The sequence below is a fragment of the Drosophila obscura genome, unplaced genomic scaffold, assembly GCF_018151105.1.
Source record: "Drosophila obscura isolate BZ-5 IFL unplaced genomic scaffold, ASM1815110v1 contig_28, whole genome shotgun sequence".
Lineage (NCBI taxonomy): Eukaryota > Metazoa > Arthropoda > Insecta > Diptera > Drosophilidae > Drosophila > Drosophila obscura.
In genome coordinates, this window is record NW_024542815.1 from 57,462 (window position 1) to 119,647 (window position 62,186).

At 43.9% G+C, this 62,186-nt stretch overlaps 8 protein-coding genes and 1 long non-coding RNA gene across 13 annotated transcripts; 5 read left to right on the forward strand and 4 right to left on the reverse strand.

Annotated features, from left to right (window-relative positions):
* Positions 1 to 2,478: 2,478 nt before the first annotated feature.
* LOC111065092 lies at positions 2,479 to 4,442 on the reverse strand. Its single transcript, XM_022353071.2, has 2 exons — positions 3,968 to 4,442; positions 2,479 to 3,788 (listed from the first exon to the last, which is right to left on the reverse strand). Exons 1-2 carry the CDS (start codon positions 4,254 to 4,256, stop codon positions 2,575 to 2,577), a joined length of 1,503 nt encoding a protein of 500 aa, XP_022208763.2. The 5' UTR covers positions 4,257 to 4,442; the 3' UTR covers positions 2,479 to 2,574.
* Positions 4,443 to 6,535: 2,093 nt separating this feature from the next.
* LOC111070058 lies at positions 6,536 to 6,820 on the forward strand. The gene is made up of 2 exons (XR_002607313.2): positions 6,536 to 6,620; positions 6,706 to 6,820. It is a non-coding gene; the product is annotated as an uncharacterized LOC111070058 (long non-coding RNA).
* Positions 6,821 to 21,916: 15,096 nt separating this feature from the next.
* On the forward strand, positions 21,917 to 24,154 carry LOC111070065. The gene is made up of 4 exons (XM_022360365.2): positions 21,917 to 22,067; positions 22,841 to 23,055; positions 23,128 to 23,307; positions 23,379 to 24,154. Exons 1-4 carry the CDS (start codon positions 22,056 to 22,058, stop codon positions 23,767 to 23,769), a joined length of 798 nt encoding a protein of 265 aa, XP_022216057.1. The 5' UTR covers positions 21,917 to 22,055; the 3' UTR covers positions 23,770 to 24,154.
* Positions 24,155 to 24,834: 680 nt separating this feature from the next.
* Positions 24,835 to 27,353, reverse strand: LOC111070063 (Meckel syndrome type 1 protein homolog). The gene has a single exon (XM_022360363.2). The coding sequence runs from the start codon at positions 27,266 to 27,268 to the stop codon at positions 25,067 to 25,069; it is 2,202 nt and encodes a 733-aa protein (XP_022216055.1). The 5' UTR covers positions 27,269 to 27,353; the 3' UTR covers positions 24,835 to 25,066.
* Positions 27,354 to 29,017: 1,664 nt separating this feature from the next.
* Positions 29,018 to 34,722, forward strand: LOC111070012 (rabphilin-3A). The gene is made up of 5 exons (XM_022360303.2): positions 29,018 to 29,406; positions 31,825 to 32,291; positions 32,585 to 33,405; positions 33,699 to 33,913; positions 33,974 to 34,722. The coding sequence occupies exons 1-5, from the start codon at positions 29,330 to 29,332 to the stop codon at positions 34,275 to 34,277; spliced, it is 1,884 nt and encodes a 627-aa protein (XP_022215995.1). The 5' UTR covers positions 29,018 to 29,329; the 3' UTR covers positions 34,278 to 34,722.
* A 510-nt stretch (positions 34,723 to 35,232) lies between these two features.
* LOC111070013 (inosine-5'-monophosphate dehydrogenase) lies at positions 35,233 to 38,466 on the reverse strand. 2 transcript variants are annotated; one of them, XM_022360304.2, is made up of 6 exons: positions 38,358 to 38,466; positions 37,775 to 38,222; positions 37,525 to 37,675; positions 36,669 to 37,320; positions 36,012 to 36,552; positions 35,233 to 35,944 (listed from the first exon to the last, which is right to left on the reverse strand). In XM_022360304.2, exons 2-6 carry the CDS (start codon positions 37,906 to 37,908, stop codon positions 35,839 to 35,841), a joined length of 1,584 nt encoding a protein of 527 aa, XP_022215996.1. In that variant the 5' UTR covers positions 37,909 to 38,222; positions 38,358 to 38,466; the 3' UTR covers positions 35,233 to 35,838. The 2 variants fall into 2 exon arrangements, with proteins under 2 accessions (XP_022215996.1, XP_041450376.1); XM_041594442.1 differs by having other exon boundaries at positions 37,775 to 37,939; positions 38,358 to 38,429.
* Positions 38,467 to 40,547: 2,081 nt separating this feature from the next.
* Positions 40,548 to 41,840, forward strand: LOC111081830. Its single transcript, XM_022377980.2, has 2 exons — positions 40,548 to 41,685; positions 41,747 to 41,840. The coding sequence occupies exon 1, from the start codon at positions 40,652 to 40,654 to the stop codon at positions 41,570 to 41,572; it is 921 nt and encodes a 306-aa protein (XP_022233672.1). The 5' UTR covers positions 40,548 to 40,651; the 3' UTR covers positions 41,573 to 41,685; positions 41,747 to 41,840.
* A 546-nt stretch (positions 41,841 to 42,386) lies between these two features.
* LOC111081829 (DALR anticodon-binding domain-containing protein 3) lies at positions 42,387 to 44,459 on the reverse strand. Of its 2 annotated transcripts, none has more exons than XM_022377978.2 (4): positions 44,349 to 44,459; positions 43,526 to 44,283; positions 43,132 to 43,450; positions 42,387 to 43,074 (listed from the first exon to the last, which is right to left on the reverse strand). In XM_022377978.2, the coding sequence occupies exons 2-4, from the start codon at positions 44,269 to 44,271 to the stop codon at positions 42,784 to 42,786; spliced, it is 1,356 nt and encodes a 451-aa protein (XP_022233670.2). In that variant the 5' UTR covers positions 44,272 to 44,283; positions 44,349 to 44,459; the 3' UTR covers positions 42,387 to 42,783. The 2 variants fall into 2 exon arrangements, with proteins under 2 accessions (XP_022233670.2, XP_022233671.2); XM_022377979.2 differs by having other exon boundaries at positions 42,388 to 43,071.
* Positions 44,460 to 46,155: 1,696 nt separating this feature from the next.
* On the forward strand, positions 46,156 to 60,716 carry LOC111070015 (hyphally regulated cell wall protein 3). Of its 3 annotated transcripts, XM_022360306.2 has the most exons (6): positions 46,156 to 47,609; positions 47,695 to 47,946; positions 58,147 to 58,362; positions 58,430 to 58,512; positions 58,598 to 58,713; positions 58,811 to 60,716. In XM_022360306.2, exons 1-6 carry the CDS (start codon positions 46,834 to 46,836, stop codon positions 59,060 to 59,062), a joined length of 1,695 nt encoding a protein of 564 aa, XP_022215998.1. In that variant the 5' UTR covers positions 46,156 to 46,833; the 3' UTR covers positions 59,063 to 60,716. The 3 variants fall into 3 exon arrangements, with proteins under 3 accessions (XP_022215998.1, XP_022216001.1, XP_022216000.1); XM_022360309.2 differs by lacking the exons at positions 46,156 to 47,609; positions 47,695 to 47,946 and adding an exon at positions 53,947 to 54,205; XM_022360308.2 differs by lacking the exons at positions 46,156 to 47,609; positions 47,695 to 47,946 and adding an exon at positions 53,947 to 54,161.
* Positions 60,717 to 62,186: the final 1,470 nt, after the last annotated feature.

Here is a 62,186-nt window from a genome sequence, read left to right on the forward strand (position 1 = left end):
TTTGGCCGCTTTTGTTTGAACCTTAATATGTAAATAATCCAATAAAATGGACTTCTAAAAACTAGCCAATCCTAAACAAAATTCATTGAGGAATTGGATAAAATTATTTGTTTAGGGCTGAGAGTCCCAGCTAGCTAGTAATATTAAACGGAATATCAAAATTGACGAATTTCATATCACAAAATATCACGGTATGGCAGCCCGCAGCTACTACGAATTGCAGGAGTCTGGTAACGTCACAAAACTTGGTTGACCAGCAACACGACGTCACATTTAGTCAACATTTACGTGTTATGCTTTGGCCGCTTTTGTTTGAACCTTAATATGTAAACAATCCAATAAAAAATAGTTCTGAAAACTAGCCAATCCTAAACAAAATTCATTGAGGAATTGTATAAAATTATTTGTTTAGGGTTGAGAGTCCCAGCTAGCTAGTAATCTTAAACGGAATATCAAAATGACGAATTTCATATCACAAAATATCACGGTGGCAGCCCCAGCTACTACGGGTCGGTAACGCACAAAACTGGTTGACCAGCAACACTGACGTCACATTTAGTCAACATTACGTTGTATGCTTTGGCCGCTTTTGTTTGAACCTTAAATGTAAACAATCAATGAAAAATAGTTCTGAAAACTAGCCAACCTAAACAAAATTCATTGGGAATTGGATAAATTATGTGCTGGCCCAGCTAGCTAGTAATAAACGGAATATAAAATTGACGAATTTCATATCACAAAATATCACGGTATGGCAGCCCGCAGCTACTACGAATTGCAGGAGTCTGGTAGCGCCACAAAACGACGACACATTCGTTTATGTTGTTTTTGTTTGAACCTTAATATGTAAATAATCCAATAAAAAGGACTTCTAAAAACTAGCCAATCCTAAACAAAATTCATTGAGGAATTGGATAAAATTATTTGTGGGCGGAAAGTCCCAGCTAGCTAGTAATATTAAACGGAATATCAAAATTGAGGAATATCAACGTTGAATGTTTTGAAAAAAACAATCGATACTGCCGTAATAGTATCGGGCTCAAATAATTATTAAAAAACCATTGAAACCTTTTAGGAACTTGTCCATTGTAAAAATTAGATGCCACCTGTCGATATTTTTACAAATTTGTATTCGTATTTTATAGCAGCTAATCCAAACATATCAAAAGCGCAACGACTGTAGCTCGATACTATCATGCTAGTCGCAAAACCGTCGATAGTAGAGACTAGCAGTAAAATATCGATACTATCGATAGTGCCCTCGATGGTTTGACACCTCTAGTATGAATGTATTCATTCGAATGTATGAATGTATTCATTCGAATGTATGAATGTATTCATTCGAATGTATGAATGTATTCGCCTTTTGGCCATGCGCCTTTTTGGCAGCACCTGCTGCTGCATAATCCTCCCTGCAGCCATAGTAGCTGTCTCTGCCGCGGCCCCGCCACCGCGCCCTATCGGCAGCCCCTGCGCTGCTCCTGCCACCCACTTCCCACACACGGCATGTATGTATGTATGAATGTATTCATTCGAATGTATGAATGTATTCATTCGAATGTATGAATGTATTCATTCGAATGTATGAATGTATTCATTCCAATGTATGAATGTATTCATTCCAATGTATGAATGTATTCATTCGAATGTATGAATGTATTCATTCGAATGTATGAATGTATTCATTCGAATGTATGAATGTATTCGCCTTTTGGCCATGTGCCTTTTTGGCAGCACCTGCTGCTGCATAATCCTCCCTGCAGCCATAGTAGCTGTCTCTGCCGCGGCACCGCCACCGTGCCCTATCGACACCACCTGCGCTGCTCCTGCCACCCACCACCCACACACGGCATCACCAGCCGTTTTGTAAAGATAATTGTATGGCCTGTCGCAAGACATTTGATCCGTGTCGATAAAATGGATATACCTGAAGATATATCGATCCAAACCTGAAATTAGCCTCTGTTTTGAGGGTTACTTCAACTTTGACCATTTTTTTAAATATTTTCCGTATCGTATAAGCCTGTTTTCAGATGTTAGTTCTTTAGGGGCATTCATTACCAACAAAATGACGTATGAATCGTTCACTTTTTCGAAAGAATACCAGAGCTATGAATTTCTTTTGGGTAATTACCATCCAGTTTTTAGATTCGGCTGCTTCTTCCGCGGCACCGCCACCGCGCCCTATCGGCAGCACCTGCGCTGCTCCTGCTCCTGTTATAGAAATTTTGCTGGTACACAGCACAAACTGTGTATGCATACAAGAATTGGTTTCCTATGCTGTGGGTAATTACAAAAACGAAAGGGCTCGCAGGGAAATGGGCCTGGGCATCGCTGATCTACTGCTTCGGATTGTAAAATCTTTCGGGTGTGTATTACTGCTTGCCGTTCGAGCGGCAGTTCAATCTCTGCCATGCTTTGAACCCAATTGATCCAGGCTGCCCATATCGTATTATTAAGGATTTAAATTATGCTTTATTCGCTTGAGTTTGGCTTTGAGTGTTGGTTTCAATAAATAATAAATACGTATTAATTAACAAGCATCAACGTTTAGCATTAACAACTCATTAACAATTACAAATTACGATAAATAAAGTGTGCAGGAGACTGCTTGACGGCATTGTGGCGGCGACGTTGCCGATGTAGTCGATGTAGTCGATGGCGCCTGGACAACGACTTGGCTGCAGCTGCTGTTGTTGTTGTTGTCGTTTTCTTTGTCGCTGTCACTACTTTTGCCTTATTGGCTACCTCGGCAGCTGTGCCATCGTTTATCTCTGCCTCTACCAAATTAAATAACTCAGTGTCTGTCTCCGTGTCCGTCTCCGTACCCGTTTCTATCTCCGTCTGCTTCTCTGCTTCCTTCTCTTTCTTCGACTGCACTTTTACTGGGGGTTCCTTCACCTCGCCATCTCTTCCAGCGTCAACATCACCATTTAACTCGTTTTCGCTAATGTTTTCGTTTTCGATTTCTTCTGACACTGTGGTAGTTGCTTCTGTATCTTTCATTGTCTCTTGCTCTGTCTCCTCTTTAGTTGACATCTTCACCCCTTCAACCATTGCCTCTTCTTTCTCCCTTAACTCTTCGCCATCGATCTGCTCGTGGTTTGTGTCGTCGTCGCCACCAACAACAATGATCGGCTGTCGAGTTGTGATTGTTAGAGGCGCCTCAGGGGCTTTTATTGAATTGGTAATTGTTTGAATTATTTCGTTTAGCTTTAGGCCGCTCTCGCCAGCATTGGCAGGTGTCTCCGCCTCCGCCTCTGAGTCTGCATCCAACTCCGCCTCGTTGACAGCCTCCATTTGGTATTCTTTGTTGGCCAAGTCTTGATCGCTGGCCATTAGAATTTCACTTTCAATTGACTGCTGCTTCTCCTCCTCCTCTGCTTCAGTATAGTCATACTCCGCACCAGAACCATTTCCAAGTTCCATTTGCTCCTCATCATCATCATCATTGCCCTGTGCTTCGGCAGAAGGCAGAACGGGCTTTCCATTCTTGTCCACATACTGGAGGCCGTCGAGGCCCATTCGCATGCACTGGAAGTGCATCTCAAAGAGATCTGTGGTGGCGAGCCGCACCACAAAGTCCATGCACATGTTCAGGTTGTTGCCCACCAGGGTTACATCAGTCATCTGGACGCACATGGCCATGGGCACCCCCATCATGACGGGTATGCAGAACGGCGCCGGATTCCGCACTGAGATCCCGTACTTTGATGAGGGGCGGTTATTGAGGTACACTTCTAGCTGCGCCTCCTCCAGCTGTGGCACAAACGTGACATTTGCACATACTGCAAAAAATAAAAAAAAGCAAATGCAACCATGTCACGAAAGGAAATCGAAATAAGATTCAAAGTAAAGCTAAAAACCTGGCACCTCCGACGGACGTCTGGGTTAACCTAACCTAATTTAAATAAATCTTCCCTTTCTGTAATTAACTAACCACGACCTCGTTGACCCGCTGACTCACCTTTTTGGTCGAATTTGTACTGATCCACCTTGAGGCCGGCACAGCAGCCGCAGACGGGACCACGGCAGTCACACGGCTGCCCAAATGTGGACCAAATGGAGCCCTTCGATGAGTACTTGACTCTGGCTAGGTTGCGACCCCGCGCCGCGCTCACAGTGGGCGGCAGATAGGGCGTGTGCGTGGCCAGCTCGTAGAAGATGAGGCCGCTGCTGTAGCTGCGGCCAGCGGTTGGTTGTGGATGCCACGCGACGAAGAGTAGAGCCAGGCATAGACAGGCAGCGGGTAACATTCTGGAGATTATCCTGGCAGCAGGCGTTACACTTAACAAAAATCAAATATCACTGAACCAAAAATTTGCGGTAAATATGGCCAAACGGTAAGTGGCTAGGCCTCGATGAGGTATGCAACACACAACGTTGAACGGATAACGGTAAGTCCGTAGCACTGGCAGTGTACAACAATGGCAATTACAACCGCCCGCGATCGACGACAATTGAATATTAAAACGCTGAACGCTCTGAACGTTAGCTAAAAATGAAATGGAAACTGCTAGATATGGCAACAGAGAAGCAACCACGCTGGCAGAGGCAGCAGCAGCAGCAGTGGCAGCGGCAGCGGCAGCAACAGATTCCGAGACTGCAACGGCAAGCAACAGGCAGCGGTCTTCGTTAAGTTGCTGTTTTTGCGAACAAACTACAATTTATACCATGTTGAAAGAGACTTTTGGCTTTTTGATAACATCTCAAGGAAAAGAGCAGCACCTAGAATGGGTATTCGGGATTGATATAAAAATGATTGTAGGCACTTTTAGACACCGCCAAAACACCAAGTGGTAATCGCATTGGGCTAATTGAGATTTAATTGGTGCTTAAATATTTCCCAACTTCAAGAATTAAAGACTTGCCATAGATCTACCAATAAATATATACGAAGAAGAAAGGCTTAGCAGTAGAACAACAGTAGACAAGCAGAACAGCATTGTAAAAGGAGTATCAGCAGAGATTGAGCCGTGTCGTCTAAGCTAATTATTCTTATAGTTTGCCAGTCTACTGCGAATTCATAAATTAAATAAACAGTCAATTAAATAATATCTTGCATACATACATATACATATGTACATAAGAATATAATTTATCTTCGGAAGATCATTTGACATTCGGCTTGATTTTTTTCCTCAAATTGTCTGCCCTCTTATCAGCGCGACAATCGGGAGCTGCTGCTGTTTTTGTTGTTGTCTGTGTCGCGCCACTGCTTTGTTTATTTGCCGTTTCAACTGCCGCTGCTGCCACAACGCGGGGCACGAGCACTGCTGTTAATGCTTCGTTTTGTTGCGTGTGCCGCGGCGCCGAGCTTTTTTCGGTTGACAGTGACAAGAAAATTGTGACGGTCGTGACTGGCAGGGAAAGCCAAAAAACAACAGGCGGCTAACGTCTGTACGGCCGCCCTACATCCCCTTCCATTGTGTTAAGCAAATCACCTTGGGGCAGCTCATGGCCCGGAGATAGACTCCCAGCCCAAAAGACTCTCACCAGAAAGTCCAATACCTGCCAATATCTGTTACTGCTGTTGCTGTTGATTTGTGTGCTGGCCATATCCCTCCATATATTCCATGGGGAATGGGGCTTATTTATCAATTGTCGGAAATGGGGCTTTTTTTTTTTTGCCAATTTTGAATCCAGCGTTAGACGCATTGGCATTGCATAATGTCTGGGCCCGTAGTGGACCGCAGACTGAATTGTAACTGGAGCCTTGCCCACTCACCACCACCAACACCAACACCCCCCCCCCCCCTCTCCCACCCTCCCTTGACTCGACCGTTATGCAATCTCATTAAGCGTTAAGAGTGGCAACGGCAACTGTTGCCAAGTTCGATGATTGACCTGCTGATGAGATATCAGCTACATACAAAATAAACAAAAAAGTAAAAGAAATGGTTAACTTTGACTCATAGTGCACGCCGATAGCTGTATGCCCTTTCATTTATTTTGAATCCAATTTAAGCAATGTGTCCCGCACTCTACTAAGTACCCACCACAAATCCAATTAACCCCAGAGAAGCAGTAACGGTAGTAACAGCAGAACGAGATCAACACCATAGACGCAGTAACAGCAGAGAAGAGGAAGCTGTCAGTGGCAAAAAGAGAATCAAGCAGTCCAGCCGTAACATCATCATTATCAGCAGAAAGATATTTTTTCTTATAATTTTCCAGTCTTTGGCGCAGCTGTTGTCATATCAACAGATGGCAATACGATGCTTGACACGCCAAAATATATCTGGGTATCACAGTATTTGGATAAAGTTGAACCATATATTTTAAATTTATCTTTGAAAATTCAATTTTAAAATTTAAATACCATCCACATATGGAGTACAAAAATTTGGAAAAAAATTGAGAAAACTTAAAATAGAAAACAAAGTTGCCAGTTTCCGAGCCGTTAACAATTAACTCTAATAGCCCCGCCGCAGACTGCAGTCGGTGCAATGCGCCATCGTTTATGTAATGAGCCGTCACCCATCCACATCCACTTCGTCATCATCATCAGCGGCGTGTTGTCGGTCCAAATGGTATGTGGTGTGGTCTGCTGTGTCGATGTCGAAGTAGTCGTCGCTTATTAGGCATTATTATTCATTACTACTGATAAAATCAATTTGGTATGCCTTCGACTCTTGCTTTATTTTTTTTCTTTGCTTTGCTTTCCTTTCCTTATCTTTTCTCTTCTTTCCCGACGTCTTTCAGACAGACAGTCTGTGGCTACGCCAAATTATCGCAACTGCCACAATTGGGCCGACCATCCATGGCAGCCGCATGTGGGTTAAGCTACGGGATAAAGCTTCCAGGCATGAGTGAAAAAGGAACAGAAATAAGGAGTTGACGCAGACGACTGTGAAAACTGGACCCAAGGATCTGGACAAGATCGTGGTCGGACACGATGCTGATAAAGGGCGTCAATCAGGACAAGACTCTTAGCCACTCGTAAATGCCCAAGGAGTGCAGAAATGTGAAGCCATCCTTACCTGCCTGTTTGAGCCCACCAAGCATAAGTTGGAAGTCACCTCTGCCGAGGACTACGGGGCGCTGCGCTAGTACAAGCAGGATAAGTTTACTTAGATGGTCAAGCAAGTGAAGGACGCCGGCGCTACGACGACAAAGCCAACCATTTGCTGATGCAGCAGGAACTCTCCGTAATTGCAACTGGTGGTCGCATTGTGTCGCGTTTTGAGGAGCTCACTCCTGAGATGGGTCTCGTCCGTAGGATGTGTCAGTGTGGATGTCTTGCATATGTCTCGATGCACAGATATCTATTCAAATCTTTATTTTCAGCTTTCGGCACATCGAAGGACAAATGCATTTGATTCAGGAGTGCGATACCTCAAAAGCAGCCAGAATCTTTCTGCGTGGAGGCAACGCAATGATCATATCAATTTTAGGAACTCGTCACAGGTCTCTGCGGACGGGCCTAACTCCACCCACCTGGCCAGCAAGGTTACGAATGCCTCGAATAGCTTCTCCTTTCGGAAGACACCGTCTTCAACGTCTTGCCTGCCTTTTTTCGAAGTTGAGGAGGTCATGGACATGCAGACGGCATAGCGTCTTATCTCCTGACGACATATCTCCTTGCCGAGTTTAGCGACATATGAATTTCCGTGAGGAGATATGTCATTTTGAATAGCCAGAAACTTTTTCAGCAATCAGCTGATAGAAAAAACAAATAGAATAAAATGTTTTCATTTTGTAAGGCCAACTTCTTATACCGCACTCGTACTAGAAGGCCAAATAGAAAATGACAAAAAACAAAATTCGCAGCGGGAGCACCTCGACTAACGCATTGGGAACCGATAGCGCACAAAAATTTAATAGATTTTGCTATGAAATTTTGAATTAAATGAAGCATTTCGCTATTACGCCCACTATGCATCGCCTTTGATCGATTCAATTAGCCAAAGCAAATCTATAAATCTCCAAAACGCTGTTTGTTCAGGAAACCAAATTTGGTTGCCCTAGCTCTTATAGTCTCTGAGATCTAGGCGCTCATCGAGACAGACAGACGGACAGACAGACATGGCTCTATCGACTCGGCTATTGATGCTGATCAAGAATATATATACTTTATGGGGTCGGAAACGTTTCCTTCTCTGTGTTACACACATCCACTTTTACCAAAAATCTAATATACCCCTTAACTCTTTTTTGAGTACGGGTATAAAAACCCTATGCCAATCTTTAATGAATGGACAATGAAGTATTGTATGATAATACAAGTTTTCTTCATTTCTTGAGGCGGTTCCTTCTTTCTTCTGTAACATTGTTTGCTTGCCTCTGCCTACACTCTTACTTATCTTGTCAACTTGCCTTCCTCGACTTTCGCCAACTAACATGAGGAATGCGTGAGGCTCGTCTGCATTGCAGAGCTACGTTAATTCGATTGTGGCCGTCATGGGTTGTTCTTTTCGTTGTCTCGAGCGAGCACAGTGACCTGACTGCCACGCACTTAATGCAATAAAAATCTTACTGTTATCGCCTAAGCAATTATGGTACAAGTCCGCCTGTTTAGCTAATTCTCGCATTAAAACACCCATTCGACCCGCACGGCAAAAAATCATATGCACATACGTACTTAAAACTATATTTAATATAGCCAAAATACTTTTTTAATTATTTCTACTAAACATATCGCAAACTAAGCTCCTGAAAAAGCTCAGTAGCTCATTAAATAATATTTTGTTTGTACTTTTTATTAGCCTATTTTTGGAAGAGATTGTATGGCATTTACAATATCGTATAGCTAACATAAGTAATGAAAAGATACAATTTTGCTGAGTACATATTTCTAATATTTGATATTAAATAGATTCTCACATCTGCAAAGACTTTATCGTGGCAAGAAGTTCCTCACCAAAACAATTCATCTTCATCGCTAAACTTTAGGAGAATTGCAAACTAGAATTTGGCTTGCTTGTGTCTTCTTTCGATATTGATTTGAGTTAATTTATGAACTCGACTCCAAAAGACATTTAAAGCAATTTATCTGGATTTGGCTTATGGCTTTTGACCATTTGATTCAGTTTACCACATTCGGGGGTTGACTGGTATTGGTATAAAAGATTAATTGGCAATCGCGGAGCTGTCAATTTTTAAATTGTTGCGCCTAAGTAAGGGGAAACGTAGCTGGCTTGATCATGATATTAGCCAGCTTGGGTTTGGGTCTACATAGAACTCGGATTTAGATTCGAGCTTGGATTTCGGTGATGTAGAGGCTGATGATGATGCTACCTATGGCACCCACTCAGTAATGGAGAATGGGAACTGGATTTTGGACATCTATCCAATGAAAGTACGCCATTGCTAATGGTCAAACGTGTTTTCTTCTCATTGGGCATATAGCCTGACATCTACAGTGCTATTTAAAAGTCTCGGCGACTTTTGAAGTACTTCACGATTGATTCAGTTAAAGTGTGTTTAACATAAGTGAGTGATAGGTTCAAATTTGCCTGCGTTTTTCAGCTTCACAAGCATATATTTGGTTCCACACCAATTTTTTCCTGAAGCATAAGGAGTTAATTGAATAAAAATTCCTGTAAAAGGTAATATAATTTTGTTTGTCAACCTAGTACTTTTTGTGGTTTTCCCCGCTTAGGTTTTTGGTAAAAAATTTTATAGGGTAAGGGGCCTCAAAATTTTTTTTTTTTTTCCCTTCTCAAAAAAGTTGGGAGGTCCCGGACGGCCCTCACGGGCCACGCATAGGCCAATATGGCCCTTAGTTGTCCGGATTGGTGCGTATGGACCTACTGAGTGTTTTTACGCGGTTTTGAAATCCGTGAGGATCGAGGAGAGTTTTGCAAAGGCAAGGAGTTTCGCTGGCGTCCTCTTGGATGCATCTTCCAGCGATGCCAGTACCGGGCTGCCAAGTGTATGTTTCTTGCCCTTGAGAGGGCCGGGCATTGGCAGATTAGATGTTCCAGGGTTTCGATAGCCCCAGGTTCATCACATTTCCTGCACTTGTCACTGTTGGTGATGCCTAGTTTGACTGCATGTGCTGCAGCCAGGCAATGACCTGTGAGTATACCAATTAGCATCCTACAGTCCTTCCGTGGTAGGTGTAGTAGGTATTGGCTGAGTTTACCATTGCTCTCCTTGCACATGGTTTTCGCGATCTTGCAGTTGGTGGTTCTCCTCCACCTGCTGCTGGCCTTTACGTGTGCCCTCCTTCTAGATCGCTTTGGAGCGCTCTGAGGGGGACAGGCACGTTCTCAGTCCTCTCGTTTGCCAGCCCGACGCCTTCCTTAGCCAGTACGTCTGCTGTCTCGTTACCTTCGATGCCCTGGTGGCTGGGAACCCAATAGATCCGCACTGACTTAGTCGTGCTTAGGAAATCTAATGCCTCCCTGCTTGCCAGGACATTTTTGGAACTGACCGCTGACGACTGCATGGATCTTATCGCCGCCTGGCTGTCCACGAACAGGTTGATCACATTATGTGGGCGTTCCGTACATCGAGCAACCTCCGCCGCTTTCCGTATGGTAAAGACTTCTGCCTGGAATATGCTGCATTGGTCCGGTAGCTTATAGGACAGCCTTATTTCAGGGTCTGTACAATATATGCCCGCACCTACTCCTTCCTCCATCTTGGAGCCATCCGTGTATATGTTGATGTGTTGGGTCTGGTCCCGACCCCTTTTCCAGTCGTCGGGTCCCATAAATGAGGTTGTGTTTACGTCCAGGCAAGTTTGGGGGATAATGTAGTCAGATATACTGGTCATGTCTCGGCCAATTGAACTGTGCCCGAATCCCTGTAGAGACATGTTTCCTGACGCTACTAAGCGTTGTGCCGCCTTTGCTGCAATCAGTTGAGCGTGGATGTCCAGGGGGTCGATTCCGATTATGGTTTCGAGAGCTTTTGTTGGGGTTGACCTCAGCGCCCCGTAATGCAGAGCAGTGCCTGCCGCTGGGTCCTTTCCATAAGCTTATTATACGTCTTCTTTTCTGTCGCTTGCCACCACACTAAGACTCCGTACAGCAGAGTCGGTCGCACCACCGATATGAAGATCCAGTGCATTAAAGCAGGTGACAGGCCCCATGTGCTGCTGAGCATCTTCTTGGATGCATATAGCGCAATGGTGGCCTTCTTCACCCTCTCCACTACATTGGGTCTCCACGCCAGCTTGCTGTCCAGTACTATGCCGAGGTATTTGACTTGTGTTTTAGGGGTCAGACTGGTTTTTTCAATTTTGGGGGGATCCATGCCGGTACCTTGTATCTCTTGGTGAAGAGAATGAGGTCCGTCTTGTCCGCGTTGATACTAAGTCCTACTTTCCTGCCCACTCACATATCTCCCTGAGTGTTGATTCCATTATGGAGCTGAGGGTCGATGGACATACTCCCGTAATAATTATGCTTATGTCGTCTGCATAGGCTGTTATTTTGGGGCTCTCCTCTCGAATCTCTTTATTAAGTCGTCGACCACCAGGTTCCACAGGAGGGGCGACAGGACCCCACCTTGTGGTGTGCCTCTATGCGCCCCCCTCACCATGGAAGCGGTGCCCCACTCTGATTGCACCCGTCTGCAACTTAGAAGGTTCTTTATCCAGAGGTTGATTGCGGGATGTGTATTGGTCGCTTCTAGGCGGTCCATAATAGCGCTCGTAGTGACGTTGTTGAATGCTCCGGATATGTCTACGAACACTCCTAGAGCATACTTTTTATTATGGAGGGCTCTCTCGATGGTGGCTACTAGCGAGTGCAGTGCCGTCTCTACCGATTTCCCTTTGGTGTAGGCATGCTGGTTGGTTGACATCAGTCTCCCTACATCATTCCTGATGTGTAGATCCAGCAGCTTTTCTAGTGTTTTGAGTAGAAAGGAGGTGAGGCTTATCGGTCTGTAATCCTTGGGGCTCATATGGCTGCACTTTCCTGCCTTTGGAAGGAAGACAATCCTCGAGGTCCTCCATTGAATAGGGATATAGCCCGTGCTCAGGCAAGCTGAGTATATTGCAGAGAGCCATGGGGTGATCACGTCTTTGGTCACCTGTAGCATGGCTGGGAATATACCGTCTAGTCCAGGTGCTTTTGTACCCGCAAAGGAGTCTATAGCCCAGTGGATTTTCTTAGACGATATGAGACCTGTTGGGGGATGCTCTTCCTCAATTGCTAGGTCCTGATGCGTTGTAGCGTCAGCAACCTCGGTGCATCCTGGGAAGTGAGCTTCCATTAGTGCTGTTAGGGCTTCTTCACTGCCCTCAGTCCACTGTCCATCTTCTCGTTTCAGCTGACTCTGTATGGTGGGTTGCTTTGATAGCAGCTTCCAAAGTCTAGCTGTTTCTGGGACTTTCTCGATATTGGAGCAGAAGTTCCTCCACGAGTTTCTTTGTCCTCGTATTTCCTTCTTGTACTCCCTGAGTAGGGTTTTGTATTCCTCATTGATCATATCCTCGTTCGCCTGTTTGGCGATTTTGAAGATTCTTTGAGGTTGTTTCTTTGGAGCGATAGGTCCCGGTTCCACCAGAGTGGTTTGGTCCTCTTTTTCGTTCTCGAGGGTGGGCACGATGCGTGGTACGCATCCAGTAGTTCCCTGGATAGGGTCTCTAGGGACGTTTCTATGTCTTCCGGGATTTCACTGTGCCCGGACGATTCGCGAGCTTCGAGGTAACTGTCTTTTAAACTTTTCCCAGTTTGTGTTCGGGGGTTTCTATAGACAGTTATTTTCGGAGAGTGTTCAAATTCGCACTTAAACTGGATGTACCTGTGGTCTGAGAAGGATGGTCTTTCAAGGACTCTCCAGCCAGATACCACCGTACTTGTTCCCGCTACGAGTGTTAAGTCTAGCACGTTTGAAGAGGTGGGACCTACAAAGGTGTATTCCTCTCCTACGTTTGCTACTTCTAGGTTAGTTGATAGTATGAAGTCTAGGAGGGACTCACCTCTATCGTTGATGTCGGGGCTTCCCCACACGTTGTGATGTGCGTTTGCGTCCGTGCCGACGAGAAGTTGCTGGTCCTTCGGGCTGGATTCCGCCACTAGGTGCATCAACTCTTCAGGTGGAGCCGGCCTGTCGTGTGCCATGTAGCAGGAGGCTACCATCAGGCGCCTTTCCTTGCTTTCTAGCATCACCACGGTTAGATCGTCAGTGCTGTAATGAGACATAAGGTGAGCATGGATTCCCTTCCGTACGAGTACGGCGGTTCTGTTCCTGCTTACCGATGGTGTATAGAATACGTTAAAATTTGAGGACTTTAGCCCGGCCACAGCATTGCCTGAGGCAACCCATGGCTCCTGGACTAAGGCTATGTCGGCGGGCCCTTGCTCCATGGCAAAGAGGAGCTCCGCCGACGCAATTTTACTTTTGTGGAGGTTGAGCTGCAGCACACTCACCATGTGCGTCTGGCTCAGCCTCCACTCGACGGGTTGACTACTACCGTCAGGTCACCGTCCTCCCCTCTTCCTCCGAGTCCAGCGCAAGACCCTGTGCGGCCTCCACGATGGTGTCCAGACCAAGGTCTTTCTCCACCTCGCCCGCCTGCAGAGTGTGCGCATCTTTGTCCTCGGGGTGGCGCTTTCTCAACCGCAGGTAAACACTGCCCATCCCCCACGCCATCTTCCCGAATCTTGGGTATAGCAGGTCCTCTGCCTCCTTGCTGATCTGGATGATCGCACTCTGGCCCCCCTCGTTGGGTAGTGGGCTCCCGATGTGCAGAATCTTCCAGTTAGCCGTTGGCACGTCGGGGTTCTGCCTCTGTAGCAGCTTCAGCGCACGGTCCCCTTGGATTACGATGGGGAAGAGTACCTTTGCCTTTGGTATGGACGGGATTAGCTCCCTGTCCACCACCTCCAGCTTGGCCCCCTCCCACAACGCTTCCAGTTGGCAGACCGTTTGCGTCAGCCACTTGAGTGTGGGGTCGTCCATACATTTAAGTATTTTCACCCGTTGAGCCACCCTGCACCATCGAACGTGGGCATGGGGGCCGTTGGGTCCTCCTCCATTCTGGCGAACAGCGCATCCACGAGCCGCGCGTGCACCGTCTTCCACCGCGCCGCCGTTATTTTGCCATTCTCTTCGCTCCGGTCTATGAGTGCCACGATTAAATGTCGTTTGGTCACCTCACTGACCTTCGCTTTTGGGGACGTTTCGCCTGTTTGGGTGTGGGGGCTGCCACCTTGGGCCCGCGTTGCCGCTTGCTCACCGGAGTGTCGTTCTTGGCACTCTCGGTCGAGCGTTGCCTTTTGGTGGCGAGACTCTCCTCCACCTTGTTGGCAAATCCCTCCGTCGATGCCTTCATCTGCGGCATCTGCGAGAAGTGCAGCCGGCCCTCCTTTATCCGTCCTTCGGCCCAGGTCATTTTGGCCTTCTCCTCCTCCGAGAGGTCCTTCTTGCCCTGGAGCCGTCCCACGATCTTGAGGGCCGCTTTGTAATGCGCCTTCGCCTTCAACCCCTCCTTGGAACGCTTCGGCCCTTCCCTACGCGGGGAGCTGGAACCTGGTTCCGGGGAGCGGAGAAGGCTGTCTTCCTCCGTCTTGGTTACGGAGAGCACGCTCTCCAGGTCCGAATCTGTATCGACCACGGCACCTGTGCGGCTCAACCTGGAGTGAGTCGTTTTTGTGGCAGTAGCATTGCAACTGATATGACCTGCTCCCGTCATATCAGAGGTGTGGCCGCTGGCGACACGCAGAGAGGATTGCTCCTCCCCGTGCCCGCCGGTGGTAGCAGCCACGCTTTCCACCGACGTTTGGGTTGACATCCCAACCCTTGCTTGCTCCTTCTTCCGCTCCATTGTTGGCCCAGAGGGTCCATGCTGGTTAATATTTTTCGGGGGGACCACCCCCTAGCGTTTTATGCCTACCCGCCAGGCACCTCCAGCCATGGCCATGGTTCAGTTCCCCCAAATTTTTGGTCGGGAAGACCTGGACCTGGCCTTGGCTAGACACTGCATTACCCCGGACAGAGCAAGCGGCAATGCATTACCCGATTCGGGATAATGCAGTGCCCATTGCCCAGCCGGCACCCTCTGGGAGGGTTCAGCTGGAGGATTTTTGCCGGCCTTCCGACCCCATAAAGTATATATATTCTTGATCAGCATCAATAGCCGAGTCGATAGAGCCATGTTTGTCTGTCCGTCTTGTATGACGCCTGGATCTCAGAGACTATAAAAGCTAGAGGAACCAAATTTTGTTTCCAGACTCATGTGATATCACACTGCTACAAGTGTATTTCAAAATTTCGCCCCGCCCCCTTCCCCTCCCACAAAGAACGAAAATCTGTGGCAGCCACAATTTTAAAGATACGATAAGATACGCGTCCCCAGAAGCGACTCACACGTTCCTTCTCGTTTATTTTTAAAAAAGATGTTGGGAGTGCATTGCAAATTCTAAGTATGAGGAAGTGATCTGCTCATCACGTCCTACAACCTAAATTTTGTCTCGTGCAAAGTACATTCAAAAGTTTATCATTTGTTACACAGTGTAATTTGTTATCAATACTCCGCTTCTAAGTTTTCACCTGAATAAGATTTATTAGCGTTTTCCATCCATGTAACTCTATGAGTAAAATTGTTATACATATATCTGTGAATCTATAAAATAAGGGGGAACAGATTGTTTTTTTTTTGTTATTTCTTTAAATGAAAGTTTATCTACTTGTTTGGTGCATACACTTTTTGCTTAGACTGGGTTCCCATCTATTTTCCAGCCTCCACATGCCCCCCTGAGGTAGTGCGAGTGCGACTATCGTGCAGGTGCACAATACATTTTGAATACATTTCTTATCTCTAAAGAAACTTGATAAGCTAAGCGTAAAAAATGTTCGTGTTTGACATATGCATGCATATGTTCATATGTATATGATATTTTTGTCCGATATTTGTTCAATAATATACTCTATGACATCTGACAGTCATAATAACTTCTTCTGCAAAGGTATGAGTACATACTCGTACTAAAAAGATATTGAATTAGGAAGAGGAGTAGAAAGACATGAAACTATTCAACCTATGCCCTGAAACCGGTTGCGGTGACATGTGTAAGACAAAGCAGGCAGAGGGAAAGAATCTACGACGCAAAGATGGAGATAAGATCAGTATAAGAAAACAACACAATCAATCGAAAAGTAAAAACCAGTCGATACTTTCTGATTTGCGACACATGGCCGCGACTCTACTTATAATCGGTACTCAGTGAGAATATTTAAATTTAAGTAATATAGGACTTAAGCAATTTGTTATTTTATAAAAATGGAAGGTAATCAAAGTGATTGACATAAACCTCATAAGCTTCATATCCAAATATGTACTTCATAAAGTAGGCTAGTATTTTGGTCAAATGGAGTTTCATTCGTTACAAATTAAAATATAGCTTTTCATTCATATATTAACTGGTCTCTCCAATAATTCAAAATGAAAAGTTTTGTAATAATTGGATTGGCTACAGTTGTTACTGTGTCATTGATTTACGCCTTGTAGAAACGCAAACGTCCTACTGAACTGGTTCATGGAGGAGTATCGACTGATGGACGACGAGGAGGTCAACGTGGAACGTTCACGTGACATCTGCTTTGGAAAATTAGTTATGGCTTTTTTCATTGGATTCGTCCTGTCAAAACTGTTTTCACGCGGCGCATTTCATTAAATCGTGATGGCGAGGCTCAATCGTATGTAGTAATGAAACGAGAAGGAACGTGCGAGTCGCTTCTGGGGACGCGACTCTACTTATACCCGTACTCACTCAGTATATACATTTTTGAGCATAAGATTTTTTAGAAGTTTAGAATTAAAAAAAAAAATGTACATCTTACATTTTTTTGCTACATCTGCTATATACATCTACAATATATATTTTACATCTAACATGTAGATTATAGATGTACCATTTATATTCTACATCTCCTCCGCTAGGGGTTACTCGCGCACTGTGCGAGCGAGAAGGAAAATGAGTTACGTTGTCGTTTGCCGAAGGGGGCAGGGGAAGCAACTGAAAATTAATTTCTTCATTCTGGCTATAATTATGATCCGATCTAATTCAGATTCGGCAGTCTGGTAGATATGGTCATTCTCAACGATAACGCGTTTTTAGTTTTATCGTATCTTTAAAATTGCGCCTGCCACAGATTTTCGTTCTTGGTGGGGGCGGAAGAGGGCGGGGCGAAATTTTGAAATACACTTGTAGCAGTATGATATCACATGAGTCTGGAAACCAAATTTGGTTGCCCTAGCTCTTGTAGTCTCTGAGATCCAGGCGTCAAACAAGACGGACAGACGGTCAGACGGACAGACAGACATGGCTCTATCGACTCGGCTATTGATGCTGATCAAGAATATATATACTTTATGGGGTCGGAAACGTTTCCTTCTCTGCGTTACACACATCCACTTTTACCACAAATCTAATATACCCCTTAACTCTTTTTTGAGTACGGGCGTAATAATGAAAAAAAATTCACCTGTGCTGTTCGTTATAGGGTGAGTTCTGTCTTTGATTCGTTTGTTAGCAATTTATCATTCATTATCACTTGTTTTTCTGTAGCACAAATATACTTCAAGACCTCATAAGGAAGGACACTCTATAATCTGGCAGATTTATGTATACTTATAGAAAATATCCTTCACTGTATGCATAAATAAAGTCAAACAGATACTATATGATCGGGAAGCCAAAACAATTGCTTAAAATAAAAAAAACTGGTATTTTTTATACTTTAAGAAATTCAACAGAAACTTCAAAGATAGATAAAATGATAGACAGAGGGACAAGACAAGCGAAAAGGGAAGGTAGAAAACGGGGAACTGACTGACAAAGAGACATAAAACTTAACGTTTTAGGGTAAAAGCAAAACGTGTTTAGCTTTCTATTTAAACTATGCAAATTTGCATTGATTATTTATTTCTTGGCTATAACACAAATACAATAATATATAAAAAATAAAACTGATAAAACACCTAAAAAATATTGTAGAAAAGAGTCATAAAAAAAAGGAGCGTTTGCGCGATTGGCAGTAGTGCTGTGGTGCTGTGCTGGTGGCTCGGGGAAATATGCATAACCGGTCAAAGACCACAGAGAACCTGATCGCAACTCGTTTTAGTTGGATCGCTCGTCCGGATTGTCTTGTCTGTCGGCTGGGATGGTATTCGGATTCGATTCTTGACGCTAAGAATGAATATTTGGCAGTCGCCGAACTGTAGCTGTGCGAGCATTTCCTTAAGTTGGCTATAAGATATGATTTAGCCACTTATTGTTTATGGTTTAGAACTGTCGACAACAGACAGAAGCAGCCACACCAGCAGGTAACCAGATCTCTGATTCAGAACCTCATTGAACTCAGGGGTGTGCTGGGAACGGCAGCGGGGAACCACATGCAGCCATAACAGATCTCTTATGTGATTATTCCATTCAAATTCAATCATCGCCCTGAACGTGCTCCAATAACGACAATCCGCGTTCGCCAAATCCAGAATCGAGCTGTCACCTAAAAGAAATCAAGATTATCCGATAGGACAGAGTGATCGGATCGGAAAGGAGGGGAGTGGACTAGAATGGAATGGGGCTCGTGCATGTGTCCCCATGCAAATGAGTGTCGGCCGGAGCGAACAGGAATACGGACCTCAAACAGCGTCTGAACTAAACCTATGAGCCAGCTTCAAAGTGAGAGGATGGGAGTGTAGTGTTCCAAGCGATCGATAACAGATATATTATATATCATTCTTTAAAACAATGCTTTTCTTCAAAATTGTGGGTGTCACAGATTTTTTTTCTTTGTGAAGACGGAAGGAGGCGTAAAAAAATTTTGAAACCAACTTGATTCAGTGTGATATCACATGAGTCAGAAAACAATATTTAGTTGCTCTTGCTCTTATAGTCTCTGAGAATTAGGCGTCAAACAGTTCGGACAGAAATACGGACGCTCAGACAGACTCGGCTATTGTTGCTGATTAAAAATATATAAACATATGTATGTCCTTTATGGGGTCAGAAACGTTTCCTTCCCTGCGTTACACACATACACTTCGATCCCAAATATAATATACCCCTTAACTCTTCGAGTGCGGGTATAAAAATGATTTAATTCTAGAATTGAATACTACAAAAGACAATGGAAAGATAATGAAAGAGATTAAAGAAAGATATTTAGATTTTTAAAATTTATGTACATGTGTACTTCTGGAATGCAAAAGGCCAGACAAATGGTAAAAAAATTTCTTGTGAAGAGAAAAATTAACAAAGGGAACCGAATTTATTCATTGATATATATATAAGAGCCCAATGAGGCTGCCTCTCAGTCGGCGTCTGATGATCAGAAGAACCATTTTCGCAGTTTAACGCTCTGCTGATGATTTTTAGTCACGTTGTTCTAATTTAGGGCCTGATTTCAGTATATTCTTTATGCCACAGCTCTCGAGTCTACAAAATTTAAGCATAATGGATCCCGCAGTGCCTCCTAAGGGCAGTCGATTTCAGGGCCGAAGAAGAGAGAGAAGGTAGTCTGGTCTGATCTGATCTGAATCAAACAGAACAGAACAGAACAGCACATAGCAGAATAGAACACAATGGAGTGTTTTGGTTTTTGGAAATCTCGTTTCTGTTTCCTTATAATTGCTAATTTATTTATTTATTTTATACTTTTTTTAAACGGACAGCGAAGCGAGGGAACTGGTGGCTGCGTAATAAGTGGTTCGATATGTTAATTTGCCAAAGAAATACTCGTAAAACTACGCACAAAGATCGATAATAATAAAATTAGGGGACTAAAAAAGCCAAATGAAACACTTTCTTTTCGCTATGCAAATTTCAAAATTTCGTAAAATTGATAATAATTTATCCGGCGTATGCAGCGACACAAAGGCTTTTACTGGGAACTCTTACGAAACAGCGGCAGCAGATGAAACATTTTATGCACGACTATAAAGATGGTGAGTCATACAAGGGGCCACTCCCTTAGGCGGACAGTGGGAGAACTCGTTTGGGGATAAGTGAGACATCATGTCTAATCAATTCACTTCACTCGACTCCAATCCAATATTAGCTTTGGGGCATGTATGCAAGTATGCATAGCAAACTTGATATCAAAGACATAGAACGTATACAGATATTTTCCAAGGCAAAAGCCATCATCAACGAACGGACCCCGTTGAGAAGCTGTTGAAATGGCCAAAACGTTTTTATTAGCTAAGCAGATCAGCGCGTAACCAGAAGAAGAATCTAGCCACGGCACAGAGCGACACAGAGAGACGTCTGCTTCTGCTGGTGGGCTGTGGTGCCCAAAGGCTGTTGGAGGTTTCGTCGTTTTTAAATGAAAAATGAATGCCGTGTGGCATTCGCTTAAGTTATTAAGCATAAAACTAAAATTGAAGGCACCATTAGCGATTATCATTAGAGCTGCGTGTCCGGTCAGGTTTGATTCCAAATCCATCCAGTCGATTTATGTCTAGCTCAATTTATTGTATTTTCAACTCTCCATCGCTGATGGTAATGAAAGATCTGTGCGATCTGTTGATCTACTGCCTGAAGACATAACAATTGAATGCCAAGGACTTTTGAAGTGCTGCATCTGTGCTTGAAAGTTCATAGTTCCCAAAAGTACCACAGCACACCATAGAAAAATTTGTTAATTGAATCTATATATTTATGTTCGATATTGGAAGTAAAAATTATTCAAATGATTAAACTTCTTGAATGAAATTCCAAGCAAAAATGCGTCTCCAATGATCGTAGATACTTGCATGATTTCACCCTGTACGAATATTGCAACGATTTCCACCTCTAAGCAAGCGGTAAAAACTTGGGAATTGGCATACTCGTAGAGACAGCAGCAGACCTGTCGACGATGATAAGATATGATAATTACCAGATTGTAGAGTAGAGTAGAGTAGAGTACAAAAGTTGATAAATATGATAAGACCGAAACGGAACGCTTAATCAAGCGAATACTTAACGAGATCTGAGACCATATAAGAATGGTGTCTCTACGACGTTGATCGTAATGAAAGTCACCATCTCTGATGATGATCGTTAACATCTTATGATGATAGATCAAATATGCTAAGCGCATTCAAATCTGGCTATCTCGATATCTTGCTTAGAATCATAATCAGTATTTGGGACGCTTTGGTTCATTCAACAGAAATATCCATGGTTTACTGTTTACGGTCCACAGTCCGTCGAAACTGGTACCTGGTCAAATCTTTAATCGTGAATCGACGCATATTTTATCGCTCTCCGTGTAGCGTCCACCCTAACCCCCGCCCCGTTACTATGTGTCTTATATCGGCTCGTATTCCATGCTTTACAAAAAATTAACGTACATTTAAATTTACGCATTTACTCGTATTCGTAGAGATTCGGGCACCAAAAGAAGAGGCGAAAAAAACCATCATTAAACTTGTATGCTAATTCGATGATGGCGGTTTTCTAATTTTGTTGCTCGAAACCAGATTTTCATGTGGGGTCCGTCGGAACTGTCCGAAGCGATCGAATGTGCCTTCGAGGCACACAAAAACCACCAAAAAAACGATGGCCGGTCTTAGAACGTTACATCTTCAGTGCCGATTCATATATGGATATAAGATAAGCCCCTTCCCTTCCCACCATCAAGCCTAATTCCTCCCTCCTCTCTGAAAGATGACAAACAGACATCATTCTACATCAGTGGTCGGCACAGACACACTCACAGGTTTGCACTGCGCTTGTGTGCAAAATACAGCAGGCAAAAAGGAGAATTTTATTAGTGCCAAACACTGTGATACACGTGCGCAGCAGCAGCGCCTTTTCCTAAGCACAATAGAGAGTGCCAAAGTGGCAGAGACTGGGCGACGCGCCGGCATCCCAAGCAGAATTCTTCTTGTCCGGTTTAGCTCCATTCGCTTTCTGCTTCGTCTTGTCTTTGCTTGCTGCTTCTTTTTCGTTTTCTCGTTCTCCAGCAAACCGTTTTGCTGATCATACGAGTATATAAAGGAAACGAGACGTTGGCATCGGTTGTATTTATTTGCTAGAATCTGTGCGCAACGGAACGGCTTACAAGCTGAAAGTGTAATTTCCCTCAAAGCCAGATCCGTTAAGTTTAGCTTGCGATATCCTCGTTTTGAATTTTTTCATTAACCCGCTCAAAGAAATATGAAGAGTTTTGTAAGTGCCCGACAACAAAAAAAAAAAAGGAGAAACAGAGACAAAATTAAATAAGAGATGCTAAAATAAAACATTTTTTTATGGTGCCGCATGTGAAAAAAGGATGCAGTGAAAGTGAAAACCAAAAAGATTTATTGCATTGTCCTTCAGAGTGGAACTCCATGAAAAATTTGTAAATAATTGAGAGAAAAATCTTATAGGGTAGACTATGGCCATGGAATGGAATGCAATAAGAATGAAAGCTTTCAATTTAAATGGAAAAGCTTACGTTTTCTTTCTATCAAGATATCGATCTATTACCTTTGAGCTGCAGCTCAGCTCAACCCTTCATCGGTCAGAAGAGAGAAAACAGTCGAATGACAAATATTGAAACGCTTAAAGCATATAGTCCCAAAACCAAATAAAATAAATCAAATAGAAGTATTACCTAGCCATCTACGGCTGGCAACACAAAAATCCCAAGAAACGCTCTAGACATTGCAACGATGACGTCGCACTGTCAAGGAAAATTAAACAAAGCGGCTACAGCGCGACTGATGCGCGAACTCAAGCGCTGGCAAAACGCTCGCCACTTTGATTAATGCCCGCTAATGCTAAATGCAAAAGACTTCGTCTTAAATTAAAACATTAACTGAAAAAGCTGCCAGCCATTTTGTCAGTAATTTATGCCGTGCGATATGGACATGTGCATAGATATATCTGTGGATAAATGCAGACTTTTCCCGATCGATTTTCATTGGACTAATTTTTGTTTTCTGCTCCTCATTTTTCAGTTGTTGTTGGTCTGCTTGGCGGTGCTGGCGATGGCCGATGTGAAGCATCTGACGGACCGAAATCTGGATCTATTTAAGTACAATCCCAGCGATATCTACACCCTGCCCGAGGACATTGACGACGACAAGCCGGCGGTGCACTTTAGCGGAGATGTGATGAAGGCTAAAACCGAGAAATTGCAGAACTACAATTCCGGCAAGAAGTTCAAGTTGGAGTGAGTAAAATGGAAGGTTTATCGTTGCAGCTGTGCTAAGACCACAATTCCCTTTTCCCATTCCCTCCACAGACTGAAGACTCAGAACGGCATTGAGGTGAGCAGCGTGGGAAAACTGAAGGACGATAAGACTTTTGTGGTCAGTGGATCGTACTCCTTCACTGGCGCCGATGGCAAGCGATACAAGACCCGCTACACAGCCGATGAGTTCGGCTATCATCCCATCACAGAACTGGATCTGGACATTCCCGAGTAAGTTTAAACGTCTTGCCCGAGTTCGAAAGCAGATTTCTTTATCGTGTGACATTTGTGTGTGCCTGCAGGCCCCAGCCGTTGGCCCCAGCTGGGCAGAGGCCCGCCGTAGATGCCAGCAGCCTGTTGGGCAACAAGAACCGCTTCCAGTTCCTGCAGCAGAGCCTAAACCCTGAGCAGGCCAGTCCACTGCGCGGCAGCGGCCAGAGCGGGGATGACTACAGCTACACGCCCCAGAAGGATGGGGCCAGCGGCCAGATTTTCAGCTCCCCCTACGGCGGAGTCCGACAGACGCAGTCCAGCGACAACTACGGCAATGCTATCGGAGCCTTCGGCAATGGATTTGGAAATGGAAATGGCAATGGATTTGCTGACGTGAATGAGTACGGCAATGGCTATGATTACCAGGCACCCAAAGTGCAGCTGGTGACGCCATCGCGCCAGTACCTACCCGTGGCATAGGGATCCATACGAATCCCAAGTCCATTATCTTCTCAATCCCTAATCCCCGCTCCCACTCCCCTGCTTTCCACTCACAGCTGCAAGTATTTAGGTTTAAGTGCAACTCCAACGGGAACCACACATCCAACAACAACCAGAGTAAAGAGATAGTTAAATTTTTTTTTTATCATTTTTTAGTGTTATATACAATGCACGATATAGTATGATATTATACCTATATATACTGATATATAATGTATATCTACACCACACTCACACACACAAACACACACACACACGAGCACACAACAACACACACACAAACACAAAACCCGACAAAAGAAAAGAAACAAATCTATGTATATACACTGAGTGATATTAGTAGTAAATAAAATGGCTAAACTAACTCTAGAGTGTCTTCTCTTCCATAAAGAGTATTACCAGTTGTTGTGACTGGCGACCTAATTTATAAGTATGCAAAATGCTTGTCGCGCTAGCATGGAATATAGAGGTCTCTGAGTTTTCTTGCCATTTCGAGCCAAGGGACGTGGAAACTGAATCAAGAATAGTTTAAATCGTTTTGATTGATTAATTTTTTCAGTTTCATATTCTCTTTGGTTACTGTTTGATTTGTGTTTGCTAGAGCTATTACAGAGCTAGCATAGAATGGCTTTAAAATAGAGTTACATATGTACGAGTAGGTTAAGTATAAGCGAAGTTGGTGGGGTCCAAGCGAACGGAGACCAAGGACCCCGCATGTGTGAGAAGAGCTCAATTAGAAAATGTAACTTCAAAGAAGTTGCGGGTAGGTCTGATGGAAAAACATATTAAGAAGAAGTGTTTCAACTGACTTGTGTTAAAGAATCGTTCTATGCGACAAATCACGAGCCTTTACCCTACATCGAGACCTAAATCAGCACGCAGTGGAGGAATAGATTGGACAACACACAGGCAGATACAGCGAAAGGCTGACCAGACACCGCAGTAAGCTAGCGAGACGCCTACCCCATCCTTTGAGGCACTTAAACATAAAGTGCCCCTACCAGAGAACAAGTTCCCTTTGGAAGTATGTGTAGAGCATTGGGTTTGGTTCTGTTTTCTATTATATTACTCGTGTTATTCTTTTTGTATAAACGATTTCAACGCCAAAAAAGTATCCCTTTTTAGTACTAAACATTAAATCCTTTAGGTATCTAGTTACCCGTCAAACTTACTTTCAACATAAATATGCAACATCTGTATTTAATGGGCTAAGTGGTAGTGGTAATCTTATTTTATTTTCTATTGCGTTTACGAATCGTAGTGAACAGTTTTTGGACTAAGTCAGTTTTTGCATTGAAGCAAAATACGAAACGGAACAGGCCAAGAGCGCCCGGATGCGATCCCTTGCCTGCACAAAGGCAGCTATCACCTCGTCCAGCGTGGAAGTCTTGTCCGTCTTGCTTTCCTCGCTGCTTTTCAGGCCCAGCTGCATCTTCATCTGGAGCAGCAACTCCGGCTGGCGCTGCTGCAGCTTACGAATGCGAAAGAGCAGCGACCCAGTGTTCCGCATGGCATTTGCGGTGTCCAGACTGAGGCGCGTGTTGAGTCTGGATTGTGGTTTGGATCGGCCCCTGAAGTAGGCCACAAAGTCGAAGTTCTGGCGGCCGCCAATAAAGTAGCGGTTGAGGGTGTCCAGCCAGCTGCCCAGCGGACGTATGCACGGCAGCCGAAGGCCTTCACTGGACGACGGCGGAAGCGGGTCCACCAGGGAGCAGGCGAAGTGGGAATAGCCCTCGCAGCGTTCGCGCTGCCATCCGTCTATGCTGATTACCTCGAAGTAGACGTGAAGCAGGTGGACGGGATCGAACTGCTCCTCGCAGAGCAGCGTCAGCTGCCAGCAGTGCGCAAGGTGAGCACAACGGGCATCGCCCGCGCCCTGGCAGGTGGCAGTGGCGCCACGCAACGGGAACGGATTATTGCCGGTGGCCATCGTCTCCACAAGGGTGTGAGGAGGCGGCTGGATGTGGTAACGCACATGGATGTTTGGGTGCTCGAAGTGCTGGGCCTCCTGTATATTCAGCAGCAGGGAGATGCAGCGCATCCGCTTGGGCGGCGTCTCGAAGTGTCTTAGGACACGCAGTTCCGTGGCGAGGTCCCGCTGGAGCTGGAAGTAGTCAAGAAGCTCCTGCGAGGTGGAATTCGCTGGCAAAGGAATTTTCTCATCCGACTGCACGTGCTCCTCTTTCCCTTGGTGGTCCTCTGCGTTCCGGTTATTCAGCAGAATGGTCTCCATCCGCAGGTTCCACTCCACGTCGACCACCGCCTCCAGCGGCGAGACGCTCTGGAAGCCGTAGCAGTAGAGCTGGCGGCAGTCGTCGACCCTGTCGATCACAAACTCGTAGTCCATGTCGTCGGCGCTGCAGGTGAAGTCCGGATAGACGTAGAGCAGCCCCAGCGCAGGTGAGTACCGGAGGGTCACAAGCAGAGTGTCCTCCTGCAGGTCGGCGTACACGTACATCACCTGAAAGCCGTCGGCGTGGAGCTGACGCGCTTCTGTTGGCAGGTTCTCCTCGCCGTCCGCATCTATCAGCGTGTGGATGAGACAGGTGCGGGCCGCGAAGTTCGGATCCTCTACGAACGACACCTGGGACATGGACGCCGAGGAGTTACTCCCGTTGGGGAACCACGACATCCTGGATGACTCACTGCGCCAGCGCTTCGTTTTTCGTATCTTGCGGTGCACATGCGCCAATTCCTTCTTCGCCAGCTCCTGCTGCTGCTCCTCCAGCTGTAGATGGAGCTGCTGCAGCTGGAAGATGTCCTGGGCCCAGCGGTGGTAGCGATGCTGCAGCTTCGTAATGCAAGCGGCTCGCACTTGGCCGTAGGTCTCCAGCTCCGCGCGACTAAAGTGCTTCTGCTGCCAGGCAATCTGCAGGTTGGCCGTGCACCCGTTGCACAGCTCCTTGTTGAGCGCGTAGAAAGCCCGACCGGCCTCACTGATCACGTTCCACTTGTTCTGCTCCTGGCTCTCCGTCTCAGTCTCCGTCTCTGCAAGGCGATCCTGCTTCAGCTCAAGCTCTGGCACTGGCTCCTGCGTGTGGTCGTACGAGCGTGCCGTAGTGGATACGTGTCCCTGGGGACTGGCTAATGTGCTGTAGCTGCGTCGGGAGCTGACCGAAGTGGGTAATTGTCCCCGGGAACTAGCCAATGAGCTATAACTGCGTCGGAAGCTGCTCGAGCTGCCCTTGGCCGGATAGTAATAGTTGTAGTAGGCCTGCTTACCATAGCCCTGGCTAAAGATGGGATCGTCGCACGTTGGCACAAAGATGAAGCAGTCGCTCCAGATCTCCGGGCCGAAGTCATCGGTGCTGCTGCTGGCTGGGGGAGTGCTATAGACTGCGGCTCCAGCGTAGTCCAGCTTTGGGACTGGCAGCCATTCGCTCAGGTGCCGCAGCTTGATGTCCAACCGCAAGTCGGTGATTTCCCCCCTGAGTCGATAAATTCCCGTTCTCTTAGTGTCTTTGCTTTGTTCCTTCATATCTCTTTTTATGTCAGATTTGACAATTTCGTATTTTTTGTTTTTTATTTTCGAATTGCGTCGGTCGCTATGAATACGTCGTTCATGAACGAACTAATCAAAAAACAATACTATTCACTGCTGTGAACGAACTAAATAAGTTCACACTAATCGAAAATTACATTCCTCGATTTTGATATTCCGTTTCCTATTACTAGCTATCTAGTACCCTGATCGCTAAAAATATAATTTAATCCGATAAATTTATTCATTGTCTACAAGATTGATTAATTTTAAATGCTCCCTTTTATTAAATTGCTTATGAAAAATAATGTAGAACAACAAATTTCAACAAAACTGAATTAGTTTTGCAACATGACAACTACACAGGGATGAAATTCTCTACATGATGTCTACATGGCTGCACACAACCAACAACAAAAAACCTTAAATCATTTAATTATCTAACAAGAACGACAAAGAGGTCGAGCTTCGCAATGTGCCATCAAAATATGATAATTATCAATGATTAAAATAAAATAGATTAATAAGTCGATATCTTTATTGATATAAATGGGAAAAATTAAATGATGAATATGAACATACATACATATGTAATGAAATTATTGTCAGAATGTGAGAATCTGATTTTAGAATACATAATCTTTTTGTTTTGTTTTTTTAAGATCTATTAGAAATTAATTTTATAATAAACTATTGGAAAATGTATGAAAAATTCTCTCACTAGAAAGTATTTAAGAGAAGTATTTAGCATGTAGCATGTAGCAATTCATGTCAATGCATCATCCTGGCAGGAATTGTCCGCGGTGCTGGAGACAGGCCTTTAAGTGATTCAGCCCCTCCTTGAAATTCTGGGTACGACCTTGTATAGAATGGTTCACTTGCTACCACATTTTTCATGTACAAAACATCTGGTAAAAGCCTTTTCTGGGACTTTTGAAAGCGAAATAAAAGGGAAAAGGAAATTATGGGCGGAAGGATAGCCACTAGGACAGGGTGAGAGCATCCAAATCAAGGAAATAGAGAACGGGGGCGAGCGCGTGTGCCTCTGTTAGTGCTCAAGTGCTTTGCTCCTTCACTACCACATACCGTTCCCCTCAACCCACACTGTACCGACCGAGCTTTGCTTTGCAAATATAACGAAAAGCTTCCTGCGCGTGGCCATATGGTCTTTAGCTGAGTCTACTGTGCAACAGGCAGAATGGGCAGAGGGTGGCGGAGGGACGACGCGAAAGTTCCTAGAGATGGTAGTAGATCCTATCGCTGAGCCTTAAGGCCTATACAAGGTGTACTTCCACAAGGTGATGCCTTCAGGGGAGCGATCTTAACGGCAGTTTGATTATTTTATTAAATTTATGTGTGCAAGTGTGACATACTAAGAACGAGACAGAAAGATAGTACTTAGGTGTCACGGAAAAAGCGCTTACTTTATAAAAGTATATGTTCTACATACATATATGTATATATATATTTTAATATATGTCAAACAGAAGCCAAGGATCGCAAGAAGCTCTTGTTAATCGACAAGTTCCCACATTATGATCTTGGTGGCTTAAGACCTTATGCATGCATGTGTACATGTACATACATAGGAACAATGTCAGTTCTAGTGATGTGTTGAGCATGGCCCGCATCGAACGAAAGGGCAACGATACTTTCGCATCTGTCGCGACAGCTCCTATCGCCCCATCACTGCCTGCGATTGTAACTGTAATAATAAAATTCCGGCTGTCGCTGCTGTTGTGCACCAGACGACGCATATCAGCGCCAGCGTGCGCACTTGGACGTGCCTCCTGCGTGCTTTTCCATTTCGTTCCTGTTGCCATTTCATTTCGTTCGTTCGGGGCCGCAAAATAACAGTGAACAGCTACTAACAATAACAACGCTGCAGATTGATATAGGGAGGGAGAGTGAGTGCGCCGCGCCTATCTGCAGGCAATGATTCCTGTTGTTTACTTTGATTGAGATCCACATTATTCGAGAGCGGAGCGGGAGGGAAATAAACATCATTGCAGACCGAAAACCAGCCAAAAACATATCACCCGATTATAATGTGACAAGATGGACTTCCAGAACTGCAATAACACGGCCAATAAGTTCGTCTGTCCCAGCGACAGGCAGCTGGCCCTGCGTGCCAAGTAAGTACCGTTATAAGCCCCAAAAGCCCATCCTACTGAGCAACTGAGGGGCATGGCCTGAAAGCTAAGTTGGATTTGAAGCTAAAATGACATTGGCATTGGGATTGGAAGACTAATGCAACAATTGGCTACCCTTTACTATCTCCGTATTTGATGGCCATTCGAATAATAGCAAAAAATTATATTTTTCATGTGTATGTGTGTGTTTGTGTTAGAGCTAACAACAACCAAAATTCCGCAAAAGCTTTAGTTGTAATTTAATTACTGTCACTCTGTCTGTGTGTGAGTGTGTGTGCATGATTGGCCAAAAATACAGCACAAAACTGTGGCCTAATCAAATGAAATACATGTGTGTGATGTGTGCATCACACTGTCAGACGACAACTATGGCTATATAGTGCGGGAGCCATGTCCCTGAACGAAAAACTGTGAGGGCTAAGGAAATTACAAGCTGGACTGAACGGAAAAAGAGGAAGGGACAGGAGGAGATCCAAATGGTTTCTGTGTCGGCCCAATTCTATCATAATTTTTTCACGCTGACAGATTAATTAAATTTTAATAATTTTTTATATTTTATGATGTGACGCGCCTTAAGTTTATGGGCCCACGACAAAAACATGCATATACTGGTCTAGAGACAGAGAGGCTTTCATTGCTACATGCCGCATACCACACCAGGAATCCAGACTACACAAAACGAAACCATTTCCCTACTACATAAATATGTATATCCTCAGCATATGCTGGTTGTACGAATATAAAGCATACTACGTGGGCAACCGTCGGCTAAATCAATCCCAGCTGACAGCAAATGCGACTTTGACGCATTAAAAATACAACAATGCCGCCACACGGACATGCACTGACAGCCCCAGCCATGGCACAGTATGAAAGAATGAATGGTGTCCAGGGGGAGTCGGCAGGCAGAGCAGGTTTCAAGTGTGCAATTTACACTTCCGTTAGTTCACTCCACTCACATCTAAACAAACACACACACACAGAGACCAAGACTCACAGACAGACACACACGACAATAAAGAAGCACAGAAACAAAGAGCTTTTGCATTCAACCAGCGACAGGGAACAAAGAGAGATTCCTTCACGCTTGTCGCTTCTCTCACTCGTACTCTGACTCTCATTTTCTGAGAGTCAAGGGAGCCACATCAGGAAGAGGAAAAGCATGGCCCAAGGGGCACCAAAGAGAACTGTTAAGGGGGAAGTCAATCAGCACAAGTGATGCCAACTATTCGCCTCAAAAACAAGACAAACTGACAAAACAAATTCGGGAAATAACATGACAAATTTGTTGTTGTTTCTAAATCTATTTTTGATAGTGTTTAAGCTCATTTAAAGTTTTATAATCAAGCTCGAACACCTCTACCTTCTTCAAATAAAGCATTTTTGCCTCATTTTCAGGTATTTGTCGGGTCCAATGTTGATAGAACACGAACCCGCAAGGGTATTTGAAGGGTGAAGGCAACACACACGAAAAATACATACGAAAAAAATTTTAAAGTAAAGCCTGAATTTGCATGCCCCGGCGCTAGTTGCTGTGCATGCCCGTATGTGGGCTTTGAGGTTGCGCTTTGTTATGAGTACTCGAAAAGTTAAGGGGTATATAAGATTTGTGGTAAAAGTGGTTGTGTGTAACGCAGAGAAGAAAACGAACACCTCCTGAAACGCAACGATAGTGAACGGAAATAAAACAGCAATTAACTAAACAATTATTACAATTGTAACTGCATGGGTCCGGGTCCAAAGAGCCGTGGGTCAAGTCTAAGATACTTTTATGACTGTCGTAATGGTTTCCATGCAGATGGAGTGATATTTTACCAGCTGCAGGTCATCCAGAATGTAATTTATGAGTGTACTTATCAATATAACAAGATTGTGTGCATACAAATGCATCCAGCTGTTTGTTGTATATTTATTTAGGTCAGCGGTGCATGATGATAATGATTATCTTAGTTTATTTATTTGGGTTGCTGGAAATTCCTAATACCTAATGGCTTGAAATTCATTTAGATCTCACCATACGGTTTAATGTCTTATCTAAATGTTACAAGTACAATTTGCTTGATATTTCACAATTTTAGTTTTTTGAACACCAGTTCAACATACTCTACTCCTGCCATCTACTGGGTGTAAAACGGGGGATAATGGGCCGGGCTAGGCGGTGGTTATGGCTACAGAAATTGGTCCTAAACATGGGCGAGCTAATCAACATTGAACTTGACATTTTGGCCGTTTGCCGGCCGCCGGCTGCCACGGTGTTGCTGGGCCTGGGCTTGGAGAACATGGAAACCGCATTAACCAGCCCGCCCATCCCATTTCATTTCTCACACTTGAAGCACTTTAGGAGCTGGCACATTAACAAGGTCTCCGCGTTTTTTTACTTATTCTATATCTCCCGCACAGGTTGAGAGCCGGCTGGAGCAGTTCAAAGACCAGTGAACCCTTGCGTCCCGAGGAGCAGGAGGCAATCATATCCGTGATACGGCGCAATGAGGAGATCGAGATTGCCGAACGGCAGCGGGTCGGCCGTCTGGTGGAGCGTGTCGAAAAGATCAAGCAGCATGCTGTCGAACGGGGCCCCAACTGTTGTCGCCTCTGCGGCGACACCTTTGGGCTGCTGCGGCCACATCGTATCATCTGTGAGGACTGCCGCCAGTCCGTTTGCACCAAGTGCAGCGTGGACATCAATATCCGGTATCACACCAGCGAGCGGACCCGGGAGATTTGGCTCTGTCGCATCTGCTCGGAGACGCGTGAGATGTGGAAGAAATCGGGGGCCTGGTTCTTCAAGGGCCTGCCCCGGTACGAAACACCGCGCAGTGCCAGCGCCACGCCTACCCCCACACCAGGAGGGATGGCATCCATGGCAGGTAAGGATGTTTCATGTCCTGTCGTGTCATTTTTTTCCACTTCCGCTTTTCACAAGGAACAGTGAAGATTGCAAAGAGGGGCCTGTTTACTATCTAAACCATAAATTAAAGATACATGTATAAAGGATATTTTACAATTGAAACTAAAACTAAAGAAAACCTTGAATTAAAATGGTGTCCTCGGATGGTTCAATATTGAAAACTAGAATCCAGAACTCTCGCAGTCCAGTACTTTCATCTAATCGGTAATCGACTGAAACCATCGCTAATATCGATATTCTATGTCATCGCAGGAGACACGCGAGCTGTGCACAGCTGCCACGTAACGCCGACGCGGCCGGCACGGGTCAAGAAGCTGACGATAAGGGTCAACGACAGCAGTTCCAGCAGCGGTATCTCCGAGCCGGAGGATGAGCTGGACGGTGCAGGTGGAGGTGCCAAGGGCACGGCCGTGGACAGGCTGCAGAGAGAGAACAGCTTCCGGCTGCGGGCATATGGCTCCATACGGAGTTTCATCGACGGTGGTGAGCGAAAGCTGTCGAACTCCTTCTTCTTCGGCCGGCAGCAGAGCCACCGGCCGTCAGAGTGCACCGACTACGACAGCATCAGCCTTTTAAACGGCTCGGCGGTGGCCCAGCTGCGCCGTGAGAGCAGCTCCCTGCGCCGCAATTCGGTCAGCTCCTCCTGGTCCATCAGCGAAAGCTCTGGCTCCGGTAATTCCGGCACCCAATCCCAATACACCCAATCCCAGCAACAGCATTGTCGGGATCCGCTGCTCGGCTGGCTGGAGATAGCCATCAACTATAGGGAGAACTTCCATAGCCTCGACTGCATAATGGTGCGGGCACGGGACCTGCCCGCCATGGATGCCTCTGGACTGACCGATCCTTACTGCAAGCTGAACATAATTACGCCCGAGGCGCTCACCAAATACACGCGCTGGCAGCGCACCAAGACCGTGCACAAGACACGCAATCCAGAGTTTAACGAAACCCTCCAGTTTGTCGGCGTAGAGCCAGAGGAGCTGGGCAACTCCCTGCTGTATGTGGCCCTCTTCGATGACGATAAGTACGGGCACGATTTCCTGGGTGCGGCCAAGGTCTGCCTCTCTACGGTGAGTCCAATGATGGATAAGGTTCCAGGGGCCACATCCTCGAGGCTAATTCGAACTTATATTCCGGTTTTTACTTTCACCTTAATATGGCCAGGTATCCAAGGAACATGAAGAGACCCTCTTCGCCGAGAAATTGGCAGTAAAACCTAAACCCAAAAATATTAATTTTAGCCCATTTTTAGGATGCAAATATTTGAAAATATATTTGAAGAACGAACTTTAAGAATTATATTTAAGCGTGAAATCCTAACTAAGCCTTACTGCTTTCCCTTTCGTTTCCGATTTTATTGCAGGTGCACAGCACATCACAGTACAGGGTCTCGGTGCCACTGGGCGTGGAGGATCAGTACAGCAACGCGGCGGAAACGGCCCAGGAGTGGCCCAATGGAAAAATTCTGATCTCCCTGTGCTACAATACCAAGCGGCGGGTGCTGGTCGTGAATGTGAAGCAGTGTACCGATCTGATGGCCATGGATAACAACGGTAGCTCTGATCCCTTTGTCAAGCTGTAAGTAATCCTTAAGATTAGTGTACTTAGATCCTTTGCTAATGTTCTTTTTTGTTCCAGTCAGCTCAAACCGGATGCACACAAGAACAAAAAGCACAAGACGAGCGTCAAGTGGCGGACTCTGAACCCGATCTACAACGAGGAGTTCTGCTTTGAGGCGAGTCCCCACGATCTCAATAAGGAGATGCTCATTGTGACCGTGTGGGACAAGGATCTGGGCAAGAGCAACGACTTCCTGGGCAGCCTACAGCTGGGGGCCCAGAGCAAGGGCGAACGCCTCCAGCAATGGCACGACTGCATCCGATTACCGGACCACTTTCATGAGAAGTGGCATTGCCTGGCCCCTGACAATCCCGCCCACTAGCTCCAAACATACACATAAATACTAGTCATATATATAACATATATATTATATAAACAATACATGCATATATATATGTATATATTTTTGATATGCCCGCCTGAGTGTTTGTGTCAGACAGAGAGAGAGAGGAATAGAAAGAGAGAGTGCTCTTGTGTATCTGCTTTCCGAAATCTCGTATATAACCTCAATTTTTCTATATCTGTTATAAATACTTTCGGCTCTTATCGGCATTTTTGTATACATACTAGCTTTGTTTAAGTGTCCTTATCAAGGGTTAACCAACATCAAAATCATTTCGATTTATTGCTAAATTCAATTTATAATCAAAATTAATTATTTATGTACTTAAATACATATATCGAAATAAATATAGGGATAAAGTTGAAATTCTTGCATCCATCAGGAACTAATGGTGCTCAGTTCAAACTTCTTCTTCCGTTCAGATGCGATCCTTCATCCTTTCAAATCTTTATATTTATTCTATTATTGCACTGGAACACATGTATCTGAGTCAAAATGTTAACGATTTTAATTTTCAGTTTTATGTGGCTAGGCGCAGACACACAAACTATAACGAAACTATGGAGTTTTTTATGAGATGCTTCATATGATTCTTTGAGAAATTAACAAATGTCTCAGAAAATTCACGCTGTACATAGATGGCCAACAAAATCAAACAAAAGTGATTAAAACCGCCAAATTCATGCTTTGTTCTATTATCGCTCTTTCCAACTAGAACACTCTATAAGGTAAATACAATGTACAGATACCAGCGGTAGATCAAAAAGATCCAAAAACTGTTTTTGTACTGTTTTCGGGCCGTTTTTATTTCAGCATTCGCTTGAGCATTTCGAGTCGAGCATAAGTGTGCAGTTTGGACGTAAGGACGTAGCCACCGCTGGTAGATAGTATAAGTAGTGCAGATAAGTACAAACACACGAAGGATTCCTGCATCAGTTTCAGTTCACATTTAATAAGTTTGTCGTAAGGAACTTAAAAGGTTCCCAAAGAGAGGAGCTGCAGTACGTGTATATATGTATGCAATGCATACTATGCATGTATGCTACAATATATTACAAACAACACATCCGGAATAGTAGATAATCGTACCGATCGTGCGATAAAGAGTGAATGTATGCAAATAATATAAAATGATATAGAAGACTTGGGGGTTGGCGAACGAGCGAAGCGAGTGAGCAGGGGGCTTGCCACCTAGTATATATATATAATATTTATATGTATAGATATCTATAGATAGAGTACATAGTTTTATACAGATCATGGTCTGTAAACACTTAAGTTTAGGTTTTTGTCTGCGCGGGCAGATGGATAAGGTAGGTATAAGTATGTATGGATAGGGCCGTTGATTCGAGGATGCCTTATGCGAGTAATGGGACAACTCTCAACTCTTCCGAAATCACTTCCGATCGTAAAGTAGGGCAAAGTGGTTCGGATTGGTTGCTCCAGATCGATGCTGAAGCTGCTGATGTTGGTGTTGCTGCTGCTGTGATGCAGGGGCAGCCAATCCGCTGCCCGTGGCCGATGCAGCACTGGCCATATGTTAGAAGAGACGCTTCTCATAGCTGAAGAGGCCGTGAACATTGCCCTCAAGCTGAGCGGAATGGGTGCGCTTCATGAATCGCAGTTGGCCATTGTAGATCATCTCCCTGTTAAGAATATTTTAATGAAGTAATTTCAAGAAAAATTTGTTTGTGCTTTATATTCAGCACTCACTTCAATTTCTTCACGGAATTGGCTCCAATGTCCTGGCAGCTGTGCTGAAGTCCGCACTCCAAATAGGGCAGATAACGCAGAACGCTGCCCTTGTCCACAATACTGCCGCTGACACCCTGAGCGACCTTCATCTTGTCCATCTCATTGTGGTAGTAGCGGGACATAGCCGCACCCTTAGCATCCCCGCGCTCCATCGCCTCCAGGGAACCCATTCCTCGATATTTCTTCAAACGCACGCCATCCGAGAAGAAGTACTCTCCGGGCGCCTCCGAGGTTCCGGCCAGTAGAGAGCCCATCATTACGGCGCTGGCCCCCAAGGCCAATGCCTTAACAATGTGTCCGATCGATTGGATGCCGCCGTCGGCAATCACGGGCACCCCAAACTCCTTCGCATAGGTAGATACCTGATAGACGGCCGTTGCCTGAGGACAACCGCAGGCCATCACCTCCTGGGTGATGCAGATGGAGCCAGACCCCATGCCCACGCGTAGTCCGTCCACGCCCGCCTCGATAAGGTTCTTGGCTTGGGCGCGTGTTACAACTGGATGGGGGGGGAGAGAGAGACCAGGAGCAGACATCACACAATAAGAGAGATTCGAGGACGATGATGTGGTTAGGATGTGCTGATGAGGACAGATTAGTGTATGGGCAACTTACCATTGCCGCCGATGACCTGCAGATCGGGATAGGTCTCCTTGATGAACTTAATCATCTCCACCTGATAAATAGAGTTGCCCTGCGAGGAGTCCAAAATGATCACATCCACACCATTGGCCACTAGAAGCTGGAGCCGGGGTTTATCCTCACCGCGCGTCCCTATAGCGGCGCCCACCAGCAGCTGCTTGTTGGAGTCCTTCGAGGCGTTCGGATAGGAGCGTGCCTTCTTAAGATCCGTGCGCGCAATCATGGCCACCAGCTCGCCAGCCTGATTGATAATCGGCAGTTTGCCCTTCTTGCTCTTCTCCAGAATGGCATTCGCCGTGGGCAGATTTATGCCATTGGGCGCGGTGACCAGTTCGGTGGTCATTATGTCTGCAAGCACTATCTCCGGCTGATTCTCACGGAAATCAATGTCCCTGGAGGTGACCATGCCGAGAAGCTTGCCGCCCAGTTTGCCATTCGCGGTAACCGGATAGCCGGTGAAGCCGTTCTTTCGCCGGGCCTCCAGCACATCGCCGACGGTGTTGGTGGGCGACATCACGGACGGGTCGCGCATGAAGCCATGTTTGTACTTTTTAACCTTGTGCACCTCCAACGCTTGGTACTCCGGCGTGCAGTTGTGATGGATGATGCCGATGCCACCACACAGCTGCGCGTCGGACGACAGTGTCGAGTGTCAGTAGGTACATCAGAGTGAGAGACAGTCCACGACAAGGAAGGGTAGCAGAGCAGTCAAGGGTTAGCGGTTGAGCGGTTAGAGAGGCACAAAAGAGTGTTGAGTTACAACCACAGCTAGAGCGATCGAATCCGAGTCGAGCCCCCAATCCGACCTAGATTCTGAGACAGTACTCACCGCCATGGCTATGGCCATCTCCGATTCGGTTACGGTGTCCATGGGCGAGCTAACCAGCGGTGCCCTCAATGTAATTTTCTTGGTCAGCGGCGACCCAAGATCAACATCCTCGGCGGTGAAGTCTATGTAGCCGGGCAATATGAGAAAGTCGCTGGGGATGTTGACATTGACATTAAGAGAGGATTAGGATATGGTCAGGGATGTGTTGATGGATGGACTAAAAGATTTTTTTAAGTGGCCTGGCACTTACTTGTAGGTGAGTCCATCCCCATTCTGAAACAACTCCCTGCAGCTGAGGCCGTCCTGCAGCTGATTTTCAACGGATTCTCCATCCACAAAGCCATTGAGTTTGGGTTTGCTAGTGCTGCTACTGCTGTTATCCATCGCTGTGGCAGTGACAGTGGCGTCCGTTTAACTTGGGCCAGACCAAGACGGCGATAATAATAAACAAAATAAATGAAACAGCCGCGAGCCAAGGGCCGATAGGAACAATAAAAATATGGCACAAACAATAATCTCTGCCGCCGTTTTTTAATGCAGGGGCCTGGTCGCTTCTCTGTTCCACAGACACACACCACAAAACATATACAGGTTCAGTGGATTCACGATGCGGCGGCGCTTTGTGGCACTGTGGATGCAGATGAGGGCTGTCCAATTGTCGATGGAACAACGCAATTGCAGTGAGACGTAACTTTTAGCTATGGCGGCGGCACGATGAAAAGCAGCATAGAAACAACGTTAATTGCAGTGTCTCTATGGCGTGGAATGAGGTCTGGACAGCGCTCTCGGCACTGGGATGGGTGGAGGGCCGAGCACATGGTTTTGCCACTTACCAGTCCAGCAATGTAAGGTAGGAGGAGCAAAGTTTGGTCGAGATGAACATGCGCGGCAGACGAAACGTGGATAATAGGCAGCAGCAGTAGAGGTGTCAAACAATGGAGGGCACAATCGATAGTATCGATATTTTACTGCTAGCCTCTACCATCGACGGTTTTGCGACTATCATGATAGTATCGAGCTACAGTCGTTGCGCTTTTGATATGTTTGGATTGGCTGCTATAATATACGAAGACACTTTTGTAAACAAATCGACAGGTGGCATCTAATTTTTACAATGGACAAGTTCCCAAAAGGTTTCAATGGTTTTTTAATAATTATTTGAGCCCGATACTATCACGATAGTATCGAATGTTTTTTCAAAACATTCAACGTTGATATTCCTCTACTTTGATATTCCGTTTAATATTACTAGCTAGCTAGGACTCTCAGCCCTAAACAAATAATTTTATGCAATTCATCAATAAATTTTGTTTAGGATTGGCTAGTTTCCAGAAATCTTTTTCATTGGATTGTTTACTTATTAAGGTTCAAACAAAAACGGCCAAAGCATAAAACGTAAATGTTGACTAATAGCCTTTTTACACTGGGCGCGTCTGCTATCGATATCGGCATAGACGCAATGAAGCAGAAAAGGCGTTTACATTGGAAGACGTGCGTCTTGAATTTGGATTTGGGTGTTTGATGACAAGGAAAGATACACAAATTTTTGAAAATCAACAGAATTAAGCAAGACGTCAGGAAAATGGACGAAAAAGAATTGATTCTCATATTTAAATATTATTTTCAGACATTTCATTGTAGAGTTTGTGGGAGTTCTTCTTCAAATTATGAAAACCACCGAAGTTCGTCTCCAGCAGTGTCTTAATGGCATCAGGGGGTCAGAAAATTTTCATATGATAATAGTACAATCAGTTTCAAGTATTTTATTTAATGACTTTATGTATATTTTCACCTTTTTGCACAATCATACATTTTTAGCGCCAAAATTTGATTTTTGATCTACAATTTTTTGTTGTTATTAGTGGTGATAGTTGCGCTGATAGGCAGAAAATACCAAAAATGAGCAAAATCAATCGAATATACCGAATAGACGCACATGAATCAGACACTGACGCAACTTTTTGCCACCACTAGGGCCCTATGCTTAACCTATGTAAAAAAAACTGCGTCTTCGCCAAGACGCAAAGAAGCATGACGCAGCCCCAGTGTAAACGGCCTATTAATGTGACTTAATTGTTGCTGGGCAACCAAGTTTCTTACATGCGTAAGGACTTTTGTATACCGTATTTTCTTTAATTGATGTTAAATTTATTGTTCCAAGTTCCATTGAAACATTAATAATGCAGTTTTCTTAGATTGAGATGTTTTTTACTTATTAATGCATATGTTTTGTGTTTTATAAAGAAAAATCGTATATATTAAGTTTGAAAGAGAAAATGGTGCTAAATTGTTTAAAAGCTTGTAAAGCTGAATTTTCAAAGTTGAAATTTGTTGCCAGTGCATAATTTCCTATATAAAATGATCAATGTATTTATTTTCTTTTTGTCGACAAAAAACTTTTAATTGTCAATTGGCGCAAATAAACTGTCCCATTGTGCGCAGCTACGGTAGATCAGAACAAAAGAGCAGCATCAGAGGTTTTTTAATGGATTATCGTTTTACAATTGTTGGCTATTGTGCATGATCTAGCTAAGCCAATGGCTAACCACCTGGGGTCATGTGCGGTGAACATGGACTTTTCCCGCATGAACGAGGAGGCCGGCCACCGCTCCATTTACAGCCATGATGTGGTGCCGCCACACATCTTGGGGACAAAATTCACATTGCCATTTCGAATTTTGAGTTTTTCCACATTCTAGGGACCTCAAACAAGATCTGCGAGATCTGTCGCCGTGATTTCCATAATTCCATTGGAGAAGATTTTTGTAATTAAATACAATTAACTCGTTTTGCTGATTGCAGACAATCGCATTTTTAATAAAAAAAAACCCCTTAAGTTGGTTATCGTGAGTATACACTCACTTAGTTTCTGTTTAAATACGTCGCGGGGGAGACATACATATTCATGTTCGCGCATTAGCTGGCGTACATACATCTGTATCTATACATATACATGAAATGTTCGATGCGATATACACTTATCGATGTAGACACTTATCGATATATCGCATTTGCCTCGAATAGCAGGTACATAGGCGCAAACTCCCATCGCTAAATCAGAAAAGAATCAACATTTTGTTTTTGTGTAAAATTGCATTTAGCAATTAATTGTTGCTATAATTAGCAAATGGCGAACAACCTGGAGTCACGTGTGGTGGATCTGGACGTGGCCTGCCTGATCTGCCTGAATGAGGAGTCCGGCCATATCTCCATTTACAGCCATGACTTGGAGCCGCCGCACACCCTGATTGCGGACATGATCCGCTGTTGCACCAGCCTGCAACTGGAGAGTTTGCAAATGCAGCGCTGGCCGGACAAGATCTGCGAGCAGTGCCACAGTGAATTGGCAGTCGCCTACCGCTTCTATGAGAAGTGCGTGCTGATCGAAAAGCTATTCCTCACTGCGACAAACAGCTCGCACTCCGTCGATGCCGACGAATTGGCCAGAAACCAACAGCTGAAGCTGTATCTGGAAGAGCACCACGTCAAGCTGCCCGCCAGTTTGAAAATCAAACGCGTGAACGTGGATGCAGACACTCCTCTTGCGAGTCGTACGGTGGGTCCAGTGTCAGCGACAAGATTAAATGCAGGTGAAAGTTCCAGTACTACATCCACAACAGCGTATGGCGCAACTGCAAATCTTCCCGTGATAAAGGTGGAGTATAGTCAGGAGGGCCAGGAAAACACAGACTCCCTGCCCCAGATACCAGATGAATCTAGATCAATGGTCATGTCCCTGGACACCCTCATCGAAACGGTACCCATGAAGGATCAACCGGGCGATACTTCAGATCAGGAATGTGGAAAAATTCTCATCCCAAGTCCTTGGGAATACGACAATGCCCCAAACCATTTCTATGAAATTACAATGGAGGAGACGGTGTCGCCTCCTCCTTCACCAACACCACCACCACCACCGCCATCACGCGCCCCCAACACGATCCAACGACCCAATATAAGCAAAGCGAAAAGGCGCACAGCCAACCGGAACGTGCGCCAAAGATCTGCACCAACAGCTACTATCAGCACGCCCTCAACGCGCACATGAAGCACATCAAGAAATCTCTGATCATAAAGCAGTAGTTGATTCCAAAAGGCGGAAGCAGCAGGCCTGGATGGCCGGCACGTCATCTCCTTCCATATAGTATTATATATTTATTTGTATGTTTTTTTATTTTTGCCAAAGTATTTATATGTTTGAATGTACTTAACTTTTTGCCAGTCGATTATTCAAATGAAGGAAGAGTACGAGGGCGGAAATTTTTTTTTTTTAGGAAAAACCCGCCACTTAAACCAAGGAAAAGCTTGATACCGTACAAGCACAAAAACTGATGCACAGGCTGGACGCCTAGTTATGGTCATATACCCGAAGAAATTGAACAAAATTCACGATATGGTGTTGGCCGATTGATTTGCAAGATATTCTGGAAGCAATGGGCAACCACATTTTGGATAAAAAAATTTAAGAAATTGCTGAAAATGTATATTGAGCTTAAAAAAGATTATGTAGACAAATAAAAAAGAATAGTTTAAAAAAATGGTGTTTTCTTAAAGTCGGTGGGACCAATTCGTAGCCTAATTGATGGATTTTTTAAATGAAATCTGCACATGTCTGCACCCTTGCGTTGTCCTGGTGGAAAATAACTTTTTTCTTGGCCAAATGCAGTCGTTTCTGCAACCTCGTAAGTCAGGTTTGTAGATTGAAGTGTTTTCGGTGCGAGAGCTCAAGGAGAGAGTTACGGTTAGTGGTGCCAGCCACTGAACCGTCCAGCTGTGTTCTCTCAAATTCCAATTAAATGGTGAAAGCATCTCCCATATGCTTATATATTGTATTTGATATTCGTATAGAAATATGTATATAATATAGTAGTCTTATTTGATAAATACCTTCATATTGAAGAATACACGTATCAATTATTGCAAACACCCACCTTACTCGACATCTAGCTGGGTGTGGGTCTTATCCGATGTTTTCTTATCACGCAGGCACTTGGGCATACCACCTTCGGATTCCATAATAGAATAAGCTTCACAGTCGATCTTATTTTGGATTGATGAATTTGGATGGGATGCGATCAAAGTCATCCTGCAAGCCCCCCGTATTTCCATAAGAAAAGTGAAAACTCAGTCTTATTCTTAAATTATTGTTCAACAATAAATGCTCAAACAGAAACGTCTACCACAGAAGAGAGGTAGGGGAGAGAAGTGCGGTTGTAAATGGGTGAGGACTACAGCTACTAATATGATTAGAGTGTATATCTATATATATGACACAGGTTCTATGCCGAGCAGCGAGAGGGCCACATTGAGCACCTGACGCACCGCCATGACGAGGTAGACGCGGGCATAGAGGACTGGCATCAGCTGGTCCCGCATCTGCACGAGGATCCTCTTCTGGCGGTAGTAGCGGCTGAAGAGGGAAGCCAGGCTGCTGATGTAGCGCACCAGCAGGTGCACATCACACTGGCCCTGTTGCAGCAGATTCAGCGTGGACTCGACCACCTCTGGGAAGGGCAGCAGGTGGCCGTAGATCAGTTTCCAGTCAAGCTGCTGAAACGTTAACAAAGTTGCGTTATAGAGATTCTGCAGATTCCACTCAACACTTACATCGTCCTCCAACAGACTGAGATCGATGTCAGCCAGCGGCGGCAGTGGCTGGTAGACACCCGCCTCCACCTGGGCATTGAAGGTGCGCAGCAGCGTCTCCAGGCGGGCCGAATTGTACAGGATGTACGAGGCCCCCTTAGAGCTTCCCGATCCATTGCGCACCACATTGGCCGCTGAAGCGTGGCGCACTTCAAACAGATCCACAATCACGGCAGCAGCGCCCAGGCGCTGGATAAGGGCATCAAAGTCGCCGCGCGAACTACCCATGCGGACGCCATTGCGATGCATGGCCATAAGTATCATGTCCTTGGAGCGTAATCTGTCCATGGAATAGAAAGAGACAGAGAATTAGGCTGGCTGGATGGCATGGCAGGTGTAAGCGAGGAAGACTCACGTAACGTAGCTGTCTTTGTTTATTGTGGTGGCTGTCTTCCCGACGGGCTCAAGTACGGGTCCACAGACAAGACAGACGTGGTCTGTCGGCTGTTTGGGGCAACGTTGTGCCTCCACGGTCACGCGGAGAGTGTCATCAGATTGCTGCTCTAAATCCACCAGGCGCCAGGTCGAGTAGGCCATTAGGCGACGAGTAATCCCGAGGAGCTGACGGAGGCGATAGTGACCTAGCTGCTCGGTCCCATCGTCGAGAGTTGAGTCCGGGCTCGGGCTCTGAGTGAGGCACAAGGTGGGGGCTTTGTCCAACTTCGAGTGGTGGCCATATCGAGCGCCCTGCTGGAGCACCGTTCTCAGCACGTAATCTATAACCGGACGACGCTGGAAACTAAACGTGCAGCGATTATTGTAAAGGGGCGTGATCTCCTGCAGGGGGAACACCCAGTCTTTGGCCTGCTCGATCAGAAACTGCATTGACTCCTCATTGGGCAGCACTAGGTCCATCTCCTTGTCCGTGTGCAGGCGCATCTTGCGACCGTGCTTCCGACAGAAGGCTTCCCAATACTTGCTGTTGTTAGCGATGCTAAGGTCTCCATGGTCGGACACGTTCTCGATATGAAAACGAATGGGCAGGCCGCATCGCTGGAACAGTACCGGAGCAGTAGAGGCGTCCTTATCCTCCATAGCCGTGAATAGGTTCAACAGCTTATTGATGAGCCCGTTTAAGGGATATTCAAAGGAGAATTCCATTGCAACGACGATCTAGCGAAAAATGTATATAAATCATGACTTGGGATAAAAGTGTTTTTCGGCAGTCGAACGTGTACTTATGCTTTATTTGACAGACTATCTTTGATAAAGCCTAGCACTCAGATCCAAAAACGATTTGCTGTCAACTATATGTCATATATTCTTCTAGTGGACAGTGGTGTGACCAGCGGTGTGCACTGCATTCCGTACAGTTACACTGCTCAGACAGCTGTTTGGTTTTGTTTAAACTTTAAAGTAAACAAAATCAACTTGATCGCTGATCAAGTTGTCCTGGTGAACGCGCCCATTGAAATGCACTTCTTTGGCTGGGTTCGCTCTTCCCCAGGCATATCCTGGGCACCCCAATATTTTATTGCCAGAGGCGTGTGTCTGACTACACTACTCGACAAAATCGAACTTTTTTTTTCCTCAAGGATACAAACCGACTTTTTCTGATAGATATGGGGCTTTAAATTTTTTTTAAGAATTATGGTTTTTTTTCTGTGGCACAACTTTTTTTTGAAGAATTTTTGAAGTCTGGTATTTTTTTTAAAGCTTTTTTCAGAGGTAGCGCTTGTTTTTTTCACATAACTCTAGTATCCTAAGTCTGGTTGTAGAGAACTTTACTATTTTGAAAAGATAATTAAAACAGCTAGAAGTCGAGACTAAACACTTTGTGATTTCAGCTTACTGTCTGGGAAATATAAAGCATTGAAATGCAAAAATGATGATTTTTGTGCGGTATTTTTTACGAAATTTTGACTTTAAAAACTCAGGAAAAGTCGAAAAAAAATTATATCTTGTGTCCTCTTTTTTTTTGTGTATAGGTGCGTTAATTTGGCGTCGTTTAAGGTATCGCTCATTAAAATCTATGGAGAGACTTTGGAGCTAAAATTCGTTAACCAAACCTAAAATATGGAAAAAATGAACAAAAAATACCTTTTGGAAGGTTGCGGGCCCAACTGCCAATTGGGAACACAATTGAGGACACAAGATATAATTTTTTTTCGACTTTTCCTGAGTTTTTAAAGTCAAAATTTCGTAAAAAATACCGCACAAAAATCATCATTTTTGCATTTCAATGCTTTATATTTCCCAGACAGTAAGCTGAAATCACAAAGTTATTCGCTTAACTTCTAGCTGTTTTAATTACCTTTTCAAAATAGCAAAGTTCTTTACAACCAGACGTAAGATACTAAAGTTATGTGAAAAAAACTATCGCTACCTCTGATAAAAGCTTTAAAAAAAATACCAGTTTTCAAAAATTTTTCAAAAAAAAGTTCTGCCATATAAAAAAAAAAATATCATCAAACCATTTCTAAGCCCCAAATCTTTAATAAAAAGTTGGTTTTGTTCCTTGAGGAAAAATCGTGTTGACCAGTGCTATCAGCAGCAGCAGATGGCAACGCCTCCCGTGCCGCCTCCCGTGCCGCCCACAGTGAAGACAACATGTTTTGCAAACAATATTTTTTTTATATTCATGAAAATTAATAAAAATAATAAATTATAATATCCACATAATACCAAATATTTCATTTGGTTTTTTTTTCTCATTTTGCAATGTTTACGTTAGCAGAATATATAAAATTGATAACTTTATCGATGGGCTAGCAACAAACCAACGAATACCAGCAAATACTATTGGATTCTTTTCTAGTATCTACCGACGTTTTTTTTGTTCATCTGAGTACTGCCTTCCGTACAGAGCCTAGAAAACAGTTGGTGCCCGAAAATATTTCTTATCGGTTTAATACGAATATCAACCCTGAGTACTGGGCTTAAATCAATTAGCAAAATTAACGAATATAATTTTCCTCGGTATATTAGCGGTATATTATGAAAATGAGTTGGTATATTTTTGACGGTCAACGTCAACGCGGTGGTCACACGGAATAAAGCAGCAGCTGCAAAGCCGCAATACGAATTTATTACATTTTTTTTATAAACTTGTTAGAGCCGAAAAACGTGTTAATGCAACGGCAGATATATAGCAGTGCACTCGTGTCGTCCTTGCCCTCTACTCTGCTGCTGCGGTCGCCGTTGGTGCTGTTTTTGTTTCCCCCTATTTCCCCTCTCGACTGTGGTGCTAATGTGTTAATATTCTTCTTGTTTTTTTTTTTTTTTGTTGCGGGAATTGTGCTTGTGTGCTGTGTGTGCGCATATCCATGTTATATGTGAAAGAAGACGGGTGAAACAAAAAGGCAAAGAGCATTCGTATGCAGGAATTGTCTTCATCAGTCACCGATACCATTAGCCGTCGCTGCTCAGTCTGTGGACCCCGGTGTCGCATTGCTGCGTCCGGTATAATTCAATCAAGCGTCAAGAAATAAAGCACTATATTTTCAAAAGCTCTGAAACATTCTACCAATCCCGTATTGCCCCTTCCTAACATTCACTCGCCTACCGTTGTGTGCCGTGATTTTGTGTCAGCCGTAAGAGAGGGTCACCACAAGAAAGCGACATACACGCACGGTACACGGAAAGTGCAGCCAAAAGCCCAGAAGAGCACGTGAGTGCGTGGGGGCGTGTGAGCGTAGGATACGCAGAAATCAGTGCCGCTGCATGAGAGCGGGACACCCAGAGAGTGGTGGTGCATTGCTTAAGATCGGCGGGAGTCTGAGAGATACTGCAGGGCGTGCGTGCGTGAGGAACCGGGTGCAATCAAATCCTCACGCACATATGCTGGCCCTAGCCAGACCCAGACAGCCGCCGCCGCCACCGCCACTGAAAGCCAATCCCAGTCAACGTCCAGCATCCGCGTCCACGGTACTGAAAACAGTACGAAATGCATATTCAGCTCCTCTGCTGAATCCCCAACGGAAACCGAATCTCGTTAAAGACGCCTCTATACTATCCGCAACCGCAATGCTCGCGTCGACGTCAAACGGTTCCGCTGTCACTGCCGCAGCCGCCACCAGCTCAATGGATGCCTGCAACGAGCGAACGCTGCTGCTGAGCGGGACACCAAAGGAGGATGTCGGTGCTCCTGCTCCTTCTCCGCCCACAACGCTGCCACTTGTTCATACAACCACCACGACGTCGACACATCCGTCCCAGCAGCGGCAGAACATTAACAACAACAATACAAGAAGCGAAGCCAGCGCGAGCAGCTGTGCCGTTAACGCCAACGCCAGCAGCAACAACAACAACGAGAACAATACGATATCTGCGGACGGTGATGCTGACGGTGACGTCAAAGCCGGCGCTGGCGATGATCTGTCCAGCGATTTCAGCGACAGATTTCCACGCCCACCCGCAACATCCGCCTCCGCCACCGGCAACCCGAAGAAACCCGGAAAACTGAGCAAATTGGGAACCAAAAGCGTTGGCCTCAAGCGGTAGGTTACTCTCTCCCGTGACGCTGACAATGTTCCCCTCTCTCTCTGCTACTCTACTGCAACCTCTCTCTCTCTATCCCTGCAGAGTTTCCTTTGGCTCTTCCAAGGGATCCATGGTGGAGACATTGGTCTTTGAGACGCCCACGCCGCTGTCGGAGCACGTGGAGGCGACCTTTGGCTTTGAGGCGGCGACCTCCGCGGCAGATGGCGTTGCTTTGGCCGCGGGTCAGCCGCAGCAGGCGTCGCAGTTGCATTCACAGTCGCAGCCTCCGGTAGCCGGACACGGTGACTATGCAAAACTGAATATGGACGACAGCGGCATTGAAGTTCAAGAAGAGTAAGTATCAGTATATATATATATCGTCAAGAAGACGATATCCTCTGGAGAGCTGTCATTCTTTCTTCAGGATAAATAGGGATTATCGTCTTAAGAACGCATTGATCTTTAATTTTATTAGAGATAAATCCAGATCACACGGTTTTGGTATGCACAATTTTAAAGATATGTATACCTATTTTTGTTGGTATAATTATCTATAAACATGTAATTTATCATTTGACTTAAACTTCAGCCCTGGCTGATTGACAGTAATCTGTATTCTGACAGTAGACATTCGACTAATGAATTCCGTTCCCCCTTCCCATTGTGGCTGTATTTCTATGCCAAATGCATGGTTTTATGTGCCCTTAATTAGAGCCTACTTTTACCTCATTAAACCATCCGTCTAATGTCTTTTGGCAGCTTTCACTTTCACGCTCGCTTTTTTGTGTACCCCACATTTGCTTTTTTATTTTTTTGTCTTTTTCGGGACAATACATAACTAAGTCCCTCTCCGGCCGCTTTTTCTATGCAAAAGAGCAACCATTTTACCTAGAAAGCATGCACTCTGTGCCCCTTTCTCCGGGCGCTTCCTGGCTTAAAACACACAAAATATTTTCTAAATCGATAATTACGCGGGTTTGCCAGTTCCGTTTAAAAAGACATGTACACATGCACACGACGGTCGCTGTGTGCTCTCTCTCTATCTGTGTTCTTATCAATTCAATTGTAAGATGGTTTTTCATATCTTTGTTTTGGGTTCCATCGTCCTTTTGTTACCCTTTTTCCATGTATGGGCATAAGGCTTGTGGTATAGTGATTCTGAACAGATTTGTTGCAGCGCAAACTCGGTTTCTTATATTTTTAAACTTATTTAGCATGCAGTCTACTTAATTATTCCAAGTGCAATTAAATCGGATCGTAAAAAGATACTTTAATTTCATTCTGATTATATTTCAATATATTTATGTATGTGCAACGCATCTTAAAGGGTATTATTCGCTTCGGTACCCTTCCTGGTGTTTCTTCTGCTTCGTTCCACCATCACTACCGCTGCCGGAACAAACTTCAATTGAAGTTTTTAATGCGCTGGCGCTGCAGCCGACTTCGCCGCTATCAGTTGTCGTGTTGGGGACTGGCTACTGGAATACCGTTAAGCTCTGCTGCGTCGTCATCACTTTATTACATAATGACTTTCTGTTCCCGTCTACTTTTCACCCTCTCTATCTCTCCGCCTAAGTGTGCCTGTTCGTGTATATATGTGTGTTTGTGTGCATAATAAAGCAATATAAATGTGGGTCAAACTTCAGTTGGTTGTAGTTGACCAACATATTTTTCGGCTGCAGTTCTGTATCTGTGTTCTATGGGCTATGGGCGTGGGAGCGTCGCCCTCATCAGTTATTTTTGTTGTTATCCTCAATTTAAAGCGATAACTCGCGTACCTATCGATTTCAAAAATAGTTAATTCTCTCTCTACTTTTCTCATGCTCTACACGGCGTTTGATTTTGGGCAAGAAAATGTTTGTTTTTTTAATTAAACTCAGGAAAATTCAGACAAACTGTTTTTTAGCCAGATTTAAATCAAAAATAGTTGTCGGGACTACCACTCACATTAACGGATGAAAGCAAAGATGACTCTAATTTTTGCTGTATTTTCTTCCACTTTTGGTGAGATTAGGCCACACATTGGTGACCTTTTTGCTAGACGGACAACAGACAGCAGCTTATTCAGCGCATCACATGCTTATAAATGTGTGCGTGTTCTTTGCGGAGAGCTTTAATTCGCTGGTCGAGTCAAGCGTGATGTCATCCAGCTTTGAAGCTTAGAGAGCGGTCACCTGCTGTAGAACTTTCTTTCTTACAGTTAGTCAGCCACAGAGAAATAAAATAAACTATAGTCGATATCATACCCATTTCCCAAAAAGAATTGGAACATTTTTGTAAATGACTACTCGTTGTGGTAGTATTAATGCTCTATTCACGATGATTGTACATACATATTTATTTAAATAAAGGCGCGAAAAGGCGCTGCTGCTGCGCTGCCGCTCACGTACACGCGTATTACAGTAGCTGGAACCATTAAATTGTTCCGTTTTGCCTGCTGTCTACGCACACAAACGCATTGCAAACCATGTGAGTGTGTGTGTGCCGACCACTGATATACATATGTACGTTCATAGGTAGATTGATCTACATATAAAGCTGTCGAATAGCGCTTCATATCTTGTGAAAGGTAATATCTAAACATATGTACATATGTGCATATGTACATACATACATATGTACCTCTTCTTAAAGGTGATCCGCAGGCGAACATGATAGGCGATTTTGTTCGATTGTGGATGGGATGGGCTTGTTTGTAATTTTTGCTGGTCGAATTTGTTTGACGAAATAGAATAGAAATTCCTTTAATTCATTGGGATCCGACCAAATACTGCTAAACTAATCCTACTTCCTGAAATCTCTCACTGTAACTCTGCCCGAATCGAATATACGCCTGCACACTCTTCAGAATACGTGGTTGAACATACATACATACACATGTATATGTAAATATGTAAGTACTCGTACAATGGTTTTGTGCTGTCGCTCTTCCAATTATAATCGATAATTATCGATTATGTGGTAAAGTGTTGCCGATGGAGGCGGGAGGCTGCATCAACAACTGACCTCGGACTTGTCCTATTACCCGTTTGCCCTGCCTTGCCACTCCTGATATGATTCTGTTTTGGGTCTCTCTTTAAAATAAGCGATAGAAACTCGATCGCCCCGTTCTACATGTACATACATACATGACACACATACCACATCTCTGCGCTTGGGGACTTGCATATATCTATATACATTGTGAAAGTACATCTCAAACTGTCCGTCAATTGATTTTCCGGTACCCATGGACGACCAAGGCAGGCACACTCTTGACATGCATAGAGCGCACATCATCATCATCTTCGACTATGTATGAATGTGCCCCTCCTCTCCTCCCATCATCAGCGCTCTCCACAGCCGAAGCAGAAGTAGCGGCAATAGCCACCACATCGCCCATTGTCACTATGTTGTAATGCTGACGGTAATTGTGCCTCTGGTCAGCAGCATGATGAAATTATACAAGGTAGTCCCGTGCCGCAATGCGCTCTCTTTTCGGAGCTTATTTTGCAAATTCAACAACAAACACAAATTTGATTTGTGTGAGTGGGCATAAGAACCCAAAGAGAGGGACGGGACCACCTTGTATATTTTCATAATGGTCAGCAGTATGTTGCTGCGTCTCAGCCTGCTGTTCTACTGCTGCTAATCTAATCTAGAGCTTTAAAACTACAAATACCAACTCTCAATTTATAAAGTCTGCAATGGGGGCAAAACTTCATCTCTTTGGAGTTTTAAACATTTTATAATTTTTCTACTTCCAAGTAAGGTACTAGCCAATGCCCCATGTGATTTTATTTTTGCATATTGCTCTGTTCGTCATAGATCTTCGATGCGACCCCCTTATCACTGATAATTACACTAGTCAACACGATTTTTCCTCAAGGAACAAAACGAACTTTTTCTTCAAGATTTGGGGCTTAGAAATGGTTTGATAATATTGTTTTTTTTTTTCTATGGCAGAACTTTTTTTTGAAGAATTTTTGAAAACTGGTATTTTTTTTAAGCTTTTTTCAGAGGTAGCGCTGGTTTTTTTCACATAGCTCTAGTATCTTACGTCTGGTTGTAAAGAACTTTGCTATTTTGAAAAGATAATTAAAGTTAAGCCCAAACACTTTGTGATTACAGCTTACCGTCTGGGAAATATAAAGCATTGAAATGCAAAAATGATGATTTTTGTGCGGTATTTTTTACGAAATTTTGACTTTAAAAAGTCAGGAAAAGTCGAAAATGGGCCCGCAACCATCGAAAAGGTATTTTTTGTTCATTTTTTTATTTTTTAGGTTTGGTTAACGAATTTTAGCTCCAAAGTCTCTCCAGATTTTAATGAGCGATACCTTGAACGACGCCAAATTAATGCACCTATACACAAAAAAATAGAGGACACAGGATATAATTTTTTTTCGACTTTTCCTGAGTTTTTAAAGTCAAAATTTCGTACTTATCTACATATGTAGCTCCATAACACTCAGAAATAATATCAACTAACTTTAATGCTCAAATGTATAAGAAATCATAAATCAAGGGGAGTGTAAGGGTATGAGGAGGTGGTAGTAAGTGCTATAAATATATGGCTTGGGTCATGTGCGCTGTGTTATTTAAATTGAAATCTTAACTTTAAGCATTGTGCTCCAGGCTTTTCCCGCTGGCAGTGTCGGCCCTGCCATCAGTAAATTTGTTAAAAAATTTGTCAAAACTATAAAATCTTTTAGATCAAATTAAGAACAATGCAGAAATGGGAACGTGACAACTTGTAGCTCGATACTATCATAATATTAGCAAAACATTGATACCATCGATAAGAGGGCATTATGGTTTGACAGTATGTATAGTATGTCATCTTATTCCTTTTTATCTATTTTCATCTATCAGCCAGCTTCGCCCTCCCCCATTCTCGGTTACGTGTTTATGTTTTTCCTTTCTGATTTTTTAATTTTGTATTCTTTTTGTTATTATTTTCGGTTTGCTGCGAGATAGAAAAGTAGAGAGGGAGAGAGAGCTTACTTATGCCAGTAGTAAGAGAGATAGCTGTACTTGCTCTCTTTAACTGCCTCTTTTTTCTTTTCTTCTCTCTTCTGTTACTTTGAGTGCGCAAAAAAGTGATGTCATGTTTGTTGGCGTAACCATGATGCCAGATGTGGATCATACCAAGCTTTGTTCGCTTATTTCAAGAAAATGTTTCCAACGCTTTTACATGTATCTCCCACGTGGAGAAGGGTATGTGTTTCCCATACGCAGTATACAAACGAAACCACTGAAATCATACAGCCAAAAAACTATACATATCGACGGGTGTGCAAGGGTAATAAAAGATTCGGATCGAATCTAGTCTTCCCTTCTTTATTCTTTTTCGTTATACGTTATTACACGAAATGTGCGCTGTTGCTTTTGTTGGCTGCCGTTTAGTGTTTGTTTTTGTGTGTCCGAAAACCATAACTTTTTGCGCGCCGTTTTCGCGGCGATACCCTCGGGCCACGCAGGTATATGCACGAATATTTTGGAAATGTTTTTTTTTCTGGAAACAGGCCTTTACAGGCGCAAATCTGAATTTAAGAAAATATTTACTGCGAGCCTCCATAAATCCATGAAACAGTGTGGCAACGCTGTTTAACTTCAATTGAAATCAGAGAGAGAGAGAGAGCTAAACGCTGCGCTCTGCCTCACACGAAGGTATATTTATACAAAGTGAGGATTTTCTACGGAGCGCTCCATCAATATAGTTCCATATTTAGTTGCACTACCTAGAGACTTAAAAAGCGTGAAAGAGTCTGGGAAAAAATTAAAAATATACCTTGTCGCTGTTCAGGCTAGAACTAAATGCTATCAGCTGGAAGGTGTGCTATTCTGAAAGCGTTTACAAGTGCGTCACCAACATCCAGGGCCGGTTTTGAGGCAAAGGCCTGGGCGCTAAATTTTAGCGGCGCTAAATTCCCAAGGGTAATTTTTTTTAAATATGTATGCATTAGTAGAGCTCGACAGTGCGGAATGTTTCGTGTATATTTGGGAACTTGGCCAATGTACGTTTGTTTAAAATACTTAGGTACTATTTATTTTAACCATTAATTTACAATTACTCAATTCGAATTCGAATTTTTCATTTCACTGGTATGACATCCTATTTCATGCTTTCTGGTGAGTAAAACAATGGCAACATAGCATGTTATAAAGAAAGTGTGTCCAAAAAAACAATATACTCTCCAGAGTGCGACTGCCATACCTTACTGTCAATATACCATGTGATATGTCGCTCTCCACTTCTCTCTTAACACGCTTCCGCTTCTTCAAACATTCATGCGCTCACGCTCGCGTATGTGTGTGTGTTTAGTATCTTTTACTTTTTAGCAGCAAGCATCGCCAAACGGGCAGGCATTCCGCTTAGTCGCAGTCCAGCAGCAAAGCAAAGCAGCAGCCAACAACAAAACTCGTGTGCGGGAATCTTCTTCCTCTACGAACCTTTTTTTTTTTTACGCCGTCGCGAGAGGAACATCACACCTACGTAAAACGCGCGTAGATCTTGTGCCGTCCCGTGCTCGTTCCCTTTCCCACCCAACTGGAGGAGCAGCTTGGAGCATCCCCTCACCTGTCAAGTGCGTGAACATTGGTTTAAAACAAATGAGGAATTTGAGAGTTGGTGAGAGTGCAAAAGAGGGAAAACGAAAAATTTTTAGAGGGCTTGCCTTGCCATTTCTGCTTGAAAACCATTCGTGCGTGCCAAAGAGGGACAAAACACACACAATCTCTCAAATCTGTTTGATTAAGGGGGTAGTGGGAGTAGGAAATTTTCAGAGAGTGTTCGTCGAGGTAGAAGAAGAAGAAGGTGAAGAGAGTCTTAGTACTTTGGGAGTGTGAAGAGAGTGTCGGGGTTGAGGTTGAGAGAGAGAGAGAGGCACACACGCAAGTGCAAGTGGTCGTTGGATTGGGTGGTGCGTGGTTGGGCGGTGTCCGCGCGGTGCCCCCTCAACATAAGCAGTAACAGTATGCGACGGTGTTGGTTAATTCTAAAACCCAGGAAACAAATTCGAAAATACAAAATTAATTTAAACAGCAACAGAAATTGTACAATTCGAAAGTAATTCGTGCACCAACAGGCTTACAGACACACGGACACAGACTCAGAGGCAGTATTTGTGTAATTGTTGGTTCCCCTCCACACCACAGTGGGATGGATGCGCAAAGTGAGTTCATCGCAAAAAATAATACACACAAAGAGAGGGAGAGGTAGAGAGCGGAATAGCTATACCGAGAGAGCGACACTGCCCCTCCCCCTGGGGCACACAGCTAAACGCAATTAAAATACACTGCCCGCTTGTCCCACTGTGCCAGTGTGTGTGTAAAACAGCGCCTTGTTTGTACATAAATTAGCCGCTGCGCTGTTTATTTTTTATTTATATATTATACAATACACGTATATTATGTGTGTGCTGTGTATATAGTTTGAAATTATAAATGAAATGCCATTCCTCTGCAAACCATCAAACCAACAACAACATGAAAGCAATATAAGCTTCGAAGCTGCACATACCCATTGTTCCTATGGTAATAGCAAACACACATAAACTAAGAGTTTCTTGACTTTGGTTTCAGAACCATAAAAGCTTTTTTAAAAAACCCCGATTTTCATATCGTTAATTTATGGAAATTTATCTGAGGCAAAGATTTTAATTCATTAAAGCGATATTAGATCGATATTTTCTATACCAGCAAACTGACATAAAAATCAGGAATATACCCTACACATTCTCAGCTCTATAAGCTGAGAATCCTTTCATTCCTTTTTTTTATTGAAGAATCTGATCAGAATCATAATACCCTCTGTCCTGCCAAGGGGCATTAAGGGCTAAAAATTATCGCAGCATTTCAGTTTCTGAGGAGTGAAGTATTCCCTTCTGCTTATCCCATTTTAAATTTAGATTTTCAGGTGAAAAAATCACCAATAATATATTTGAATATTTCTTACTGTTGTTGGGATACATTTTCGCGGGTGGGGATTTGAGGAATGAGAGACTTATAGTTTGTTAAAATAATTTTCACTCTGCCGTCTGTCCTTGTCGCACTCTTATTGAAGACTGCCCGCTGGGACGTCGTTCTTCCTCTCTGTCCTCTCTCTGTGTGTGTGTGTGCCCAAAACAAATTGAAAAGCCGCTGCGCTGCTGGCGTCGCTGCTGCTTCGGTAGGAGTGGTGGGTGGGAGAGGTGGAGCGCGTTGGCGGTACATTTTTGTATGCGCTCATCATGGCTGCTCACGCGCTGTCTCTACCGTCGTTGTTGCCTGCTGCTGCAGCTTCCCTTTTGCTTCATCGTCTTTTTTTTGTGCCCTTCTCACTTGTTCTTAACTAGTTTTTATTTCTCTTTTAGTTTCCAATTTATGTAGTTATTAAATTTGCTTGGAGCACTCGAAAATGTTTTACGCGTTAGCGATAAATCTGCTTGCCGCCTTCCCTTTATTGAACATACTGCGATACAACAACCTTTGCTCTTCTCAAAAGCCAAAAAAAGTGCTTTAGTACCCTATACTCTTGGATATTTAATGGGAGAAAATGTATATACATATGTCTTTACATATTTAATAGAATGAGATTCGGTCAGTAGACAAATGAAGGGAGAATTCCGCCCACAAGAGAGTACAAATTTGCTGACAGGAAGTAAGAAAAAGATACTAGATATAGCTAGTATCTACCGATGCTTTAGAAACTAACCCAATCGGCTCATTCAAACATACATATGTATGCGGGTAAAGGGTTCTGGTTGCAGACACAATTTTGTTTTTGCCTCATAACTTTTGACCAAGTGCATATTTTATAAACAGACATATGTGTACCAATTAAAAGTTAGAGGTTTTAGGTAACTGTCAGTGAAAGATATAAATTGATTTATTCTATACAGGCAGGCTCCGGCTTTCACTTACTTTTGCGTTTTACGATTTCAGCCAAAAGTCATATTTTTCATTTCAAGGGGCTTTGACATTCGCGAACGTGTGGTTTATTTCCTCTTGTACTGTTCGCATAAAATGAAAAAAATATGAGAGGGAATAACCACAAATAGAGAAAATGAAATTTTGTACACATTAATAGTATACAGAGTGGTCGAGCTCAGGCATATTCCATACTTCAAGAAGTGTTTCAAATCATATTCCCCATAGTTGGAAGATAGTTATTTCATAGTTAAAAAGTTTGCAAAGAAACATAAGACTGTGTGTAGTTTCCCACATTTTAAGAATATTACTAATATTCATTGATTGCTTGCCGCGACATGTAACAGCGCCCCTCTGCCTGGGATCTGCGCGGCTTGTGCGAAATAAATTAAAAACTCTAAAGATGTAAGTATAGTATTGCGCTTAAAGGGTATCCCATACGTTCTCTACTTGTTGTTTTCGATTGGAAAACTTGTTTCAGCTTGTAACCGATTGCTGGTTGTGTGTTCTGTTCTTTTTCTTGTTCCAGTTGTAGAAGATAGTCGCGTTGTTGCTTTTTGTTGTTCCTCTTTGCATTCGCATATCAATTTCGGCACATGACGTAATCGTTCCCATATTCAAAGGTTTGTTCCAACAGCGACAACAACAAAAGCAACAAGAACAGCCAGAACATTAAGGTTTGAAGTGTATTGCGTCTTAAAAATGTAAAAAGTGATAAGGGCGATAGGTGTCACTGAAAGGGGATGAATGGAGCCTTTCCTCTTTGCGAAGGCAACCGACACGAAGGAAAATACGTTCCTTATTTCTCTGCCGCTGCGGCAATATACGAAAGTATATATAATTTCATCATGGTCCAAACGAAGTTGCTTCTCTTCCGCTGCGCCGGCCGAGCCGAGCAGCACGAATCAGCTCTACATACATACATATGTTTGTATGAAAAGCTTTTGCATAAACGCTAGATCAATCGAGTCGCATGAATGCCAGACTGTTGTCAGATATTAAATTATTGAAATAGGGGCTCAATAATCGAAAAAATACATTGAATGTCGCAGATAATCAAGTAAATGCTGAATACATTCCATAGACTGAATCAATTGCTCCTTTAGAACTATTAGGAATCATCTACATATATTATGGATAATTTGGTTGAAAAAAAAAGTTATCCAAATCTCCAGAAATTCAAATTGAAATTCAACACAAGAAAGTACTTCTTCAATGTTCTGAATATTTATGGACTTGAATCAATCTACTAATGTACGCCGCTGGGGATCGCGGATAAGGCCAAGCATAACATTATAGAGACGTAAAACGGGTTTCCAGTCCATTTTCCAAGACAAGTTTATGTATGTACACATATCTCATGTCCATGGGTTTCATGGATGGTCAATAGCCCCCAGGCCATATCGGGAAAGTGCCCCATAGCTATTGGGCTTTGCGGCTGCAGGTGTTCAATCAATTGAAATTGAATCAGAACCCAAAATTAGCTGAAAGCCCAATTGGCAAATGACTTGATTTAATTGACATTGAGGTTGAGGCGCCGTGACGCACTTGCTCGACTATTTTAAGATCAAAAGCGACGATACGTGATCTCTCCTTTGATCGCTTTCCCCGAATATATAACACTGAAATTGTAATTAGATTCTGGCGTTTTTTTTCTTGCAGATCGGAGCGTTCAATTGTGCGCGTTTCCATATACCAAAGCAGTCAGCCGCAGCAAATCTGTCCACCAGCGGAGTATATCCTGGGGCCCTATTCAGACGGCCTGGATCTAACGATCGGTAGCTATACAATCGACCCAACCACAATGAGCACGACAGCGGCGACGATGCAACAGCATCAACAGATTGGCCTTGGGGCGGCCTATGATCGTCAGCAGAGGTGTGTCAGCATATAGCGCATAAATCGATTTAGAATTTAATGTCTATAATTTGTGAATCGTTTGCAGCACTGATTCTGGCTGGGATAATCCCTTTCGTCCTGGAGGCGATCTGTCGAGAGAGGCTGATGAAATTGTCAACATGATTCGCGGTGAGTCCTGAGCTCTCTCTCTCTCTCTCTTTGCCCAGCTAAGTGTTTAAGATCTACTATAGTGTTTATGCCCTTGTTAATGCAGGTGGGAAGCCTATCACACCCACAGAAGATCGTACAATGGGAAATGGCAGCGCACAGCATGCCGATGACAACTTCAATGGTGGAACAGCAGTCGACGAAAGCGTGACCAGAACCAATGTAAGTCTTGATCGGAGTCCGAGTCTCATGGCAGACAATCTCTTATACTCTCTCTGTTTCTCCCCCTCTCTCTCTCTATCCCCTCTTGATTATACAGCTCTCGCAGAATCAAGCAACAGCACAAAATGGTACAAATTCCCACGCCAGCAAGTCGGCGGCAATGGGCAATGCAACTGCTAGCGGCGGTGGAGGCGTTGGACGTCCCGAGGGCCAGAGCAACAGCAGCACCAACGGCGTCACTGCTCTGGGCCAGGTGTCGAAGCAGGTGGTGCCGGGACCAACGTCGGCTAGTCATGTCGTCATCGATGAGAAGAAGGGCAAGAAGAAGGGCTGCTGTGTTGTCCAATAATCATAGACATAGCTGGCATACGTCATGGGCCGATGGTGGGGTGGTACAGTAGGGAGAGGCGGGTTTATGTTTTGGATGTTAATATTTTTTCGATGTGAGCACGAACCCGAGCCTGAGAGCTGACGTTGATGTTGATATTGATGTTTATATCATGCCGCGTAAATAGTTTTGCTTTGGTTTGCGAATATCAAAACGAAAAAAAAAATAACATAAAACAAAAGGAAAAAAAGAAGAAAAGAAAAAAGAAAAAAAAATCAAAGCTTTCTGAACAGACCAGCAGAATGTGCAATAACGAGAGGATCAGCCGCAACAGAAACAACAAAAGTAAAAAAAAGAAAAGAAAAGGAAGCAGAAGCAGCAACGCTAGAACGAGACAAAAAGAACAGCGCTAAAGCGAAAGGAACAAGAAATGGAATAGCATCAAGAGCAGAAGCAAGAAGAAAATGGACCAGCAACAGTAGCTTCAGAAGCAATAGAATAATAATGAGTGCTTATGCCACCAGCAGTAGCAACAGAAGCAATAGAAGCACCAAAATAACGAGTGGAAAGAAGTAAGAACAACGACCACCAAAAAGCTGCACTCAGAGTCAGCCTTTACCCGTGGGGCACTGACACTTGCAATCGGTGTCGCTTCGACACAATCCATAAGCAATTCCTGTTCTTAAATCCTGTAAGCAGTCGCTGAACGCAGTCCTTAACGCTTGAAGCAATCGCTGTCCTTAGTAAACCTGAAGCAGTCGCTGTCCCCGCCGGACCCCAGAGGGACAGTCGCTTTAATCTCTAATATGAAACAGAGTTACCGTAAATACGAATTGTAGATCTAAAATATATATAATTATACAACCTATATTTATATATATATGTATACTTGTTAGGCCGGAGTCCGTTGCTAATTACTGATTGTAGACAACAATGAGTCAAAATGGACCTACAATTCAATGGAATTATCTATACATCAATTTATCCTTGTTGTGTGACCTTGTGACATATATGTGCATATATGTATATTCAATGAAATATATCTGTATATGTATATTAATATGTATACATACTTGGAATTTTTTGTATAATTGTAAAATCTATTGCGGCTTTTTAAACAGGATGACATTTAAAGAGTAAAAACCGATGGAAGAAGATGAAGAAAAATAACAAAAAAAGAACGTTGTGCTTGCATGCATAGTGGTCAAAACAGAAAAAAACACATAAAAAGCAAGACAAAAAAAATCTAACATAAAGAATAATGTATTTATTTTTATTTATATAATGACGATGATGATGATGTTAAGGAGAGTAAATTAAATGTTATACCTTAAAACAAATATACACACACACACATGCATACACTTATACACAAACAGTTATATACAAAAACATACATACATACATGCAATATTTATATACAAAATGAAATGTATGCTGCATAAAGCAGACGAGAAGTGGAGCCCCCAACAGATGACAAAACAAAAACCAAATTCCAAAACTATACAGTTATTTTTGACCAATTCTATACATATACCATATACATATGCTATGCATGTGCCCCACCCACATACCATACAGAGGTTTGCAAAAGCCTATGCCCCATACTCTAAGGGTGTAGCTTGTGTGGCCAACTGTGGCGGGTCCAGAGCGAGAGAAGCCACAGCTGATCAAATACACAACTAGTGTTAGAAGAGCGGTGCTGTCATCATGAGAGATCGAGATCAATATATAAGAAGAGAGGGAAAGAGCGGAGGTGTGCGGAAATGCGAATGAGGGAGAAAGAAGAGCCACTGATCCCCATCAAGAATGAAAAAGAGCGAAAGCCCATAGAAGAAAGCGAACGGGGGAGCCGGGAAGAGAACCACCGTTGTTCAGCTTAGTTGTAAACACAAACAATACTCAGTCTTCAGATTCCTCTCCGATCCAAAAACTCATGCTTTTGCATCTATGTACATCCTCCCACCCAACCCCCCTTCCACAAACACAGTATTTATTCAAAAGAAAGAAAAATAACAAGCAGGTAACTACAGCAATGCGAGTTACAAGAAAGTCTATACAGGAGCAGCAACCAAATAGTAAATGAAAGTAAAGAGAACACCGATACGGACCGCCACACAACAAATGTACTCTCCCTTACCCACTCAGCCGCATCTACACACCCCTACACACGCACTTACAGCCTAAGCATCAATTTGTTCTGCGTTTGATACAGTAAATGAAAGTTATAAATCATACAATACCAACACTATATTGTACTATATGTATGTGGAAATAGCAATATTGTTTCACCCAAAAAGTAAATAAATGAAAATCTGAGCAGCTAAGAAAGCGAGCTGCAAGAAGAGCCGCCACAGCAGCAAAAATACCAATATTTAATATTGTAAATTTCCGATTCAAAATGAAAGCAAAACGTAAATGAAAACCAACAAAAATGTTAAGTTATTGTATAAAAACAAATCCCAAATAAAAAACGAAATCATGAGAACATGAGAAACTAGAAAAATTCTCATGAAACCGTTAGCTATGTTTGCGGTGCACTTTTTATAATCCATTCCTGGCGATATTATTTTGATAATTTGTGGGACGTTGGGACGTTTTTAAACGTTGATATGCAATGAATGCACCATTAAGTGTCCCATGCGACACCAAGCTGAATCCTGTTACACGCTGATTCCAGGCAGAATCGCAGCTCTCCTCCCGCCCAACTGACCGTGGGGCGCTGCCACAAGACGCACGTCGCGTGTAACCAAACCGATCGCCAACATGCAGGAAAGATAGGTGTGAGGCTAATATTCGAGGAAAATTAGAGCTAAACACTACTAAGAGAGCTAAAAATGCAAAATTGACAAAAATGTTACTAATTACGGAGCAATTAGCAAATAGGTAATCAATATCTTCAATGTTTTTAGGGATAGTTTGGTACATTCATGTCAAAGCACTGACAATTCAAATCAAGCATCTCCAGCCGGTTTTTGTTATCAGGCATAAACCTGTCAGAATTTTTCCATAGAGAGAAATACAATTTCATAAATTATAACTAATAGCTAAGGACTGAAAAAGCGTTGAGTGAGGGGAATACGAATAAATTTGGGGAGTGATTTATCGAGTGAAAGCAACGTGATACCTTATACAAAATGACGAA

Bases quoted from the DNA above. Each gene is read 5' to 3' on its own strand.
- LOC111065092 (XM_022353071.2), bottom strand. From the start codon at position 4,256: ATGTTACCCGCTGCCTGTCTATGCCTGGCTCTACTCTTCGTCGCGTGG. The intron at 3,789-3,967 runs GTGAGTCAGCGG...TATTTTTTGCAG, and splicing joins GTACAAATTCGACCAAAAAG to TATGTGCAAATGTCACGTTT.
- LOC111070065 (XM_022360365.2), top strand. The intron at 23,056-23,127 runs GTGAGTAAAATG...TTCCCTCCACAG, and splicing joins GGCAAGAAGTTCAAGTTGGA to ACTGAAGACTCAGAACGGCA. The intron at 23,308-23,378 runs GTAAGTTTAAAC...GTGTGCCTGCAG, and splicing joins CTGGATCTGGACATTCCCGA to GCCCCAGCCGTTGGCCCCAG.
- LOC111070063 (XM_022360363.2), bottom strand. From the start codon at position 27,268: ATGAAGGAACAAAGCAAAGACACTAAGAGAACGGGAATTTATCGACTC.
- LOC111070012 (XM_022360303.2), top strand. From the start codon at position 29,330: ATGGACTTCCAGAACTGCAATAACACGGCCAATAAGTTCGTCTGTCCC. The intron at 32,292-32,584 runs GTAAGGATGTTT...ATGTCATCGCAG, and splicing joins AGGGATGGCATCCATGGCAG to GAGACACGCGAGCTGTGCAC. The intron at 33,914-33,973 runs GTAAGTAATCCT...TTTTTGTTCCAG, and splicing joins TCTGATCCCTTTGTCAAGCT to TCAGCTCAAACCGGATGCAC.
- LOC111070013 (XM_022360304.2), bottom strand. From the start codon at position 37,908: ATGGATAACAGCAGTAGCAGCACTAGCAAACCCAAACTCAATGGCTTT. The intron at 37,321-37,524 runs GTGAGTACTGTC...TCCGACGCGCAG, and splicing joins AGATGGCCATAGCCATGGCG to CTGTGTGGTGGCATCGGCAT. The intron at 36,553-36,668 runs GTAAGTTGCCCA...CCCCCCATCCAG, and splicing joins GCAGGTCATCGGCGGCAATG to TTGTAACACGCGCCCAAGCC.
- LOC111081830 (XM_022377980.2), top strand. From the start codon at position 40,652: ATGGCGAACAACCTGGAGTCACGTGTGGTGGATCTGGACGTGGCCTGC.
- LOC111081829 (XM_022377978.2), bottom strand. From the start codon at position 44,271: ATGGAATTCTCCTTTGAATATCCCTTAAACGGGCTCATCAATAAGCTG. The intron at 43,451-43,525 runs GTGAGTCTTCCT...TTCCATGGACAG, and splicing joins AACAAAGACAGCTACGTTAC to ATTACGCTCCAAGGACATGA. The intron at 43,075-43,131 runs GTAAGTGTTGAG...TTAACGTTTCAG, and splicing joins TCAGTCTGTTGGAGGACGAT to CAGCTTGACTGGAAACTGAT.
- LOC111070015 (XM_022360306.2), top strand. From the start codon at position 46,834: ATGAGAGCGGGACACCCAGAGAGTGGTGGTGCATTGCTTAAGATCGGC. The intron at 47,947-58,146 runs GTAAGTATCAGT...TTTTTCTTGCAG, and splicing joins GGCATTGAAGTTCAAGAAGA to ATCGGAGCGTTCAATTGTGC. The intron at 58,363-58,429 runs GTGTGTCAGCAT...AATCGTTTGCAG, and splicing joins GCCTATGATCGTCAGCAGAG to CACTGATTCTGGCTGGGATA.